Here is a 72,089-nt window from a genome sequence, read left to right as displayed (position 1 = left end):
GAGAGAGAGAGAGAGAGAGATGCAATAATGCACTAAGAAGTTGGTTTGTTCTTCAATTGATATCTAATATTGAATTACAATTATGAATTTATAGGAGACTAGCTTTAATCCCATTGGCCCACATGGCTTCATCCTATTGGTTCTATTATTCCCCATGTGCATTAATAATTTCAACATGTGCTAAATGTGATTAACATGCTTGAAATTGTAACTAACTAACCAACTAAATCTCAATACAATAATTATTATCCATATACTTATAGAATTCCTAACATTTCTCTCCCCTTGAAAACACCTTGCCCACAAAGGAGATCTTCCAATGGACCAATACCTTAGTGACATTTTGATTACTACATTCATGCATTTCTCTTTGACAAGCAGTCCCGTGCACATGAAGGTTTTCTCTTCGTAGATCTTCAAATTTTGCTTGAATTCTTGAGCCTTCAATGGTTCTTAAATTTTCAAGGTCTCATTGGTTTTTAAACCTTAGAATGTTCTTTTATCCTTAAGACCTCATTTGATTCTAGAACCATTAAAATTGTTGGCGCTTGCATCTTGGATTCTTGGATCACCGACATTTGGATTTCCAATTCTTGAATCATAGACTCTTGAATGGAAGCCTCCATTGGTGCATCAATAATTGGTTCTTGGAAGATTATCATCACCTTCTTTGTTGGTTGTTTGGATTGAACTTCAAGGGTAGCGTGTACATGTATATCATTATCCATTTTGACAAAAAAATCAACATCCTGGCTTGCAACAACAACAGTAGATTCTTGGAACTTGATTTGTTCTTCGAATTTCATTGAATCAAGAGATTGTAACTTCTTTTCCATCATGTTCTCAAGACCTACAATCTTGAGAGCTCTCCATTCATGGCCTTGTTAAACTTAGCCAAGGTCTTGACCTTCTCTAGAACGACATTGTGAGATTCATACAAAGTCTTAACATCCCCTGAAACTTTGTTCACCATTTGCTGTAATTCTTTCCAAAGTTCTCTTCAGTCACATTCGTCCGTATTAAGATCGATGGCTCTAATACCAATTGTTAGGAAACCGATGGTTCCTAATGGGGATTGATGGGAATTATAAGGAAATTGATGGGAATTGTAGGAAAATTGACTTAATTCGAGGTAGTCACCCTCCATAAAGAAAGAAAGAGATTAAGAGAGAGAGAGAGAGAGATGCACTAATGCACTAAGAAATTGGTTTATTCTTCAATTGATATCTTATATTGGATTGCAATCATGTATTTATAAGAGACTAATTCTAATCTCATTGGCCCACATGGCCTCATCCTATTGGTTCTATTATTTCCCAAGTGCATTAATAATTCCAACATGTGCTAAATGTGATAAACATGCTTGGAATTGTAACTAACTAACTAACTAAATCTTAATACAACAATTATTATCCATATACTTATAGCATTCCTAACAGTACTCTCTCTCTCTCTCTCGATTTTTGTTCTTTCTTATAACTCTAATTTAGGTTTATGGTTTTTTTATTAAATTTTTTTTTGTGTTATATTTTTTAAATTTCCCATCATAAATCGCTCTTATAGCTTTGGTTGAATTTTAGTTTGGGTTAATACATAGTTTTTTTTTTTTTTAAATAGAAATTTGAGTTTATATCAAAACAAAAAATATATGCTACAAAAAATATATGCAATGGACTTCCACTGAACAGAGATGTATTCACAATGTTTTTAGCTTCATAGACTTCTTTAGTAATGTGAATTTGAGAAAGAGAAAAAGGTAGGAAAATGATGTAGGGTCTTTCATAATTCTCTGTCTTGAAGAAAGTGGAGGGCCTATTAGCCCCCTACTGGAATTTTGAATAGAAAGCCTTTTGCTATAATTTCCTTGACTTTTTGTTATTCTATAATGAAATGGAACTGAAAGTTTTCCTCTGCCTAATTTAACAGCTAGAGACAGATCTACAAATACTTTTGGAGAAGGCTGATATAGCTCTTAAAAAGCACAAAATGCATATGGTTGTGGCAAATGAGCTTTTAACTTGAAAAGACAAGGTTGTAGTTGTTACAAGCAATAAAAAGATATCAATTTGTCGTTTACAAGACTCAAGTTGGTACTGTTGTGCAGAATCCCTTGATTAGACTTATTGTGGAGAGATATTCAGCTTATGTTGAGAAGCCGGATCTATGATTTCTAAGCCTAAAATATAATCAAATGCTTAATATAACAAATGTATGGACCATAATCAAAGGCCCAACCCAGGATCTTGGCCTGCTCCCTTAAATCGGCCTGGCCCATCTTGACACTAAACCGAACACTGCTGAGAGCGTTAAGCCGATTACTCGTTTAGCCATGGATGGAAGGTAATGCCTTGGGGTAATCTGCCTGCCAAGCATGTCCCAAAGGATGTCATCTTAGGAGTGTGCAGTGGGTCGCATCTGGTCAGAAATATGAAGCAAAAAGGGACCCACTTACTTGGGGAAGGCCACCCCTCATGATGGCAAACCCACTAAAGGAAGGTTATAAATGGGGAAGAAGGGTATGAGAAAGGGGGTCAAAAATATTGGGAGAGAAACACGAGAGTAGCAAGGAAAGACACATTCGGGGATTCAAAAATCCTGTTCGGATTCTAGAAAAAGGGGGTCGGCCATACAGTCATCATCTTGACTTGGCAAGGGTAAAAAGAGTTAAGGGCTCAAACCTCTCCTGGATTCCATCAAAACCTATAACACCATTTCTTGGGCCTCCTACTGTGGGATAAACCCAACCCAGAATACAAGTAAATTAGGGCCCTCAGCCCAACGCCCTCGTACTATTGGGCTGAGCCGCCACAGCAAACATTTGCCAAAAATTGCTTTATGGTAGTAGGTCCTTGTGATAATCATTTGGATTATCTGGTAGGCTGACTTGCCTTTGGGCAAAAAATAAATAAGAAATAAAAAACATATTTAGATTTCAATCAAAGTGCTTATAAAATAACCTCTAAGGGGAGGGGGATTATAATAAACATTGTAATCACTCTATAGTCTATATTGTGACAAAAAGTGAATAAAGTTTTTTTATTTGTAGAGTATCAAAAAAGATAAAAAATATTCAGTGTAGTAATTTTGTATTGTTGCATTCCATGTGTTTGGTAAAATTTCTTTTAGAAATCTTATGTATTTTTCTCAAATTGATTTGTTATTTTTATTTTGGTCATTTTATTACAAATAATTAACATCTCCACCATCAAATTTTTAGTTAATTTGAACTTTCTTGATAAGCTTTTACTTTGTTTACTTGATCATCTTTACTAAAAATGCCAAAAAAAGAATAAGATAAAATATAATTTACTCTAGAGCATCATTATGCTAATGTTTTTATGTATAGATACTTAAGGAACTTTTTGTTTTTGCTTTTTATTTTATTTTATATTTCCACTTTATGATATATGATTTATTGATAACGATCTATTGCATAGTTATCTTTATTTTCTTTTTCACTTAGTTTCAATTGTGAGGAAGAAAAAGATGTGGATCTATGTTTTGGAGAAAAATATACGTATAAGAGTTGAATTGCATACATTTGCATAGTAATAAACAAAGCATACATAGTTACAACTTGGTCTAATATCTCTCACACTATTTTTTTTTTAAATCATTACATTATGTTTTTATACATATCTCACTATATATAACACCTGACTACAAAATATATTTTGTTACGCTAAAAAAAATTCTAATTTAAAACATAATTTCAAATAACAAATATTGAATTTTTAAAATATTAATTCAATAATTATCTAATAAAAAATAATTATATCAAATTCTCCCACATATTGCAATTTATACCTGGGCACCAATAAGTATAAAATTATAATCAGTCCTTATTCACAAACACCCATTCAAAGATACCTAGATTGAACAAGAAGATACCTAGTATAAATTTATAATAAATAAAGTGAAATATATTCATTTAGCCCCCCAACAAAAAGAGTCGTGCACGAACCCACACCTCCTTTCTGTCCTCATCTTCTAACCCTCACAAAGACGCAAACCGTTACATGCAAAGCACAGTCTTCCACATGCCTGCTCCCATTAACAGCCAATTGAAGTAGTTGTTGTTGGTGCAAACACAATGATAATGGAAATAATACGAAGAGAAACTGAATAGTACTTCTGAATTTTTATTAATTTAAAGAAAGAGATTACACAACACTATTTGGACTGAGGCGCGACACTCGCTCTCTTTAAGGAAATTCAAGCCCTTGGTTGGCTAAACTTTGTAACCGATACAAACTGTCTCTGACTTGTCTCCCGCAAGATACAACAGCCCAATAAGTGTCGTATAGCTAGAACAACCTCTGCACAAAGTGTTCAAGCCCAAATAGAAAATGAATTGTTTGACCCATGATTACCTATCTCTCTGTCTCACTCACACTTTACACCACTGCCCAACGTTATTTTAAGGGGTATAAATCTTTTTGTTCACACTTTCTGCTCTACTATATACTCCATAAATAAAAATATGTCACATATCCATCTATTTTATTAAACGCTAAATCTATGCCTTCTATTATTTCAATTACCTAAATACCATGAGTTATTTATTTATTTATTTTAGGAAATTGAAATAATAGAAGGCATAAATTTAGCATTTAATAAAATAAATGGACATGTGACATGTTTTATTTGTAAAATATATAATGGAGCAGGAAGAGTGGGATAGAAGATTTGAACTCTCTTAAAATAACGCTAGGTAGTAAGTGTGAGTGAGACATGGGGACTGGCAATCATGGGTCGAAAAATTCATTTTCTATTAGAGTCGGTGCGCAAGTAGCCCTGCAATTTTTCAATCACACTTGCAATTTCCTAAAGTTGTAAAATATATTTAGCTCATTGCACATCCATTTCCTTCATGGCTTTTATTCAATCATCATCATCTTCTTCTTCTTCACGCAGATGCAAATATGATGTCTTTCTTAGTTTTAGAGGTGAAGACACCCGCACAAAATTTACAGACCATCTATATGCTGATCTGAAACGAAAAGGCATATCTGTTTTTAGGGACAATGAAAAACTCAAGCGGGGAACATTCATTGCCCCAGAGCTATTGAAAGCAATAGAAGAATCGAGATTTGCTGTTGTTATTCCCTCAAGAGACTACGCTTCTTCCAGGTGGTGCTTGATTGAACTAACAAATATTGTTGAGTGCATGCAAAAGACGCAATTAGTAGTTCTGCCTGTTTTCCACTATGTGGATCCTAGTGATGTGCGGAATCAAAGGGGGACTTTTGTAGAAGCCTTTGCATTGCATGAAGAGCGTCTCAAGGATTGCATAGGGAATGTTCAAACATGGAAAGCTGCTTTGACAAAAGTTGCTAATCTCGCTGGATGGGATTTAAAGGATAGGTAAGAACTTGGCAAAAATACAAATTACATCCATTAAATTTAGTCACTTGTCATTTTGATTCTTTAAGTTCATTTTCGTCAGTTTGGTTCTGTAAGTTCATACTTTATGTCACCGTTAATCTATCCATAACTCTTGTTAACAAATAAAAAATAAATTTTCAAACCAAAAAAAAAAATTAAAATTTATTTTTTATTTTAAATACAAACTAGATCAGATATATCTGGTCAATTGTCATTTTGGTCATAAAAGTATCATTTTTTTTTTGTCATTTTATCATGTAAATTCATATTTATTGTCACCATTAGTCATTCTTAACTTTAGGAAATGGAGGAAAGACTAATGGTGACAAAAATTGTGAATTTAGAGGATCAAAATGAAAAAAATAAAACTTACAGGACTAACAATTGATCAAATCTAAGGAGAAAAGGCTCAAATTGAAATAACATCTCCGCATCATTTGGTGTGATAAAAGGCTCAAAGTATTGTTCTAAACCTCAAAGTTTTGCAATAAAACTCATAATATCCTTGCCAATGTCAGTCACATCTATGGCAAGTGAACCTACATCTCTTTCACTGTCTCCAAGTGGAACAAAGTCTTTTTTTGAGAGAAGGAGTGTCAAAGGGATGCAACGCTATTAAGTTATTAACTGAGAATGCAACTACAGTTATGGATGCTTATTGTTCTATTTCTTTAAAAGAAAATAAAAAAATTCTAAAAACGTATTGTTTAATTTATGGACTTTTTTATTGAAATAATTTTTTTTAAAAGAGCAAAGTTACATTGTTTCATGGCTCTTAACGGCAAAGAACCCAACTTTTATAGTGATGATGATATCATTAGTTTGAACTTTGAATTTTGTAAACTTAAGAATCTAAGTATTATTTAACTTTTGTTCTTGGCTATTTTGCTATTTTCGACATTTAGTAATTTTTTGATCATTTATTCATTTTTTACATGTAAAAAAATACGGGTTGACCCGGACCTAATCAACCCAACCCGTTTATAATTTTTTTAGAATGACGCATTTTAGCCTTAATCCGATTTACTCACCTTGAACTTAACCCAACACATCCTGTTTGCTAGGTCAAAAAAAAACCTTAGTAATCCACATTCTACTAGTCACTTGAGGAGTTTACATAACTTTGGTTTTTACAATCTACCCGTAATGTCTTCATTTGAATACTTGCCTCCTTTTTATAGTTTACGTTTCTTGCAGAATTGCCTTGATAAGCTGGTAAAAATGTCTAGGGCAAATGGTTAGGCAAAAAGTAGAATTATGCAGATTTTTTTTATGAAATAAATTTTGGAAAATAGCAATCCAAGAAACATACAGTAGAGGAATTAATATAATTAGGCACTTTCAACTCATTAAACTCTTATAGTCATAAACACGCACATGGCTCTCAATTAACGACCGTATGATGTGACAAAAAAAAAAAAAAAAAATTCAAACCTCAGTTACAGTGCCATATTACACTGAACAAAGCTATGATTTTGCTTAAGCTGAATGCTTTTTTTCCCCACTCAACATGGCTAGCATTGCCTCATCTTTTTTTTTTTTCTTTTTTCTTTTTTTGTATGTATGTGTGTGTCTATTTTCTTTGCAGACATGAATCAACAGTTATCAAAGAAATCATTATAAGAATATTTAGTGAGTTGAATTGTAAATTCTCAAGTGTTTATGAGGACCTTGTTGGAATGGACTCTTGTGTGGAGGAAATGTTGGATTCATACTTGGCTGAAGGGTTGGATGGTGTTCGTTTTGTTGGGATTTGTGGGATGGGTGGAATAGGCAAAATAACTCTTGCACAAGAAATTTATAAAAGAATTTCTCATAACTATGAAGCTACCAGCTTTATTGCTAATATTAGATAAGAAACTAAAATTCGGGGTCTGGATTCTTTACAGAAACAACTTCTTTCCAAGATCCTCATGGAAAGTGAAATAAATATATGAAATATTCCTGAGGGAATCAATCTTCTGAGGAATACACTACATAATAAAAAGGTTTTTATTGTTCTTGATGATGTGGATGAAGATGAACAATTAAAAGCATTAGCAGGGAAGCATGATTGGTTTGGTCCAGGGAGTAGAATCATTGTAACAAGCAGAGATAGTCATTTATTGAAAAGATGTGGTGTGAATGATATATATAGTGCTAAGGGGATGAGTAATGACGATGCTTTGCAGCTTTTTAGTTGGAGAGCTTTCAATAAACCTTACCCTGAAGAAAATTATGTGGATTTTTCTAAGGGTTTTGTGAATTATGCTCAAGGCCTTCCTTTAGCTCTTAAAGTTTTAGGTTCTTTGTTGTTTGCTAAAAGAACAGAAGAATGGAAAAGTGCCCTAGATAAACTAAAAGAAGAACCTAATAAAAAAATTTGGGATATACTTCAAATTAGTTTTGATGGGCTAACATATACACAGAAAGAATTGTTTTTAGATATTGCATGTTTTTTCAAAGGAGAGAACAAAGATTGCATGGGAGATAGTCTAGACTACAATCTCGGTGTTCTTATGGAAAAATCTCTCATAACCATTAGTGACCATGGAACATTGTGGATGCATGATTTGCTACAAGAAATAGGTCAAGAAATTATTCGTTGTAAATCCCCTAAAGAGCCTGGTAGACGAAGTAGGTTGTGTTCTTATGAGGATGCCCTTCATGTATTGAAGAATAGTACTGTAAGTTGACTAATCTAGATCTAAACTTGAATGAATAAATATATTATTATGAACACTTCTAATCATTTGCCAATTATTCTAACTTCATTGTCGATCGTTATTAGGGAACTGAGGAAGTTGAAAGCATAATGCTAATTGCACCTATTCAAAAAGTGGAAACCTTGAGTGCAAAAGCCTTCTTAAATATGAAAAAACTAAGATTGTTAAAAATTGGTAATGTGCAGCATCCAAAAGACTTCATTAAAGGTAATGTGCAACCTTCAAAAGACCTCTTTAGAGGTAATGTGCAACTTTTACAAGGCCTCACCTATCTTTCTAATGAGTTGCGAGTTTTAGAATGGCATGGATATCATTTAAAATCCATGCCAACCAATTTCCAACCAAACAAACTTGTTGAATTGAGAATGTGTTTCAGTGGCATCAAACAACTATGGAAAGAAATTATGGTAAGATTTCCACTTAAACAAATGTGTAATTTATTCCATTTCATATAGGCTTGACTTTATCTAATTATTTTTTGTTTTATAACAGATTTTAGATGAATTAAAAGTTATTGACCTAAGTTACTCTCAAAACTTGATCGAGACTCCAAACTTCAGTAGAGCCCCAAATTTGAAGATGTTGATTTTTCGAGGTTGTACAAGACTATCTAAGATTCATGCATCTCTTGGAAATCTCAAATGGCTTATTCAACTGGATCTTAATGGTTGCAAATGCCTCAAAAGTCTTCCTAACAAGATCTGCTTAGAAGCTCTTGAAATATTTGATCTTGGTGATTGTTCAAGACTGGAGAAGTTTCCAGAAATTGTGGAAAATATACCACGTTTGTCTAAACTTTATTTGAATGTGACTCCTAGAAAAGACCTACCATTATTAATGAAGCATGTAACTGGCCTTATTGAATTAGATCCAAGAGATTGCAAAAAAATTTCAAGCCTTTCAAATGCTTGTTGTAGTTTGATGTCTCTAAAAATTCTCACTTTATCTGGGTGCCCAAAAATTGATGAATTTCCAAAGAATTTGGAAAATCTGAAAAGCTTGGAGGAGCTAAATGTGAGTAGAACTGCTATAAAAGCACTACCTATATCTATCAATCTCTTAAAAAATCTCAAAGTACTGTCTCTTCATGGATGTGAAGGGTTATCACCTGAATCATCGAATAAGCTCATCAACTTTCAACGAAGAAGTCTAGATCCCATGGTAATGTTAGAGCATTCTTTATCAAATTTATGCTCTTTGACTAAATTGGATCTAAGTTTTTGTAATCTTCAGACAATCCCAGATGATATTGGCAATTTGTCGTCTTTATTAGAATTAAATCTAGCGGGAAATAATTTTGTTTGCCTTCCTAAAAGTATGATGCAACTATCAGATCTAGAAATTCTTCTGTTGAATTTTTGCACAAGCCTTCGATCGTTGCCAAAGCTTCCATTAAAAATTGAGGCTATTGGTGCAAGATGTTGTACCTCACTGGAAACATTATCAATAAGACCAGAAGACGAATTTGTGCCGGGGCTTGATCTTACCAATTGCGTCAAATTGATTGCAAATCAAGAAAATAGTGATGAGTTGTTTGGAATGCTAAGACGTAATATCATTCATTACCAGGTCTCTCTCTCTCTCTCTCTCTATTGCATGTGACAGAGGTTCTAAGCATTATGATTTTTACTTTCAGAGACACGTTAAGCTAAAAGTACGGCACTACGGTCTTATTATTCCTGGAAGCGAAATTCCGAAATGGCTTAGCCACAAAAATGTGGGGGCGTTAGTGAATCTGCAACTGCCTTCTTCGGATTTATTATGTAACAAATTGATGGGAATTGTTCTGTGTGTTGTTTTTGTATTCCGCCAGCATCATCCATTTGACCAACTTCAACTCGTTGGGAATTGTTCTGTGGGTTTTTTTGGTTCCTCCACGCATGAGCTTCGTTGTTCCATAAACGCCGACGGATGTGAAATTGACACGATGACCCTTTTATTATCTGAGGAATTTGGTAAGATTGAATCGTATCATCTTTTGCAGTTTTATTTACCCTCTAGAGACTTCATCTCCTTTGGGAACTGGAAAGAAAAATTGATACCAGTCGATGCTAATGGACTCAGCCAGATTGAGGTTAAATTTGAAATCGAAGGTCCGGGCTTGGAGATTACAAAATGCGGGGCCAGCTTGGTATTCGAACAGGACATAGAAGATCTCAAGCAAACTAAGGCTTGGCCTAGCAGCTGCAGCATCACTCCTTATGTGGATGATTTAGATACCAATATTAAGCGAAGTCGTGATGAGGCTGGACCTAGTGGAGAAGCACCACACCCAAAGTGGATACAACCCCCTAATCTAATTCAAAGTCTTGTGCTGTGTTTGGGAAACTGGCTTGGGAATTTATGTACACCAGGTCAAGGTAACCCTGATTCTGAGGAGGTGAAGGAGGAAGTGGAAGAGGAATTCCAGTGAAAGTGGTAGCTGTGATGAATCTGCGAGGCTGATAAACCTGTTTTTTTCGTGACTTTTGTGTGAGTTACCCTCTCTCTCGCTATGAACTTTTTCGTAGCTGTATATTTCTTTTTGCTCTTTAAGTTTTTTTTTTTTTTAGAATCTTTTTCTTTCTAAATTCGTTGGCATATGCTTGCATTTTTTTTATAAAAAAAAAAAATTATGTCAAGGGCCATTTTACTTCAGTAATTCACTAATTTGTGATTTTTGTTTCTGCTAGTTGCCCCAAACTGGATACTATGAAGTTATTGAACTTTGTTGACTGATTGTGTGTTCATCATTTTTGTTTAATTATGTTAGAGGGTAAAATCAGCCCTTTTGTTGCTCTATTTATGGTATTTACTAGTACAAGTTTCCATGGGAGATGCATCCCATTTATTTGGGCCATTTTTTTCTTTCACTAAATTAACCCTTTTGAAATCTGAAATGGAGCCAATGGTTTTTTTCAGTTGTATTATTAATGATCTCTGAGGCTATGATGAATTTTGTTAAGTTTTGTTGATTAGAATGCTGTTGAAATTTTGCCTTTTCGTTTTCAAATTTCAATGGACTATCTTCTATCAATTGAATATCTTTAATTGTGTTATTGTTGATCAGAATCATCTTTATCAATGTACCCAGCACAAACTTCTATTTTATTGATTTAGTTTACCTGTTGACTTAAACTTCTCATAACCTTATTTGTCATTCAGAAACCAATATCAGATAAAGAAGCCATGCAACACTGGACGGCAGAGACATTGTCCTACTGCCAGTAGCATGGGCTTTGGTGCCACTACCACCACCCACTACACCGTCTTTTTGTATCTGGGGCTGATGCTGAACATGGTTGAAAAAGATCCCAGAAAGATTGCCAGAAAGTATCTTTTTTCATCTATCTACTTTTTTTCTCATGTGGATTTAATTTCCTTTTCTTTCCCAGAAACTTTATCCTTTTTTCCTTTCACATTTGTCTCTTGTGTGTGACTATTTCTCCGTTTGGCAGCAAGGAAACTTGAGGAAAATTAACATAGAAAGGGTACAAATCTTTTGAAATTCTATCTTGTTTTGAAATTCCCTTTGGAACATATATATTTTGTTATCTTATCCTTCATTTTTCATAGAAATTGGACGAGTGACAAAATGCTGGGGTTTATGCTTTGTTATGGTTTTTGTTTTCATAACATATAAGGACTGCTCAAGCAAGCCAGTCTGTTTGGCTTTGCTGGCAATTTCTTTCCTTGACATAAAATGATTTTTTTTTTTTTTACCAAGAAAATAGGAGGAGCTTATTGTGGATTATGTTGTCTTGTATATATGTTTTCTGAAGGTACCAGTTGGAGCTATGTCAAAAAGCTTTGGAGGAGAATTTAACTGTATATTTAGGACAGGTTGTCAGAATGCCCACATTGCTGTACTGCTTATCCACAAGCTGGGTCACATGATAAGTAAGTCCCAGAATAGCACACGTCTTTCTGGCCCCTATGGTGGCTCTGGTTGAGCAGGTAAACTACCATTTATAATGTTGGTTTTGTAAAATGATGTTCGGCTTTGGGTTTGTATTTAAGTTTAAGACAGTTTTGGTAGTTTAAGCTGGTACATTACACAATAATGAAGTGGTGTGCTCCTTGGCTTGGCTGAGGTGGGAGGTGTGCAGGCAGGCTGTTGGTTTTTAGTGCTTATTTATGCAATTTCTCATCGTGATTTTAAGAAGGGGCTTTTAGATTCTGCTTCAAGTTCACCTTGGAAGGGAGTTTGGCATTTAATAAATAGAATCAAACTCATTACTCCTTGAAATATATTAACAAAATCAAAATAAGGCTTGACTACCAATAAAATACATAAGCATCAATTTCGAGTATTGAAGATTCAATTGCTAGTAGTTGGCCAACCTTGATGGTGCAAGTGTGGGCCAAACTCTTCTAACAGCATGGTAATATGTAGAGTTTTAGCAAACAGTAAGGTATTGTGTGGCCTCTTTATCTGGTAATAACTGTCACAGGTAATGATTTTCACAGCTATCAAATTATCCTTTCATCACATTCATCACCTCTTGTTGTTGCTGTTAGTGAGATCTAGCAAATCTAAATGTTTTAGCGGCCGCATGCATAACTAAGGTATACAGTATTCTCTTCAAGTTCAAGAGAAATTTGACCTTGGCCAAGTTTAACAGAGTTGAGTGTTTTTGGTGTTTTGACATTTCTTTTTCACTATATTATAATGATGTGCAGTTACTTGTAATCTAATTTGTTTGAGTTTCTTGCTTGTATATTTCTCTACATTGAACTCCATTCTCATTTTCTTTTTACATCAAAATGTTGAAATTTGAAGTTGCTTGCATTTCAGGATCCAGTGACAAAACAAACATTGGAAATGGTGTTGTAATGTATGAAAATGCAGGAAGTGAAGCTCGAGTCTTAAAATTTTTGTATTCTGGTTTTTTTCAAGTGAATTTGTATGATACATATAGTGTTTTAATATAATCAAGAGACTCTATAATGTAAAAATGGTGTTTGAGGTGTCATTTGGAAGATTTACAATTGTGGAACTTCATCATTTGTTGTAATCTGTATTGTGTGTGTCTGCACACGAATTGGTTTTCCGTTTGACCTCATAGTATGCCTGGCCTGTTTTCAGATTCAGTAGATCGGCTTATGTCTAAAATGCATGAACTTAAAGGTTCTATGGTTGCTGCTGACTCAACCACTCCAGAGGAGTGCTATAATTTAATCTGCTTCTTGAATTAAAAATTGAATCTAGTCTCTATCAAGGTGATGGTAGACCTGCATGTTTCACTTGCCATAATTAGTTTATGCATATATTGGCAATAGACTATTATATAGGAGTAATGCTTAGTTGGCATTTCCAAAACTAATTTTTTTTCTCCAGCTGAAAAGGCAAAACAAAGTAAAGAGATAAAATGTGCTGTTGGGTGATGATTTAAACTCGTTTTAAGAAATTGTTTGGATGCATAAGAGGCTAAGGGCTTGTAATTCGGTAGAAGCAAAATGTAATTTGTTTTTGCTATTCATTGGCCACTGATTTTACTGTGAATACTATGACATCTGTTCCAACCTATGTTATCATACAATATCAACAAGCAACAAGGCAAGTCCTGAAAATGTTGGACCGGGACATGGCATGATGCAAACTCCATTAATTTTTTAAATTTTAAGTCCCAATTTTGGCTTAGAAATAGTGTCCCAATAAATGTTCACATTATCACCAGCCATATAATTTTTACCCCTTGCATTTGTTTTCCTTATAGTCTGAAATGTTACAACACTAAAATCAATGGGTGACCCAGCTATTGCTTATTGAATTATGAGCTCGCGGATCATTTTTCTCATATTAAATAAATATGTTTGATATTGTAGAATATGTCCTCACGAAGCCTTTGCTTATATGATTTCGGATGTAAGAAAGTCCACCTCATAGATGAACTTATGAATCTTTTTCTGTTTTTTTTTTTTGTGGGAAAATTACCTTTCAAACTCTATAAATTGAAATTCAGTTTACTTATACCATCATGCATACATAATTAACAAAGGTGAATGGCGGCAATTACATTCTACCAAATAGTCTCTCAAAACAGCACAAACATTTCTTCGGTTTCATGATTCTAGGTTCCAGAGAGCGTGAGGAAAAAAAAAAAAACTTGGAAAAGGGTACGCTGCACATAGAATATACTATTAGAAAGGTGTGTCAGTATCAGTAGATGTTGTCATGATATATGTTCAAATATTGTACTCCTAATATTGCTGGTAATTTCAGAAATGCTTCTTGTTGCCATTGGGCCTAGTTGGCACCCATGTGGATGTGGTTAGCGCAGTATCGAAGAAAAGAACCTTTATAAGCTCCTTATGCAAAGTGGTTTGGAGACCTACTATCTATCACATTTGGTCTCAAAGAAACTCAAGAATTCATGGAGGAGAGGTGGAGAGGTCAAAACGGAGGAATTCATGTGGATGTGTTTCACAATGCAGTACACAAAGCATAAACAGGCGAGTGACTTCATCTTTTTTTTCCTGAATGATAAGGACTATAAATAAATCATAGATAAAAAACAAAGAGACAAAGGATGATAAAATGTCTACCCCACCACCTCCTTTACTCATTTTGTCTCTGCATTTGACTAACACGCAATACAAAGCAATTGAAAGAGCTTCCTCAACTACCAAGCAACCACACTAATAAAATATGTTATTAAATAAAGCTTGGCTCGCATTTCAGACTAGTCTGCTCGGTGATCATTTTCCTCGTTCGGGAAATGTTAAAGAAACATTTTATTGAGTGAATAATAAAATAATAAATATTATTAGTAATTTTTTATATTTTTTATAAAATTTGACTTATTTTTAGTATTTTTTTAATTAAAATTTTTTTTATTTTAAAATGAAAAAACACTTTTTTATTAAAAAAGTAATAGAGGTAAGCTAAACTTTTTTTCATGAAATTGGTGTTAAGAACAAACAATTAATGTTACTAAAAAGTTTCAACAACCCCTGACCTCCTACCCCTTTATCATTGAGTAATGTTTATTTTAAACGAGTTTCAGTTCAAAACTTTAATAAGTGCAAAGTATGTTTTCGTGTGCAATACTGCGTGCATTAGGACCCATTTGGTATATGTGTTTAAAATTTAAAAATTATTGTTTGAAAACATTTATAGAAATACGTGTGGGTGAAAAAGTGTGTGATAATGTGTGAAATGCTGTTAAAAACTGAAAATGGTTGTTTGAAAACAACCACCAAAGTCCAAACACCCCCTTAGTATTAGTATTTAGAAAAGTTAATGGATGCTATTAAGGGGACATTAATTTAAGAAATATTTTTATAAATTTTTTATTAGAAAATAAAAAAAATCAATTGATTTCTTTGACAGTTTTTTATATTTTTTATAAAAGTTATATAAAAAATTTTCGAAAATAACTCAATAAGATCCTATTAATAGGTGTCTAGGACAATTATTAATTAACAATTTTAGGAAAGTTTTAATACTCTACTTTCATGAGAGGTATAAAAAATTGTCAAAAAAATTTAGTACTTCTTTCTTCTTACCATAAAAAAATTTCAAAAAATAATTTACAAACCAATGCTGATAAGATATATGTTAACTCTTCTCCGTCATTTAATTGGTAGTTAGGCATGACAAGCCCTAGTGTGTAGTCACTTAGAGCATCCACAGCAGTGGAGCTAAAAATTTAGCTTTTTAGCTCCACAAAAAGTTACTTTATCTATTTTACCTACTCACTTTACAAAATATGCTGCAGCAGTGAATCTATTTTAGCTTTCAACACAATAAAATAATATAAATATCACAATAAAATAATATATCTACTACAATAAAATAATATATCCAATACAATAAAATAATATATCCAAAACAATAAACAACAATCACAACCACCTGCAACCGCAACCGCAACCGCTGCCACTACCGCTACCGCCACTGCAATCGCTACTACCGCCACTACCACTGCCGCCACCGCCACTACCACTGCCGCCACCGCCACTACCACAACAATCTTTATTTTTTCTTCTTCTTCTATTCATTCTCAAGAATTATATTTTTCAAAAAAATCCACAATATTTTTTGCAATACTTTCACGAGAATCATAACAAAATCTTATATGGAAAATTGTTACTAATTCTAATTTGATCCCACCACTGAAATTATATTTTTACTCACCAATATTAGCTAATTACTTAAAATTTATTGTGAAAATATTTTTAAATTCTCATTTCTTATTCTTTGCCTTTCTTTCATCCATACGTTTCTTTCTTTCGTTTTCTTTTTTCTTTTTTTCTCTTGCATTTTGTCCACCACACACGCAGCCATAGGACTTCATCCACTCTTTTTTTTTTTTCTTTACTTTCCCCTTTCTCCAAAGCCTCCCTCACTCTTTCTTTCTGCAGCTCTCTCGTTTTCTACTCTCTTTTTCTTTTTTTCTTTTTTCATTTTCTACTTGATTCCATAAATTCTTTAGCTCTTTCTGTGGTTAGGGTTCGTGTGTTTGGGTCCATGGATTTGGTTCGTGGAATGGGTCTAGGTCCGTGTAGATCAATGGTGGTGGTGGGTTTGCTCATTGGTGGTTTTTTTTTTTTCCCTTCTATTTTTTAGATGGATTTGGTGATTGGTAGTAGTAGGTTGATGGTGTTGGTTTTGGTTTTGGTTGTGTTGATGGTGGTGTGGATTTAATGGGTTTTGGGGTTGTTTTGGTTGTTGTTGGTGGTGGTTCATGGTGGATTTATGGGTTTAGTAGTGGTGAATTTGTGGGTTTTTGTGTGTTGGAGGTGGTGGAGGTGTGTGTATGGTGTTGGAGAGGTTGCTGATTTTTTTTTTTTTTAGTGATTGTTGGGGTGTGTGTGGTGGTGAGGTGGTGGGTATCTGAGCTGACCGGCGGCTTGGGATGGCGGTGAAACAGAGGTGAGAGTTTGAGAGAATGGGTCGGTGATGTTGAGAGAGTTTGAGAGCTTGGGACAGCGTGGGTCTGAGGCTGAGAGGGTTGATCGATAGTGGGTCTCGACGTTTGAGAGCTTGGTGGGTCGGTGACGGTGGGTCTCAGCTGGTGGGTCTCAACGACGATGAGCTTGAGAGAGTTGAGAGCTTTGGTGGAGAAGAGATGAGAGTGACTGAGAGAGAGAGCGAGAATAAAAGAATGGAAACAAATAATCAGCCAATATTATTTTAATCGGGAGCTGAATAAATAAATAAAAAAAATTAGCTTTGAGCTACAGTGCTCATGTATTGATACATGAGCACTGTAGCAATTAAACTAAAATTTTTTGCTATACCTCCACTGTTGTAAGGGGATTTTTTGTGTTTTGGTGAAGCTAAAATAGCTATATAGCTATTTAGCTCCACTGCTGCAAGTGCTCTTAGGAAGTCAACCAAATAAGACTTGTATCGATCCTATCAAATGGATAGTATACGGCAATATAATTTCATTGAATCAATAACATTTTTGACAACAAGATTCATCCTTTTAAAGCACCATAACACTTGTTTTAGCTAACATTATAGTATTCTCTCATTGATAATTATAGTCATTTAAATGCTAACATTATATACAAAATAACTCACAAATGAATACAAAAATTTGGTAAATAGAAAATTGATTTCATCAACTCACTTAAATATAAGAATTTAAACAGTATTTAAAATAAATTATAATAATTTTTTATAAAAAAATTCCAACATTATTCAAAAATGATAAAAGAACATCCAATCCCATTTTTGTATGTGTGTGTGGATACAACAATCTTTGAGCCTTTTGAGTCTTGAGGTGTAAGGAGAAGTACCCAAAATAGACACTTAGGACCTGTTTGGTTTCAAAAAATGATGTATCCACTTTTCATTTTCTGTATTTTGTATTCAAATCCCGAATTTAAATAGAGAAAAAAGTACCCATTTTCTTATTTAAAGGTGTTTGGTATGTTGTTTTGAATATATAATTTGAGCATAAAATACATCATATCTTTTAAAAAAAAAAAAAAAAAAGAAGAAGTAACTTTTCTCAACTTACACGCACATGCTGCCACTTTAGTGAGAGAATCAATATAAATTTTTTTTTTTTTTGAAGAAGTATGAAATCATGTACTCAAATTTAAAATAGCTATTTAAATATTTATTTAATATTTACTATGACAATTTCATAAAACCTATTTACTAAATATAATATCTACTCACCAAAAAATACTATAAAGAATGACAACGAGTGTCATCGTCTTTCCACAACATTTAAATTTTTGCAATAAATGATGATATATGCTACAATTTTTTTGAAGATTTCCATCAAATTAAATACTTGCAACCATCTACAATGAAGATTTTGTTATTCATACTTCATTCTTTATCATTTTATTTTATGAGTCTAACTACGATGTTTAGCTTACTTATTTTTAATGAGCACCCTTTTAAGTTGGGAAGAAATTTAAAAAAAAAAAAAACAAAAGACATCTGTCATCAAAGTTTCTATTAAATAAAATTATAAGTATAGAAGATTTAAACCTAACAAATTAGTGTTCTCTAGGTAACAAATAGAACATCATATATCATCATTCTAACGACCCAAGCATGACTACCAGTCTACCACATAATATTCAAAATACAAGAAAAAAATTTTGGGACATTAAAATTTAGTAGGAGCATTTTAGACATTGCATAATGAAAATTTTAAGAAATATAAGATTTCGTTAGAGTTTAACTAAGAGAGTAACAGTAAGAGTATATGGTCATTTACAAAATATAAAGGAGGAAATTATTCAACTTTAATTTAGGGGGAATGAAACTACCCCAAACATAAAGGAGAAAAGTGCTACTTCGTCAATTTGTGTGTGTGTGTGTGTGTGTGTATGTAAAACAATGTGTTTTTTTTTCTTTAACTTGAAACAATGTGTTAAAAAAATCAACCTCAAAAAATTATGCATAAAACAATGAATTTTGGTTCAACAAATTAACTCAACCAAATGTCACGATATTTTTACAATACCTTTATTTCTAGCTATGGTGGGTTTTGGCCTGATATTTTATTATTTTATTTTAGAGTAATGTTACATCTACAATATTTTCATAATAAATCCTAGGTAGTAAATTGTTACTGGTTTTAAATTAAGCTAACCACTTTTGACCGTGCTTAAAAAAAAAAAAAAAAAAAGAAAAAAGACAAATAACAAATAAAAAGCCAATTGAAGAAAATTGTGCCTAAAATAATGAATTTTAGCTTACCAAATTTGACTAAACAAAAAAAGAAACCTAGGAAGAAAACAAAATGTCACACAAAAAAGAATCCTAGGAACACAACAAAATGTCGCAACATTTTTGCAATTTTTTTTATTCCCAGCTGTGGTAGGTCTCAGTTTGATATTATTATTTTATTTTTTACGTTCACAACATTTTCACAACAAATCTTAGATGAAAAATTATTACTAGTTTTAAAATTATACATTGAAAACAAACAAACAAAAAGATAACACAAGAAAATTGTGTGTGAAACCGTGAATTTTGGTTCACCCAATTTGACTATATTAAAATAGAAGTCTAAGAATACAATAAAATATTACAACATTTTCACAATACCTTCATTTTTAGGATCCGGAGAGTTTTTTTTTTTTTTGAGAAATGTTACATCCATAGTATTTTAAGAACAAATTCTAAATGATAAGTTGTTATTGGTTTTAAATTGAGCCCACTACTGATATCACTTTTTTATCCATCAAAAATACCTTGCCACGTAAAACTTGTTGTGAAATTATTGTGAAAATGTTGTGGACATAACATTACTCCATAAATTTTAAAAACAAGCAATTTTTCCTTTAATATTTTGGAAAATAGCAAATTTGTCATATTGTTATTCTCTCAATTAAAACTTGATAAAAACTTATGAATCTTAAAATATTTATTGTGTAATGTCTAAAATACTCCCACAAAATTTAACATCCCCAAAATTTTCTTTATGTATTTTGAGTTTTAAATGGTAGTAATTCTCAGTCTCTTATTTTATTATTTTATTTTGACCTTTAAAAAATTGACACCTCAATAATTGTGAAAATATTGTAAGAATGTATTGTGCCGGTGTAACTATGTATACACATATAAATATTTAAAAGAAAGGACAAAAAGAGCACAAGCAAAACCGACATACAGTGGAAAAAAAGAAAAGAGGCCCATGAACGGTGCAGATTGTCAAATAATTGTGAAAATATTGTAAGAATTTGTTAAGTCAATTTAATTAAATATGTACATATAAATAATAAATATTTTAAAAAAAAGACAAAAAACAATAAGCACAAATAAAACTGGCTGAAAAAATAAATAAATAAATAAATAAAAAGGCCAAAGTGGGTTGAACAAACCAAATGCACTTTGCAAAACACTGTCTGCACATAGGAATAAATGTATAAAATACTCCCACTAAATTTTAACATCCCAAAATTTTATTCATGTATTTTGAGTTTTAGATGGTAGTAATTCTCAGTCTCTTATTTTATTATATTATTTTGGCTTTTAAAAAATTGACACCTCAATAATTATGAAAATATTGTAAGAATGTGTTATGTCAGTGTAACTATGTATGCACATATAAATATTTAAAAGAAAAGGCAAAAAGAGCACAAACAAAACTGGCATACGATGGAAAAAAGAAAAAAGAAAAGAAAAGAAAAAGATGGCCATGTACGGTGCAGATTGTCAAATAATTGTAAAAATTTGTTAAGTCGATGTAATTGAATATGTACATGTAAATAATAAATATTTAAAAGAAGAGATAAAAAACAAAGAGCACAAATAAAATCGGCTAGGAAAAAAAAAAAAAAAAGGCCAAAGCAGGGAAGCATAGTAAAAAGAGCTTATGCCATCTATAGTGAATTTGGTTTGTAAAAATTTGTTAAGTCAGTGTAAACACATAAATAATTAATATTTAAAAGAAAAGACAAAAAAACACTAATAAAATCGGCTGAAAAAAAAAAAAAAAAAGGCCAAAGCAGTGAAGCATAGTAAAAAGAGCTTATGCCATCTATAGTGAATTTGGTTTGTAAAAATTTGTTAAGTCAGTGTAAACACATAAATAATTAATATTTAAAAGAAAAGACAAAAAAACACTAATAAAATCGGCTGAAAAAAAAAAAAAAAAAAGGCCAAAGCAGTGAAGCACGGTAAAAGGGGCCTACGCCATCTACAGTAATTTTGGTTGAATACACCAAAATTACTGTAGATGGCATAGACTCTTTTTATATAGTTAATAGATTTAGGAATATGCCACTATATTCATATTCATAAAAATAAAATAAAAATATTAAAAATTGTATTTATTTTTTTATTCAAATTCATTTTTTTGAAAATTGAAGGTGAATATTTAGTACAAAAATAAAACCAAATTAAGTTTTTTGGCGGTAGATCTTACAAAAAAAAAAAAACTAAAAATCAATAATAAAAGCACCACTTTTTTTTCTCCTAACCAAAGAGGCCCTTAAGCCTTAACACCATAATTTCTTTATGTATGCTTGATGGTTTCACTTGCCTTTTTTTTTTTTTTTTTTTGATGAATTTGTGTTCCCACTTATCATTGTGTTCCCACTTTAGCACCTTCGTATGATTTTTCCTTTTTCTTCTCTTCTTTTGAGGGTTGGGAGGGGAAGCGTCTGTGGAGACGTCAAATAAGGCCCGTCTATTTTGACTTGATTGCTAAAGGAAACACAAAGTAGAATAAAGTAAAATTTTTGGAAAAGAAAGGTAAGCTTTTATCTAACTTATAGGAATTTCCAAGCAATAAAATACTTAATTCCAAGAAAGAAAATACCACGTGCTACAATATCAAACCTTGTTGACAAGGAAGTCACCATTTAAAACATAAATGAATACTATAACTCTTTACCTTCCAAGCAATTGCTCAGTAACTTTTGACCGTAACGTATCAAACCTTGTTGACAAGAAAGTCACCGTTTAATTTTTCAGTGTTCGATTGAGATTCATTTATTTTATTAAAATTAAATTTTTTTTACTAAATATATTATAAATAAATGTAAAAATTAAATAAAATAATACAATAAAACTTATATATAATAAAATAAAATAAAAACGTAATAGAACTTATAAATAATAGTAAAAATAGTAAAATTAGTTGGCAAAAAATATTTTTTTGCCAAACACACCCTAAAACAAAAATGAATATCATAACTCTTACCTTACAAGCAATTGCTCAATTACTTTTGACCGTGACATATCAAACCTTGTTCATATGAAAGTATGTTCATATACAAGCAATTGCTCAATTACTTTGACAGCCAATTGCAGTAGCAGTTGATACGTAGAAGAAGAGGAGGGCCAATTACGCACCAACTCTAATGGCCTGTTTGGGAGTTTAGAGAGGGAGGGGAGTAGAGGGGAGTAGTGGGGAGGAGAGTAGAGGAGAATGATTACCCTCCACCTTATTTGGATGTTTTTATAATTAGTAAGGAGGAATGGAGTAATTAGCCCTTCCCCTTGTTTTTAACATTGTAATTTTATAAATATAATAAGGGTAAATTAGGTAATTTACTTTATCAATAATTTTATGTGCTCTACTCTCCCTCCAAATCTCTCCAATTTGGGAGAATTAAAAATGAGAGGGTTGGAGGTAGTTGAAACCCCTTCAAACCCCTTCAAACCCCTTCAAACCCCTCCCCCTCCTTCCTTAAAAAACTCTCAAACAATGTAATTGAATTACTCCCCTTCCCTCTACTCTACTCTCCCTCCTTTTTTAAACATCCAAACAAGCCATAATAGAAAATGAATTGTTTGACCCATGACTGCCGGTCCCTGTCTCACACTCTCACTTACACTTTACACCACTGCCAGCGTTATTTAAAGAGGCTTTTTGAGCTTTTTCAGTCGCACCTGCAATTTCCTAAATTTGTAAACTAAACTAAACTCAGCTCATTGCACATCCATTCCTTCATGACTTTTATACCATCATCATCATCTTCTTCTTCTTCTTCCCATGGATGCAAATACGATGTCTTTCTTAGTTTTAGAGGTGAGGACACCCGCACAAAATTTACAGACCATCTATATAGTGCTTTGAAACGAAAAGGCATATCCACTTTTAGGGATGATGAAAAACTCAAGCAGGGAAAATTCATTGCCTCAGAGCTCTTGAAAGCAATAGAAGAATCAAGATTTGCTGTCATTATTCTCTCAAGAGACTATGCTTCTTCAAGGTGGTGCTTGACTGAACTAACAAAGATGTTGAGTGCATGGAAAAGACGCAATTGGTAGTTCTACCTGTCTTCCATTATGTGGATCCATGTCATGTGCGGAATCAAAGGGGGACTTTTGCAGAAGCCTTTGCAGAGCATGAAGAACGTCTCAAGAATAACATAGGGAGTGTTCAAATGTGGAAAGCTGCTTTGACAAAAGTTGCTGCTCTCGCTGGATGGGATTTAAAGAATAGGTAAGAATTTGGCAAAAATACAAATTATATCTGTTAAGTTTAGTCAATTGTCTTTTGGTTCTTTAAGTTTCATTTTTGTCAGTTTGATCCTATAAGTTCATATTTTTTGTCACCGTTAGTCTGTCCATAACTCTGTTAACTAAAATAAAATAAAATAATCAAACCAAAAAATTATTAAAATTTCTATTTTTAAATGCGAATTACACCTGCTAGATTTTGTCAATTGTCATTTTGCTTCTAAAAGTTTCATGTTTTTGTCATTTTAGTCATGTAAGTTCACATTTGTTGTCTCCATTAGTCCTTTTCAATTGCAATTTTTTTTAATGAAGTGGAGGAAAGACTAATAGTGACAAAAAAAATGTGAATTTATAGGAGCAAAATGACAAAAATAAGATTTATAGGACTAAAATGACAGCTAACCAAATTTATCGGAGGTAATTTGCATTTTTGCCTACGAATTTCTTTGGAATAATGGTATTTATTGTCAACTTTTTATATTTTCTAAAATTTATTTTTCCTTACTTTGTTTACTTGGCCACATGATCAAAGAGCATTATAAGTCTAACCATATTCTAATCCAAGTAGGACTAGATTTCTATCAAGCAAATACATGTTTACACTTTACAGAGACTTGGGCGTTACAAGAAGTTAAAGGCCCTAATGGCTCTAACATTGCCCCCATGATATATCTAACAATGACTTTCTTTGTCCCATATATATTACAAACTTTGGAATTTATAATCTCAAATAGGACTTTGGTTGAAGAACCTTGTCATGGTTTGGCATGGTAGTCCCTAAATGATTCAATATGAGCAAACAGAGATAGACTTGGCAAAAGTGAGCCCGACTCATTAATTTGACCCAAAAGTGAAGGAAAATACCTGATTTGAGCTAGAGATTTTTTCACCACAAGCAAAAACGGGTTGACTTAGACCAGATCTAGCTTCTTCTTTTTTCCTTGGTAGTGTACTGGTCAATCCGTCTAACTTGTGACCAACCCTTTTAATTTTTTTTTCTAAAAATAAAAATTAGACTATATAAGCTAGCAAATCACTCCAAATACAAAATTATGTAAAGGTAACATGACATCAACCATCTAAGTAACATGACATCAACCATCTAAAGGTAATGACTATGTTGAATCAAATACCAATTGATGAAACACGAGTTCGTCAGTTGTAGTGAGGTCGTCTAGACGGGACTAGAGGTCTGCTTGTGCCGCGACGGAAGAAGAAATTCTCCAGAATGGTCACCGGTGTGGTGCCTGCCACAACGTCTCCGATGCCAAAGTTAGTACAAGGGAGTTTATAATAATAGACTATAAAAATGATTAGGGATATCTTGTCACTGTGTTCATACCTTCTGTTGGCAATGCGTGGGCTTTATATATGTTGTTCCAGATTCTAGCCGTTGTGGCAGTTATTGTGGCTTTAATGCCTCTTTCAGTAACGCTTCTTGCTGAGTAATGGGGTTTTAATATGCCTTCAACGGTTCGTCCAGCTGGTTCTGTAACCGTCCGGGGTATTATTGGTGGCATTGAATGATCCTGATATCCTCGTCAGTGACGTGTATACTTGTTTAGGCTCGTCTCAGAGAGTGGTCTCGTCAGTCCCATCAGATACCTTTAGTCTCGTCAGTAGTTAATCTCGTCAGTCCCATCAGATGCCTTAGTCTCGTCTGTAGTTGATCTCGTCAGTCCCATCAGATGCCCCCGGATTCTGTGGTCGTCATGACGTTCCATGACGACCATAGAAGATGAAAGGTTTTTTTTTTTTTATAATAATTTTTTGGCTACGTCAATAGTATACATCCATCTAGGCGGAATCTTATCACGAGGCTTCATCAGTAATGTACATCCGTCTAGGCAGAATCTTATTACTTACTTCGTCGGTAATGTACATCCGTCAAGGCGGAATCTTATTACCTAGCCATTCTCGATGATCTTTTGGCTTCGTCGGTAATGTACATCCGTCAAGGCGGAAGCTTATTACCTAGCCATTCTCGATGATCTTTTGGCTTCGTCGGTAATGTACATCCGTCAAGGCGGAATCTTATTACTTACTTCGTCGGTAATGTACATCCGTCAAGGCGGAATCTTATTACCTAGCCATTTTCGATGATCTTTTGGCTTCATCAGTAATGTACATCTGTCAAGGCGGAATCTTATTACTTACTTCGTCGGTAATGTACATCCGTCAAGGCGGAATCTTATTACCTAGCCATTTTCGATGATCTTTTGGCTTCGTCAGTAATGTACATCCGTCAAGGCGGAATCTTATTACTTACTTCGTCGGTAATGTACATCCGTCAAGGCGGAATCTTATTACCTAGCCATTTTCGATGATCTTTTGGCTTCATCAGTAATGTACATCCGTCAAGGCGGAATCTTATTACTTACTTCGTCGGTAATGTACATCCGTCAAGGCGGAATCTTATTACCTAGCCATTTTCGATGATCTTTTGTCTTCGTCAGTAAACCGACGATCTGGATGCTCCCTCTTTCGTCCTTTACGTTCGTCCTCCATCTTTCCCCTTTCTTCTGTTTTCTCCATATCTTTAATGGCGGCTAGCGCATCCTCAGCATTCATGTACTTTTGCGCCTTTAAGAGCATTTCTGCCATCGTCTTAGGTGGATTTTTTGCCAGCGAAACCACAAACTCTCTAGACTTCAGCCCTGCTTTAAAGGTCGTCAGTTGTACTTTGTCATCAGCGTCGTCCACTTCCAGGGTTTCTCAGGTAAAGCGTTTCACGTATGACCGCAAGGTTTCTTTCTCCCGTTGCTTAACAGTGAGTAGGTGGTCCGCTGGTCTCTTAGGACGTTGCCCTCCGACGAAATGGCGCAGAAAGGCGCTACTCAACTGTTCGAAGCTATCAATGGATGAGGTTGGCAACTTTATGAACCACTCTCTTGCAGCTCCCTTAAGTGTGGTAGGGAAGGAACGACACATTATTTCATCAGGGGGCTGTTGGAGGCCTAATGTCGTCTTGAAGGTATTAAGGTGATCTTGGGGGTCCTTAAGCCCGTCAAAATGCTCAAGCTGAGGCAACCGAAACTTCGCCGGCACTGGTCGTTCCAAGACTGCCACGGTGAAAGGAGAATCTGTTGCCCTGACCATTCTATCTAGGCTCTGATCTGTCTTCTCCTTAATAGCATTTCTCAGTTCGTCCATCTCTTTCCTCATCTCTTGAAGAAGATCAGAATTTTGTTCGTCTAGAGTAGTGGTCCTTCGTCGGTCGCTTCTCCCATGGCTGTCTCCTTCATCCTCTTGTACAACTCTAGACCGATTCTCCTTATGCTGAAGCTGTTGTCTCATCTCCTGATTCTGCCTGGTGAGTTCTTCAACGGTGGCCGCAAGAGCTTTGACTTGCTGGGCTAAGGCCACTGAATCTTGGTTGGACTCCATCTGAATATTGAAGTTGGTAGAAACTACGCTTTCGAACCGTTAGTACGAAAATGTCGTTCCCACAGACGGCGCCAAACTGATGAAACACGAGTTCGTCAGTTGTAGTGAGGTCGTCCAGACGGGACTAGAGGTCTGCTTGTGCCGCGACGGAAGAAGAAATTCTCCAGAATGGTCACCGGTGTGGTGCCTGCCACAACGTCTCCGATGCCAAAGTTAGTACAAGGGAGTTTATAATAATAGACTATAAAAATGATTAGGGATATCTTGTCACTGTGTTCATACCTTCTGTTGGCAATGCGTGGGCTTTATATATGTTGTTCCAAATTCTAGCCGTTGTGGCAGTTATTGTGGCTTTAATGCCTCTTTCAGTAACGCTTCTTGCTGAGTAATGGGGTTTTAATATGCCTTCAACGGTTCGTCCAAATGGTTCTCAGAACCGTCCGGGGTATTATTGGTGGCATTGAATGATCCTGATATCCTCGTCAGTGACGTGTATACTTGTTTAGGCTCGTCTCAGAGAGTGGTCTCGTCAGTCCCATCAGATACCTTTAGTCTCGTCAGTAGTTAATCTCGTCAATCCCATCAGATGCCTTAGTCTCGTCTGTAGTTGATCTCGTCAGTCCCATCACCAATCACTAAAACTTTTTTATTTTCTTGTTTGACCATGGGACAACAAGATTTAGAGAAATTGAGCTTATAATATAAATTTTGAGAGTATCCAGTAGCTCAAGTTGAAATAACATCTCTACATCTGTGGTAAAAGGCACAACGCTTTGGTCTAAACCTCAAATTTCTGCAATAAAACTCATAGCATCCTTGGCATTGTCAGTCTCATCTGTGACAAGTGAACCTCTATCTCTTTCATTTTTTTCAAGTGGAACAAAGTTGAGCGAACGAGAGTCAAATAAATGCACCACCATCACACAAGAATGCCACTAGAGTTGAGGACACTTATTGTTCTATTTCTTTTTTTAAAAATCTAAAAATATTTTTGTCTAATTATAAGGAGTTTTTTAATAAAATAGTTTTTTTTAAGAACCAAAACAAAACTATGTTGGTTTGGACACTTAGGGGTGTTTGGTAAAGTAATTTGAGATGTGATTTTTTGTAATTTTTTGAAATACGTGTGGGTGAAAAAGTGTATGAAAATGTGTGTAATGTTGTTAAAAATATAAAAATGTGAGTTTAAAATGGTATAACAAACAGACCCTTAATAGCAAAGAACCTAAATTTTATAGTGGTGATATTATTGGTGAACTTTGAATTGTGTAAACTTAAGAATCTATGCATTATTTAACTTTTGCTTTTGACTATTTTGTTATTTTTGACATTCAATATTTTTTTTTTGTTCATTTATTTATTTTTTGCATGTGGAAAAAAATATAGGTTGACCTGTAAACCCATTGAACCAATTTACAACTTGTTTAAGATGACACATTTTTAACCTTAACCCGATTAACTCACCCTGAACCTGACCCAACACAACCTGTTTGCTAGGTCTATACACAAACGTGGTAATCCACATTATACAAGTGACTTGAGGATTTTACATAGCTTTGGATTGTACAATCTACCCATAATGTCTTCATTTGAATGCTTGCCTCTTTTTTATAGTTTGCATTTCCTGCAGAATTTCCTTGATAAGCAGGTAAATATGTTTAGGGCAAATGGATTGGCAAAAACTAGAATTATGCAGTTTATTTTATGAAATAAAATTGGGAAAACAGCAATCCAAGAAAAGTTCAATAGAGGAATTAATATAATCAGGCACTCTCAACTCATTAAACTCTTATAGTCATAAAGAAACACATGGCTCTCAATTATAGAACATATAATGTCACCAAAAAAAAAAAAAAATCAAACCTCACTTACAGTGCCATATTTTACACTTTAAAATTCACGTTCTCATACTGAACAAAGCTCTAGATATGCTTAAGCTGAATGCTTTTTTTTCCCCTCTCAATATGGCTAGCTTGGCCTCATCGTTTTTTTTTTTTTTTTTTTTTTTTTTTTTTTTTTTTTTTTTTGGGTGTGTGTGGCTATTTTCTTGGCAGACCTGAATCTATAGTTATCGAAGAAATCATTAAAAGGATATTTAGTGAGTTGAATTGTAAATTCTCAAGTGTTTATGAGGACTTTGTTGGAATGGACTCTTGTGTGAAGGAAATGTTGGATGATGTTCATTTTGTTGGGATTTGTGGGATGAGTGGAATAGGAAAAACAACTCTTGCACAAGAAAATTATAAAAGAATTTCTCATAACTATGAAGCTACCAACTTTATTGCTAATATTAGACAAGAAACTAAAACTCGAGGTCTAGTTTCTTTGCAGAAAACACTTCTTTCCAAGATCCTCATGGAAAGTGATATAAATGTATGGAATGTTCCTGAAGGAATCAATCTTTTGAGGAACACATTAAGTAATAAAAAGGTTTTTATTGTTCTTGATGATGTGGATGAAGATGAACAATTAGGAGCATTTGCAAGGAAACATGATTGGTTTGGTCCAAGGAGTAGAATCATTCTAACAAGCAGAGATAGTCATTTACTGAAAAGATGTGATGTGAATGATATATATAGTGCTAAGGGGTTGAGTAATGATGATGCTTTGCAGCTTTTAGTTGGAAAGCTTTCAAAAAACCTTACCCTAAAGAAAATTATGTGGATTTTCTAAGGGTTTTGTGAATTATGCTCAAGGCCTTCCTTTAGCTCTTAAAGTTTTAGGTTCTTTGTTGTTTGCTAAAAGAACGGAAGAATGGAAAAGTGCCCTAGATAAACTAATAGAAGAATCTAATAAAAAAATCTTGGATATACTTCAAATTAGTTTTGATGGGCTAACATATATGCAACAAGAATTGTTTTTAGATATTGCATGTTTTTTCAAAGGAGAGAACAAAGATTGCTTAGGAGATAATTCATACTACAATATTGGTGTTCTTATGGAAAAATCACACATAACCATTAGTGACCATGGAACATTGTGGATGCATGATATGCTACAAGAAATGGGTCAAGAAATTATACGTCATGAATCCCCTAAAGAGCCCAATAGAAGAAGTAGGTTATGGTCTTATGAGGATGCCCTTCATGTGTTGAAGAATAATATTGTAAGTTGACTAAGCTAGATCTAAACTTTAAGAAATAAATATATTATTACAAACTCTTCTAATAATATGCCAATTATTATAATTTCATTTTCATTCATTATTAGGGAACTGAGGTTGTTGAAAGCATAATGCTAACTGCACCTATTCAAAAAGTGGAAAACTTGAGTGCAAAAGCCTTCTCAAATATGAAAAAACTAAGAGAATGAAAATAAAGAAGTAGCTTCAGTTCTTCAGTTCATGAAAAATAACATACAAAGTTCTTCAGTTCATTAACATGAAAATCAAGAAACTCCTTGGTCACAAAACCCTTGGCGTAAAGACACAGTAGCTTCTACAGAGAGAATGATGACCTAGGGCAAATTTTGTCTCTGGTCACAATGTGTGAAATCTGTTTTCAACACTTTTCATCACCTTGCATCCCTTGTGATGGCCCTAAAAATAATCCTTATATATGTTTAGGGTTGTGAGAAAAGAAACCCTACACGAATACACTAGGATGTGCGTGTAATTAGATCTGAAAAGTCTGATTTCATAATTCTCGATGGATACAACTTCGTCGAGCTGCTGTCAAGCTTCAACATTAAACCTCGATAGATTAGTTCTGTCGAGACATCTGTCGAGCTTTAATGAACACCACTTCTTCACTTGTTTCTTGGACAAATTTGCATGGCTTTAACACTTAACTTGAACAACATGTTCTTGAAGTATCAAACCATCCTAGATCTACTCAAATACAAGTAAAGTATGTTTTGTTAAAGGATTAGCCAATTTACATAACATATGTCTCTAACAATTCTCACATATATCCTAACATAAAGAAAAACATGGCTCTCAATTATAGAACATATACTGTCACCAAAAAAAAAAATCAAACCTCAATTACAGCACCATATTTTACTCTTTAAAAATTCACATTTTCTTACTGAAAAAGCTCTAGATTATACTTTTTATCAACCAAAAAAAAAAAAACTCTGGATTATGCTTAAGCTGAATACTTTTTTCCCCCTCTCAATATGTCTAGCTTTGCCTCATCGTGCTTTTTTTTGGTGTGTGTGGCTATTTTCTTTGTAGACCTGAATCTATAGTTATCGAAGAAATCATTAAAAGGATATTTAGTGAGTTGAATTGTAAATTCTCAAGTGTTTATGAGGACCTTGTTGGAATGGACTCTTGTGTGGAGAGAATGTTGGATTCATACTTGTCTGAAGGGTTGGATGATGTTCATTTTGTTGGGATTTGTGGGATGGGTGGAATAGGCAAAACAACTCTTGCACAAGAAATTTATAAAAGAATTTCTCATAACTATGAAGTTACCAGCTTTATTGTTAATATTAGAGAAGAAACTAAAACTCGAGGTCTAGTTTCTTTACAGAAACAACTGCTTTCCAAGATCCTTATGGAAAGTGAAATAAATGTATGGAATATTCCTAAAGGAATCAATCTTCTGAGGAATTCATTAAGTAATAAAAAGGTTTTTATTGTTTTGGACGATGTGGATGAAGATGAACAATTAGGAGCATTAGTAGGGAAGCATGATTGGTTTGGTCCAGGGAGTAGAATCATTGTAACAAGCAGAGATAGTCATCTATTGAAAAGATGTGGTGTGAATGATATATATAGTGCTAAGGGGTTGAGTAATGATGATGCTTTGCAACTTTTTAGTTGGAGAGCTTTCAATAAACCTTACCCTGAAGAAAATTATGTGAATTTTTCTAAGGGTTTTGTGAATTATGCTCAAGGCCTTCCTTTAGCTCTTAAAGTTTTAGGTTCTTTATTGTTTGCTAAAAGAACGGAAGAATGGAAAAGTGCCCTAGATAAACTAAAAGAAGAACCTAATAAAAAAAAATTTGGATATACTTCAAATTAGTTTTGATGGGCTAACATATATGCAAAAAGAATTGTTTTTAGATACTGCATGTTTTTTCAAAGGAGAGAACAAAGATTGCATAGGAGATAATCCAGACTACAATCTTGGTGTTCTTATGGAAAAATCTCTCATAACTATCAGTGACGATGGAACATTGTGGATGCATGATATGCTACAAGAAATGGGTCAAAAAATTATACATCGCGAATCCCCTAAAGAGCCCAGTAGACGAAGTAGGTTGTGGTCTTATGAGGATGCCCTTCATGTGTTGAAGAATAATACTGTAAGTTGACTAATCGAGATCTAAACTTAAAGAAATAAATATATTATTACAAACTCTTCTAATAATATGCCAATTATTATAATTTCATTTTCATTTGTTATTAGGGAACTGAAGTTGTTGAAAGCATAATGCTAATTGCATCTATTCAAAAAGTGAAAAACTTGAGTGCAGAAACCTTCGCAAATATGAAAAAACTGAGATTGCTAAAAATTCATAATACGCATCATTCAAAAGACCTCTTTAGAGGTAATGTGCAACTTTTACAAGGCCTCAGTTATCTTTCGAATGAGTTATGGTTTTTAGAATGGCATGGATATCATTTAAAAATCTTGCCAAACAATTTCCAACCAAAGAAACTTGTCAAATTGATAATGTGTTACAGTGGTATCAGACAACTATGGAAAAGAATTATGGTAAGATTTTCATTTATAAAAATGTGTAATTTATTCAATTTCATTTAGGCTTGACTTTATCTAATTTATTGCTTTATGACAGACTTTAGATGAGTTAAAACTTATTGACCTAAGTTACTCTCAAAACTTGATCGAGACCCCGAACTTCAGTGGAGCACCAAATTTAAAGGAGTTGATTCTTCGAGATTGTACAAGACTATCTAAGATTCATGCATCTCTTGGAAATCTCAAACGGCTTGTTCGATTGGATCTGAATGGTTGCAAATCCCTCAAAAGTCTTCCTAACAAGATTGGCTTGGAAGCTCTTGAAATATTCGATCTTGGTGGTTGTTCAAGGCTAGAGAAGTTTCCGGAGATTGTGGGAAATATGTCACGTTTGTCAAAACTTTATTTGAACAAGACTCCTATAAAAGATCTATCATTATCCATGGAGCTTGTAACTGGTCTTATTAAATTGGATCTAAGAGATTGCAAAAATCTTTCAAGTTTTCCAAATGCCTATTGTGGTTTGATGTCTCTAAAAATTCTCATTTTATCTGGATGCTCAAAAATTGATGAACTACCAGAGAATTTGGGAAATCTTGAAGGCTTGAAGGTGCTAGATGTGAGTAAAACTGCTATAAAAGCGTTACCTACATCTATCAATCTCTTAAAAAATTTCAAACTACTGTCTCTTTGTGGATGTGAAGGGTTATCACCTAAATCATCAAATAAGCTCATCAGCTTTCGACGAAGAAGTCTATATCCCATGGGCATGTTAGTGCATTCTTTATCAAGTTTATGCTCTTTGACCCACCTAGATCTACGTTTTTGCAATCTTCAGTCAATCCCAGATGAAATTGGCTGTTTGTCATCTTTATTAGATTTAGATTTAGAAGGAAATAATTTCATTTGCCTTCCTAAAAGTTTGATTCAACTATCTAATCTGAGAGGTCTTTGGTTGAATTTTTGCACTAGTCTTCCATCATTACCAAAGCTTCCATTAAATATTGAGGGTATTGGTGCAAAATGTTGTACCTCACTGGAAACATTTTCAATAAGACCAGAAGACAAATTTGTGCCGGCACTTGATCTTACCAATTGCGTCAAATTGATTGAGAATCAAGACTATAGTGACCTGTTGTCTGGAATGCTAAGACGTTATATCATTGATGACCAGGTCTCTCTCTCTCTCTCTCTCTCTCTCTCTCTCTCTCTCTGTCTGTTGCATGTGAGATTCTAAGCATTATGATTTTTACGTTTCAGAGACATGATAAGCGAGAACAGTACTACGGTCTTGTGATTCCTGGAAGCAAAATTCCGAAATGGCTTAGCCACAAAAATGTGGGGACGTCAGTGAATCTGCAAGTGCCTTCTTCAGATTTATTATGTAACAAATTGATGGGAGTCGTTGGGAGTTTTGTTTATGTATTCCGCCAGCATCATTCATTTGACCAACTTCATAATTTTAATTGGGGAGGTTCAAGATATGAGCATGAGCTTATTTGTTCCATATACGCCAACGGATGTGAAATTTGCAGACGGGGACTTCCAGCATCCAAGGAATTTTGTAAGATTGAATCGTGTCAACTTGTACTGTTTTTTTTACCCTCTAAATACTTCGGGCATGACTGGAAAGAAGAATTGAATGGAGTCGATGCTAATGGACTCACCCAGATTGAGGTTAAATTTGAAACCAAAGGTCCAGGCTTGGAGATTACAAAATGCGGGGCCAGCTTGGTATTCGAACAAGACATTGAAGATCTCAAGCAAACTAAGGCTTGGCCTAGCAACTGTAGCATCACTCCTTATGAGGATGATTTAGATACCAAAATTGAGCAAAGTCGGGATGAGGCTGGACCTAGTGGAGAAGCTACGGGCTCTAATGCCATAGATCCACCCCACCCAAAGTGGATACAACTCCCTAATCTGATTCAAAGTCTTGTGCTTTGTTTGGGAAACTGGCTTGGGAATATATGTACACCAGGTCAAGGTAACCCTGATTCTGAGGAGGAGGAGGAAGTGGAAGTGGAAGTCCAGTGGAAGTGGTAGCTGTGATGAATCTGCCGGCTGATACGCCTGTTTTTTTTTTTTTTTTCTCGTGATTTTGTGTAAGTCACCATCTTTCTCTCTCTCTCACTGAACTTGTTTGTAGCTATATATTTCTTCTCTTTAAGTTTTTTATTTTTTAGAATCTTTTTCTTGGCATATGCTTTCATTTTAAAAAAAAATATTTGTGACAATGGCCATTTTACTTCAGTAATTCACTAATTTGTGATACTTATTTCTGCCAGTTGCCCCAAACTGGATGCTATGAAGTTATTGGACCTTGTTGCTTGTTGGCGAGGGAAATAGTAACATTGTAGCAGGCAAGATATGTGCAAATGATTGTGTGCTCATCGTTTTTGTTTAATTATGTAAGAGGGTAAAATCCACACTTTTTTTCGCTCTATTGATGGTATTTACTAGTACAAGTTTCCATAGGAGAATACAATACATGCATCCCACTTATTCGGGCCCTTTTTTTCTTTCACTACATTAACCCTTTTGAAATCTGAAAGGGAGCCAATGATTTTTTCAGTTGTATTATTCATGATCTCTGAGGCTATGATGAATTTTGTTAAGTTTGTTGATTAGAATGCTGTGGAAATTGTGCCTTTTCGTTTTCGAATTTCAATGGACTATCTTCTATCAATTGAATATCTTTAATTGTGTTATTGCTGATCAGAATCATCTCTATTATTGTACTCAGCACAAACTTCTATTTTATTTATTTAGTTTTGCCTGTTGTCTATGCATTTCATTTTCAGTCTATGAGCGTACAGATACGATTCTTGACAATTCAGAATGAATTAGAAACTTCTCATCATCTTATTTGTAAAGAGGCCATGCAACGGTGGATGGCAGAGACATTGTCCTACTGCCAGTAGCATGGGCTTTGGTGCTACTACCTCTGCCACCGCCGACTACACCATCTTTTGGTAATCTGGGGTTGATGCTGATGATGGTTGAGAGGAACAGGGTTCAGCAACTCAAAAGATTGCAAAAAACTCCCAGAAAGATTGTCAGAAAGTATGTTTTGCGTCTATCTACTTTTTTTTCTAATGTGGATTTTCCTTTTCTTTCCCAGAAACTTTCATTTTTTTTTTATTACATTTGTTTCTTGTGTGTGACTATTTCTCTGTTTGGCTGCAAGGAAACTAGATGAAAATTAACATAGAAAGGGTACAAAGCTTTTGATTCTATCTTGTTTTGATGTTTTAGTTTCGGGAGTTGTAATGCTAACTAATGTGGGCTGAAATAGTGGTGCCAGACTTAGTTCTTGAGTTCTCCACATTCTGGGTTCCCTTTGGAACATATATATTTTGTTATCTTATACTACATTTTTTATTTTTCATAGAAATTGGATGAGTGACAAAATGCTGGAGGTTATGCTTTCTTATGGTTTTTGTTTTCATAAGCACTGCTCAAGCAAGCCAGTCTGTTTGACCTTGTTGGCAATTTTTTTCCTTAACATAAAATGCTTTTTTTTTTTTTACCAAGAAAATAGGAGGAGCTTATTGTGAATTATGTTGTCTTGTATATATGTTTTCTGAAGGTACCAGTTGGAGCTATGACAGAAAGCTTCGGAGGAGAATATAACTGTATATTTGGGACAGCTTGTTGAAAGACCCACATTGCTTTACTGCTTATTCACGAGCTGGGTCACTTGATAAGGAAGCCCCATAATAGCACGTGTATTTCTCGCCCCTACGCCTAAGGTGGCTCTGGTTCAGCAGGTAAACTACTATTTATCATGTTGGTTTTGTTATTTGAGGTTCAGCTTTGGGTTGTATTTAAGTTTGAGACAATTTTTGTAATTTAAGCTGGTATAATGCACAATAATGAAGTGGTGTGCTCCTAGGCTTGGCTGAGGTGGTAGGTGTGCAGGGCATGAGAAGGGGGTTGTGCTGTTGGTTTTTAGTACTTATTTATGCAATTTTTCATCGCGATTTTAAGAAGGGGCTTTTTGATTCTGCATGCTTCAAGTTCACCTTGGAAGGGAGTTTGGCATTTAATAAATAGAATCATGATTATACTACAACCTCATTACTCCTTGAAATATATTAACAAAATCAAAATAAGGCTTGACTACCAGAAAATATTTGGTGTCAATTTCGAGTATTGAGGATTCAATTGCTAGTAATTGGCCAACCTTGATGGTGCGTGTGGGCTATTGGCCTCTTTATCTGGTGACAAAGTGTCACAGGTAATGATTTTCACAGCTATCAAATTATCTCTTCATCACATGCACCACCGCTTGCTGTTGTAGTTAGCAAGATCTAGCAAATCTAAATGCTTTAATGGCTGCATGCATCACTGATTAATGCTGTAAGATTGTAAAAAAATTAAAATTTGTTGGATTGTTGATGGTTGCAGTTACTATACGAATGCTTACATTCCTATGGTATACAGTATTCTCTTAACTGTAACAGAAATTTGGCCTTGGCCAACTTTAACAGACTTGAGTGTTTTTGACCTATGAAGCACGGGTGCGGCGTTTGGGCCGCCGCACCCGCGTCGGACGCGGCCGGACGCGGCGACGCGCAGGCGACGCCGCTGCCTGCGCGTCCGTGCTGCGTCCGGCAATAAAAAATCATTTTTTTTGGCGTGATCCGCGCCGATACGGCGCCGATTCGGCCCGAATCGGTCCGTATCGGGTGAAATCGGTCCGGCCGATACTAAATAAATCGGCCGATACAGGCCGAAATTCAAAAAAAAAAAACAACAACAACAACAGGTGCGTATGGCTGGAAAAAAAAAAAAAAAAAGGTGCAAACGCACCGTTTGGAAAAAAACCAAGACCCAACCCTCTCACTCTTCATTGTTCTTGCGCCTCTCTCCCACTCTCTACCTTCACTCTTCAGCTAGGCTCTCTCCTATTCTCTGTATTCTAGTTATTATTTACCATTGCTCTTAAATTTGGTATATATTTATATAATGTGAAAAAAGTATGTTTAGCAATATATTAAAAATATAAATAAAAATATTTTTAATAATTTTTTAATCGCCGCACCCGCACCCTATTTTTTCAAAAATTGCCGAGTCCCGCACCCGCTCCCGCACCCGCACCCGAATCCCGAAACGCACCCGTGCTTCATAGTTTTTGACATACTTTTTTGGGTTAAATAAGTACTTACACTATATTATAATGATGCGCAGTTACTTGTAATCTGTTTGAGTTTCTTGCTTGTATATTTCTCTACATTGAACTGCATTCTCATTTTATTTTTACATCAAAATGTTGAAATTTGAAGTTGCTTGCATTTCAGGATCCAGTGACAAAAGAAACATTGGAAATGGAGTTGTGACGTATGAAAATGCAGTTAGTGAAGCTGGAATCTAAAGTTTTTTGTATTCTGGTTTTATTCAAGTGAATTTGTATAATTACATATAATAGTTTTTTAATATAATCAAGAGATTCTATAATGCAAACATGGTGTTAGAGGTGTCTTTTGGAAGATTGACAATTGTGGAACTTCATCATTTGTTGTATTTTGTATTGTGCGTCCGCACACAAATTGGTCTCCCATTTAACCTCATAGTATACCCGATCTGTTTTCAGATTCAGTAGATTGGCTTATGTCTAAAATGCATGAACTTAAAGTCTCTACGGTTGCTGTGGACTCAGCTGCTCCAGAGGAGTGCTATAATTTAATCTGCTTCTTGTATTGAAATTTGAATCTAGTCTCTCTTAAGGTGATGGTAGACCTGCATGTTCCACTTGCCATAACTTGTTTATGCATATATTGGCAGTAAGCTATTATCTAGGGGTAACGCTTGGTTTGCATTTCCAAAACTAACTGATGGTATATTTATGTTACTAATCTTTTTTTCACTTGAATTCATTTATTATTACTTTCTTTACTGGGCCACATGACTTCTTTCTTTGTCCCTTGTATATTACGAACACAGGAATTATAAGCTCAGATTGGACTGTAGTTGTCTTTGCAAGTTTGCATAGTTTGTGCCATATATAGATACACTGTTTTAGAGTTCCCCTTTTGAACAAAGCTAACATAGCAATTTTTTTCTGCCGACAGTTTCGCAATACATAATGCCTTTTGGATTGTTGCTATATACATAGCCAGATTGATCAGTGGGACAAAGAGTTCAAATGGGCTATACAAGCCATGCAAGGAAGCGGCTTTGGACCTACACTTCAAAAATAGCCAAGGCTGCCAATATCTAACATATAGACAGAAAATCAGTATGCCATGCTCAAAATTTTAAAGAGAAGAAGCAAATTTCAAATCCATAAAGGATGTCGGACTTGCCACTTGGGCTTCTTCTTTTTTCTTTTTCTTTTTTTCTTTTTTTTTTTTTTTTTTTAACATGAACAATGATTTCATTTATGATTGAATATGAACCAAATCAAAATACAAAGCCTCCATAGTAGGAGCAGATGAATCTTCAATCCAAAAAAAAAATCATCAGAAATTAAAGTAAATATATTATTAAACAATATTAAAAGTACAAAATTTGGCCTGAAAAAATTCAAGTAATAATAATATGTTTGGTATGACAAAATTGATGAGTCTTTTGGCTAAAAATTGTAAAAAACGGAGTTTATTATTGTTATAGGTACTGTTCGAAGTTATTTAGCAAAATGAGGAGAGAGATTGAATTTCGGCAACGGTATTGCCGAAATTGCAAGAAAAAGTAGAATGTGTCAGGGGAGAGAGGAAAATTGAATTTCGGTAATGAGATTACTGAAATTCTTGTCCTGCCCTTCCTCGCAAGCCTGCCCGTAAAGTGCCCAAAATGCTGAAATGAAAAACCAATTGTGGCAATGGCATTGCCAAAAATGGGAGGAAAAAAAAAATTTGTTGCAACCAAGTTGCCGAAAATGAAGGGGGGAAAAAAATTCTACATCCACAACATTTTTCACAACAAATTATAGGTGGTTAGTTGTTATTGATTCAAATTTGAACTTAACAATAAGATAACTTTTTTGCTCCAATAATAACAATAAGTAACAACTTGTCATTTATGATTTGTTGTAAAAATATTGTGAAAATATTGTGAACGTATCATTTCTAAAAAAAATTGTGGAGCTGAAAAACACCCAAAACAAAAAAAAAAAAAAAAAAAAAAAAAAAAAAAAAAGTGGCAATGTGGCAATTCCATTGCCGAAATAGAGGGAAATTTTTATTTTTTCCCTCTATTTCGGCAATGGCATTGCCACATTGCCACTTTTTTTTTTTTTTCTTTTCCTTCTATTTCGGCACCACAATTTTTTTTAGAAATGATACGTTCACAACATTTTCACAATATTTTTACAGCAAATCATAAATAGCAAGTTATTACTTATTGTTATTATTGGGGCATAAAAGTTATCTTAGTGTTAGGTTCAAATTTGAATCAATAACAACTAATCACCTGTAATTTATTGTGAAAAATATTGTGGACGTAGCATCTTTTTTTTTTTTTTTTTCCCTCCATTTTCGGCAACTTGGTTGCCACAATTCTTTTTTTTTTTTTTCCTCCCATTTTCGGCAATGCCATTGCCACAATTGGTTTTCCATTTCAGTATTTTGGGCACTTCACGGGCAGCAGGGCAGGACAAGAATTTCGGTAATGTCATTACCGAAATTCAATTTTCTCTCTCCCCTGACACATTCTACTTTTTTTTGCAATTTCGGCAATACAGTTGCCGAAATTCAGTCTCTCTCCTCATTTTGCCAAATAACTTTGAACAGTACCTATAACAATAATAAACTTCGTTTTTTGCAATTTTTAGCCAAAAGACTCGAAAATGAAAGCGTAACCAATTTTTGGAGTCTTTTGGCTAAAAATTGCAAAAAATGAAGTTTATTATTGTTATAGGTACTGTTCAAAATTATTTGACAAAATGAGGAGAGAGACTGAATTTCAGCAATTGTGTTGCCGAAATTGCAAGAAAAAGTAGAATGTGTCAAGGGAGAGAGAAAATTGAATTTCGGTAATGACATTACCGAAATTCTTGTCCTGCCCTGCTGCCCGTGAAGTGCCCAAAATACTGAAATGGAAAACCAATTGTGGCAATGGCATTGTCGAAAATGGGAGGAAAAAAAAAAAAAAGAATTGTGGCAACCAAGTTGCCGAAAATGGAGGGGGAAAAAAAAAAGATGCTACGTCCACAACATTTTTCACAATAAATTACAGGTGGTTAGTTGTTATTGGATCAAATTTGAACCTAACACTAAGATAACTTTTTTGCCCCAATAATAACAATAAGTAATAACTTGCTATTTATGATTTGCTGTAAAAATATTGTGAAAATGTTGTGAACGTATCATTTCTAAAAAAAATTGTGGTGCCGAAATACAAGCAAAACAAAAAAAAAAAAAAAAAAAAAAGTGGCAATGTTTTTTCCCTCTATTTCGGCAATGCCATTGCCACATTGCCACTTTTTTTTTTTTTTTTTTCTTTTCCTTCTATTTCGGCACCACAATTTTTTTTAGAAATGATACGTTCACAACATTTTCACAATATTTTTACAACAAATCATAAATGACAAGTTGTTACTTATTGTTATTATTGGAGCAAAAAAGTTATTTTAGTGTTAGGTTCAAATTTGAACCAATAACAACTAACCACATGTAATTTGTTGTGAAAAATGTTGTGGATGTAGAATTTTTTTTCCCCCTCCATTTTCGGCAACTTGGTTGCCACAAATTTTTTTTTTTCCTCTCATTTTCGGCAATGCCATTGCCACAATTGGTTTTTCATTTCAGCATTTTGGGCACTTCACGGGCAGGCTCGCAAGTAAGGGCAGGACAAGAATTTCGGTAATCTCATTACCGAAATTCAATTTTCCTCTCTCCCCTGACACATTCTACTTTTTCTTGCAATTTCGGCAATACCGTTGCCCAAATTCAATCCCTCTCCTCATTTTGCTAAATAATTTTGAACAATACCTATAACAATAATAAACTTCATTTTTTACAATTTTTAGCCAAAAGACTCTTCATTTTCCGTAAACTATTTTTCACTTCACTCAAATCTTATCAACCTAACCTCCACCCCCTACCCCCACTGTCCACCACAGCACCACCCCCACTGTCCGCTGCATTTAGGCTTGAAATGTGAGATCACGGATTTAGGAAATTGCAGTCCACCGACCAAGCTAGCCAGCACACTGTCCACGCTACCAATTGCCAAGGAGGGAAAGAAGGGGAAGACGCCAAATGGTGAAAAAGAGAAGAATAAAAAAAATAGAAATATAGAAAATGAATATAATGGATTAAAATATAAATTTACATAGAGTATAAATAAATATATAAAATTAAGTGAAACAATTACACAATTACAAAATACTCAACCCTCTATCAACCGCTGATATACAGGCTGTTAATTTCCATTGCATGGGAGCTTTAATAGTTGGATCGAGGGTTGTTAATTTCCATTGCATGGGAGCTTCAATAATTGGATCAAGGGTTGTTAATTGCCATTGCATGAAAGCTTCAATAATTTGATCTCACAAAGCCGCAGGTTGCCTCTTCGATGGTGGAGATTTTTGTTGTATTGTGGCTGAGATGAGATCTTACCAAATATGGTGGGAGATCTTGCCAAATTTGGCCACCGACATGATCTTCGTCAAATCTCAGATGAAGAGTGAATCTTCGTCAAGCCTCAAATGAAGAGTGGTGGCACACGACAATTAATAACATATGGAGAAGGGAGGCGAAGAGAACAGTGGATATAAATGATTGTTCCTACACATATATTATTAACACTGGCCGAAGGAGAACATTCTATTGAAATTAAAAGATCTATCACCGACTCTGAGCACTGACTAAACAATTTCTGAAAAAGCATACGGATATTAAACACAATATAACAGGTTTTGTCAAGTTGCTCAGAAAAATCTTTCATCAATTCCAACCAAAAAGTGTTGTACGATACTGCACTTTCTACATTTTTTTATGTTGGAAATTCTCTCTTTCAACATAAATCCAATAAAGAACATATAAACAAGGTATAGAAGCTAGGGATGCAGGAGGAAGGGCATCAGAACAATACAACGAACCACTAGAAGCTTCGAGTCAGCCATCTTTGCCCATAAAGAAGAAAGGCAAGATAGAAAGCAACCAGCAATGGAGCAAATTCCTCGGAAACAAAATAAATTCTTCAATAACAATAGCATGAACTATTGTTAGCTTGGTGACGATTAATAAGTGGACAGCAATCAAGTACCAACCTCCCATTGCAAAGAAGCAAATTGATTTAGTCATCCACAGCACAGCTCACTTTAATTTCATGAAGGGAAGCCTTATTTGCCAACTCGGATGTGTGTGACAAGATTACATGACCATGCTTGAAGTTATCGCTGATAAAGTTTGCAGTCCCGGTAAGTTTTCATTCAAGAAGTATCTCCAAGTTGCCAATTTTTCTTCATTCCATGGCCAAACTCAAGAAAGCATGAACAGCATTTGTATATGTAGCTGTAGAGACACAAAAGGTATACTTAGCATGAAGATGTACGTATATGAAAGTGAGGCATATTTTTGTTTATGAAAAACCTTGTATCTAAGTACTTCACAATTTCTATAAGGATTGACTTTCTCACTTGAACAAGCTTTATAAAAATATAAATAAAAACTTACCCCTTCTATAAGCACGAATATATCAGGCACAATGTGGCAGTTAGTGGTTCAGGTAATAACATACAAGCTCTATCTGGATCTCTAAAACAATGGGGAAATCACACTACTTACAAAATCAAGTTCCATGCTCTCAAGGTTTTTTATTTTATTTTATTAAATGACCTCCTTTCATATCATCCAACCATGATTTCTAAGCTTTTCATTAATGTATATTCAATAGTTTCCAAATAGTAATAGTATTGAAAGCTTCACCTAATGGATCAGTGTCATGTGTCCAATTGTGGTGGAACCTTTACTTAGGTGCAAGGATCAGATCTAAAAAATTTCTCGTTGTATTGCTAAGCAAACAAGGACCTATGGAAGCTGTTCAATTTCAAATTTTATAGGTGATTTTGGAAATGAGTTCAATTATTACTTATTCCCCACCAAATTTTTTTTTTTTTTTTAAATTACAGAAATGAGTTAATACTTAATATTACAGGTGGTTGGAGAAAATTCTCCAAATTTATTTTGGTATTACTTATGGCGCAGAAATACTCTACTAAAGAAAATATGTTCTCAGCTTTTTATGATTTGCATGTCATAGAGATAGATGCCATAGTAATGGAAGACATGAATTAGTAAAATGGTAACCCAATGGAACTAAAGATTTAATGAAGCGGTGTAAGATTGGAAGCTTGAGTCCCTGGTTTGTTTGTTGATGCACTCTTATTACACCAAGGTTGGGTGTGAGGAAGAGGATAAAATGATTTGGGTACCAAATGGAAGTCAAGGTTTTGAAGTTGAAACCTTTCATAAGGCTTTAAGATCCAAGGATGCTAATCTTTTTCTTGGAGTAATTGGAAAGTTAAAGCCTCGATTGGAGTGCCTTTTCTTACTTAATTAGGAAAGATTTGTTGAGTGTGCAAAAGATTCTAATGATGGACAATGGTAATCCATTTCTTGAGGTACTATTTTCACATCCCCCTGACCAAATCCACCTACATTAGGATTACTCGTAAATGGTTGATAAATTTGGACAGATTCTCCTTCTGAAACAAGAAGTTCAGGTCCAGGGGGGATAATATCAACCACTTAACGTCCATACAGTGCATCTACTATGATTATTTCATATCCACCTTTTTCTTTTTGTATGATTTTTGCTTAATATACCTACTGTTGTAGCACTATAAACATTATTGTTACTCTTGCTACCATCAGGATAAATATGACCCCTACCCCTGTTCCCTCCTACGTATATGGGATATTTTAAGAAGTGAACATCTTTCTAAGAAAGCCCCGGGGAAAGAATTGGAAAGGTGATTTCGCTATATTTTTGACCAAGAACAGGACCTATTGATTGATTTGTTGTAATGTTGGAAGCAACACTGGAAGCCATCATAGTTGCGATATTTAAAACCCAATTCCCTTTGAATTATGTGATGTATTTCGAGGGAGAAACACTCAAAATTTTAGGGTGTAAGGGTTTGATGTAGGAATTGAAGCTTCTTTTTTCTGTGTTCGATTGGATGACTACCACTATTTGTTTCCCCATTTCAAATTTGTCAGATTTTATTGTTAACGTAAATTTTAGATGCTATCTTTTCTTTCTAGCCTCTAAGTTTCTCAGTGTACCAGGGTAATGCCCCTGTTTTGTGCATTGATGTAATGTTTTACTCATCCAAAAAAAAGAAAAAAAAAAATAGATAAATTCAGATAAACTAAATCACAGCTAACCCCTAACACTAATTAGAACCATAGCACTACACATTTAGCAAACTTTATGTCAAAGGAACTCCATTTGCTGAAACTGACCTCATTGAACTCAAAAAGGAGCTTCAAGTGACTCATCCCAAACTTCTGCACTTCCATTAGAGACATCTTCACCGTCTTCTTCCATTGAAAGCCGAATGTACTCTCTATGTGCAAAGCGGTCCCATTCTGTCAAAGTTGGATCTTCTCGTTCCTGCTCACACCACAAATTCCAGTTTCATTCCAGATATATAAAACAGTACTCATTCAATTAGCAATGCATAGTCAGGCACTGGCTAAGCAAACCAGTTAAAAGTTGAAAGTACCTGACGGATGAGAAATGGATCACGACTTTCAAAAGCCATGAATTTATTAAGATTGAAAAGGATATTGAAAACATTTCCAGAAAGTTTGCATCCTTTCAAGTCACGTAGTGTAATATAATCTTCCCTCTGCAAGTAAAATGTGTCACTCACAGTGAAGTCATTCTGCAGAGTAAATTAAATACAATAAACCTAGATTCAGTAAGAATTAAGATTTGACCTGTGGCGAAATCATGTCAACAATTTGACACAAAATATCCTCAAATATCACAGGTTCTAGGGCCATGCATTCCATACGATGGTGCTGCTCCTCATAAAAGAATTGCATTTCATTGTGGGTAATAACTCCATTTCCATCCAAATCTATGCATTTGAACCTGTAAATATAACTGAATATAATAAATGTGGAACAGAAAATATCCTTTCTAAAATATAAAAGTTTCCATGAAGTAGAGCAAAAGTTTGTATGATACATCAGGGCATGTCCCAAGGCAAAATGTAAAGCAAAAGGGAACATACATAGTAGCCAATTACACTTCTTCTCCCCATATAAGAAATAATGAATTAGTTAAAAAAAATATTTTATATAAGTAAATTAGTTAAAACATTATTGCCATGCTCTCTTAGAGCTAACTAATTTCATTTTTAAATTTATATTTTATTTTGACATGATTTTAGATCATAAAAATTTAAAGTTAAAACATATGTACCAAAATTGGGAAAAATGAAAGTGGGTTAATAGTTGCGTTGAGTTAAGAAAACTTATTGCTGATGTGTTGGAGAATAAAAGTGCTTTGTTTTGATGTCATACATGAAGCAGCAGCATTTCCAATAAAGGGTCTTCACACCATGCTTCTTCTTTGTACTAAAAGGATTATAATTATTATTGTAACGTTAAGTTGTTTTACTATGCTTTGTTGTTTCTAGTGTCTACCTTCCTAATGTAAGATGGGAAAACTCATTTAAAAATATTTAAAATTTAGGACATTTTCAGTAAATATTATTATTTATGGTAATATAAACTAATTCTAATTATTTGTATTATTAAAGAATTAGTGGTTATTAATGATGTCACCGGTTCGACCACCAGTTGAACCCCAGTCAGACCACAAAACTCAAACCACTCTTTTCCAATTCTCTTTCTGGAGTCTCTGGACTAGTTTTTAAAACTATGATTTTACTGCTTTTTCATGTTATCCTTTTATAAGAGTTTTTTTTCTTAGATAGTGTAATACTGAGGAGAGGACTAACTCAGAGAGACCAGCTCTCTCTCTCTCTGTTCTATAAAAGATATGGAATTCTAATTAGCCAAAATAGGGGAAGAAAAACAATAAAATAAAGCAAAACATACCAATACTCTAGACTGGGCTCAGATGACTTATCTTCCTCAGACAGCATGAAGTAAACAAAATCTTCATAACCCATCTTCCCTTCAACCTTACTTGTAAACTTCCTTGCAACCTAAGATGGATTTAAAGCATAAGCACAACCAAGGTGGAAATCTCTCTTTTCTTTGTCTTTGATGAGTACTAAGAGCCAGTTTGGCATCAGCTTTTAGCTTTGAGCTTTTAACTTTTAGTTTTTATATACAGTTTTTTAAAACCTCACTTTTTCCCACATTTTCTCACTTTTTCAAATTTTTTCAAAGTACAAGTATACTTTAGCACACTTTCAGTAAAAAGTTTTCAACAAAAAGCTAAATAAACTGATCCCAAACAGACACTAAGGTGTAAACCTCTTTTTGGGAAAATGTATATCATACCACAAAATATAACTTAATTTGATTTAGAACTCTGCAAGGAAAGCACACTATACCTGTGAAAATATTCTATCAACAATTCTGTAGGTTAGGGCATGGTTACCATATTTGATGAGGTTTTCTTTGTCAAGTAAGAAGTCATGGTCCGTATCAAGCTCCCAAAATTTGCAGTATATAACGTAAAAATGTTCATAAGAAAAGAACCTGAAATCAAGTAAAAAACAGAAAAAATAAGTCACCTTCAATAATGATTTTAGAAAGGAAAGATGCAACCATTTTTCTAATTTTCTGATCCTGCCATCTAAGAACAAAGCCAAATGTTGCATTTCTTATCCTTTTGAAATATTTTAAATACACTAATGTTACTAACATACTATTCTGAGTTGAGATTCCAATATCAACAATTTTGTTTTTTGTTAAGTACTTTCAATATCAACCATCAAGTAAACCAGTCAAATATTTTTGGAGACTTCTGGAGCTAAGTTCCCTTATCTCAATATTATACACTTATTATTATATAAAAAATAAAGGTTTAGGCTCCACAATGATAATGAAAACATAATGGAGAAACTTTCCAGATTATACTCATGAAAGAATTGTTTTGTCACCATTCCTGATATACTATTTCATAAGAAGAAATCCACTGGCACACAAACCTCATGACTTTATTGATGTCCTCTTCCTCATCTGCATGTTGCATGGCAGCAATTAGATTTCCTCGTTTCAGCTCTCTAAGAGTGAGACGGCCATTTCCTGATCTGTTGATGTAGTAGAATATTCTGTATATGACAGTTTCAGCTGGGCCATTAAAGAGAAGTTTATATAGAACAATATCAGTAATAGACTATGACAGTTTCAGCTGGGCATTATGAGAGGGAGGGAGAGAGAGAGAGAGAGAGAGAGAGAGAGACTTGCATCTATAGTTTGGTCCATAAGAAATAACAGGGCATCACACAGTTTGCAATTAGGACAACATGCCAATGAGCTCTATCTCAACTGGAACCTCCTCCCCTTGTAAGGGCTAGGTGGAGGGTGTGGTCATGGGTTCAAGACCCAAAGACACCAATCAAAATTAAGACAACACCCTAGAACTGAAGATAACAAGCTGATACTAGATTGATGTAGGGAGCTCAAAGACAATTTCATTACAATTCTCATACCGAAAACTAAAGGATTTCAGATTACAAAAAGTCAAGCCATATTCTATCAGCTACAAAATCCCTCCTGCTTTTTAGATTCCTAAGTGCCAACACATTAATTGGTATAACCAAATTTTACATATTCCAGAAATACAGGAAGAAAAACCATTCTTTCTTCACTTTTGTTGAGATTATCTGAGGCAAAAATGCAGCCTTAGGCCATAGGTCAAGCACCAAAACCTATCCTTAACAAATCAATCAATCGCTGATTCAGTGTATAGACTATAGAGTATCAGATTATAGAGCCATATAAAAAACACATGGGTGTAAGATGTAATTTGATACAATTCTATTAATTGCAACTTTAAAAATCTTTAGTTTCTCAATAATGTCCAGAACTAACTAAATTAGTTTAATATTCCAAGGAAAACAGGGAGCCCACCAAGTCAAAAGATTTGGTCAAACAGACAGTTGGTAAAACTATTTTTACCTGGGATCCTTATAATAGTCATATCACAGTGATCAAACTTGCTACTCGGATCATGTAATCCTGCCGCATGGCGCTATCTTTTTCATGGAAGCCATTGTGGAAACTGAAAGTACCTACAAAGGTAAGTTTCTTTATTTGGACTACAGCATTTGGGAAAATTTTGAATGTTGATAACTTGCGGAAGTGGCAAGTGGTTTTGGTGGATTGATGTTGTATGTGTAAGCAGAATGAGACGACTATTGATCACTAACTCCTAAACTGGCTTGTAGCTCAAGGGTTATGGAATATGGTGTGTTCATTATTTGGGGTTCATTGGGTCATGCCGCGTGGTGTTGTGGAGCATCTAGCTAGCTGGTCAGGCAAGTTCAACAGACACAGAACTACAGTGATTTGAAGTATGATCCCTTATTGCCTCGTGGGGTATTTGGAGGGAAATGAATGAGCAGACTTTTGAAGGGAATGAAGGATCAATTCACAATTAGAAGCTTTCTTTCTTCAGACTCTGTTTGAGTGGGCAAATGCTACAGGTGTTTCTACCCTTATTTGTTTGCATGATTTACTTGACTTATGTACTTTCACTGCTATTTAGTTTAGATATTCTATTGTTTCTATAACACTTCCTGTATGCCTTTTTTTTTTTTGTATTTTATCTCTTTTTCAATGAAGTAAATTACTTATTTTATAAAAAATAAAAAATAAAAATCCTGCCGCATGGAATTGACCAAACACATGTTCAATCACACACAAAGATCTAGAGGAAAAGAGCAATGAGCACTAACTCAAATGCATTTCCTCTGCTTGTGCAAAGTGCAAAACAAGGTCGAGCTTTACGTCATCTGGACATGGGTTCAAGATGCATGTGTACTTTGCCAATAAACTGAATAATAAAAAAGATCAAGAAGGACAAGATTGAATATGGAGAGGTGGAGGAAGCCTATTGGAAAAACAGAGCTCAGCACTGATGCCCAAATAACATTACAGTGAAAAAACCATTGAGCTTGAACTCAAAATTTTATCCTTATGGGTAAAAGTAGCATCTCCAGAATTGACCATGCAACCTACACGTCCCTCTCCTCATAAGCATCAATCCCACTTCTGGAAATCCTCCACTAAAATCTAAAACCAATTCCTTTTTCTTTTTGCCTTGGACAAATGCAAAAGATTCAGCCACTAGGCCAGGTATCTCCTTTAGAGCTATGCATACCACCCAATATGAGCCCAGTTCTGAAACTTGTCCAGTTTGACATTATCTATTACTTCATTGAAATTTAACCCATTTTGACTAATCTGAACAGTTAGTAGCCTGGTAAATCTAGGTTTCTAACAGTGAAACCAAAAGACAGACCTTGGTATGAACAATATAAAACAAATCAAAGATACGGTAAAAAAATAAAAACAAATCAAAGATACAGGAAAAAAATAAAAACAAAATCAGAGTATATATATTGCACCTGCTTGGCAGTACATAAACTGATTTGCAAACATACCATATCTTTCTTGAAATTCAGGTGTGCTCTGTAGGAATTCCAACCCAGGATGGGTTGCCAAAAGCTCTCGAAGAACAGGTTTGAAGTCTACCTGTGTCCAAGTCCCACAAATAAAAACATAATTTGAGAAAATAATAACATGAAAAATTGATGTAGAGTTAAAAAGCATGGCCATTTAAATACAGTCCAAAATGCAATTTGGTGCCAACCATTTGCACAGAGGAATAGTTGAAACAACAAACCTGAGTGAGGTATTTGCATTCTGGCTGCCTTAGAATTTTGAATATTTTAGTTGCTGCATCCAATGTCAGCATATTGCCATCAACCCAATATTTGATAAATCCATCCCTACAAACAAGAAATTTAACTAAGCAAACATGACGGAAGTAATTGCTCAAAGGTGCAATGAACTCAGAAAAATTGACCAAGGATAACTCAAATAGGTCAATAGTCAGGCAACCAAATACTATAATCCCTTTCCATTATAAGCTTATAAGTCTGATCCATATAAAAACACCTAAGTCCGCAAAGAAGGAGTATTTTTATTTTTCTTTCTTGGCTAGAAAAATTGCAGCAGAATCAATAACGAAAATTACATATAACAAGAAATTTTTTTTCCTTTTTTTTTTTTTTCTTATACGAAAATAAGTTGCCAGATTAGGTGGTGCAGAACTCTGCATTTTTTTTAATTTTCAAACAACATATCCCATAAATTCCAAACCTGCAGCAGGTTAAACTTACCTCCACGTTCAGATTTTTTTTCCTCTTTTTTCTTATATGAAAATAAGTTGCCAGATTAGGTGGTGCAGAACTCTGTATTATTTATTCAAACAACAAATCCCATAAATTCCATAACCACAGTGGGTTAAACCCAGACCTCCACCTTTAGAAATTACAAGGATTACTACTATCCACAAGACTATTGGTGTAGAACTTTGCATTCAACAGAGGATAGGTTTTGTAAATGTATAACAGATTTGAAGGCTACTTGCAATCAAATCTTTGGTGTTGGATTGTTGGGGGGTTTGGAGAACCTGAACTCCAAAACTTTTTTTATTTTTATTTTTTTTTGTTACTTATCAAAAAACAATAAAAAATTGTAGTTCAGGATTGTAGGAGGAAGGTTTTGGGGTTTATATACTGAATAAAATATGTCATGGCTTTGAGGAAAGAAATTGAAAATTTGTGAATAAAACCAAAGGGAAGGCTTACGGTTGGTTCTAATGGTTTCTGGTTGATTAAAGGATGGAAGTTTATTGATTTTAAGGTTTCTAAAGGTTTAGCGAAGAAGGATTTGACTTAGGCTTTAAACAAAATTTTAAGAGACTGGGACTCAGCTGTTCAGGAATGTGAACAGTACATGTAAATGCTAGAAACTTCAAGGGCTGTTTGGTTGTCATCAGAACATAGCAATTTGGAAAGTTGTGCCTCATTGTTTGATGTGGTGCATTTGATGGAAATGATATGCTAAAATCTCCAAGGGCTGTGGATGGACTATTCTCGACCTTAAATTGTTTTTCTTTAATTCTTTATTTCATTAGTTGCTAGCTTTGAATTCCTTTTCTTTTACTTCTCTCCTTGATATGATTGGCCATTGTACTTTAGAAATTGATTGTGTGCCTATGTATGCTTCCTGTGTACTGGGGTTTCTCTTTTCATCAATAAAGTTATGTTACTTATAAAATAAATAAATATATAATAAATAATTTAAATAGGAGAATAGGTAAGTGCAAACCTGGTCACTACCCCAGTGCAATTGGTGTCTATCTTTCTGAAAAGTGTAGAGGAAAAAAACGATGGGAGCTTGCATATTTCTTTCGTAACCGACCTAAACTCTGAATAGACAAAATAAGAAACATAAAATCATTTTAAATAATTAACTCGCCCACCCAACAGTGAAATGAAAGAAGAAAGGATCCTAAAACACAAATGGGAGAATTCTCAATAAAATACACATCTCACCATGTATTTGAAATCCATCCATATGATTGTTAAAATGGTCATCAATTCTAGAAAGACATTGTTCTTTTAGTTCCACTGGTGGTGGACGGCCATTTTGGAAGTAAAACTGCAGGTACAGCAACACAAGCAGCATTAATTAAAAACTAGTCTTTTTTCCTTCGTTACAAAACCAGAGTGTCCATATTTACAAGTAAACCATGCATTATCTTAAACAACTTCCAGATGTGAACTGAACCTGAGGTATGATTTCTCGCACTGGTTCAATAATTAATTTAAGAGGAGAGCCAAGAGAAGAGGGACTGCTTCTCTGCTTTGATATGCGTGGAGAACCAGATGAACTTCTTGGAGAAAGTGGAGGTGCACTCCCAGCAGGAAACATGGAAGGCAATGAACTACTCCCAGCGGCATTTGCATTAAAAGAGTTTGCAAGGGCATTAAAGGAAGCACCTTCCTTTGCATCATCAATAAGAGATTTCACCTGCACTCACATAAAATGAGCAATAAACACTATTAGATAAGATAACTGTTATATACCAGTAAAAAATAAAACAGATAAGGGTAGAAAATAGAGAATCTAAAGGAAAGAAAAACAATCACTAGATAAATGCCAGAGTCGATACAGTAAATTAACGACAACTTCTAATTTATCAACACCTCAAAAAAATCATTAATCTGTTTTTCTGCAAGATTTTTATTAAGGATAGAGACTAATGTGTCTACCAGTTTGATGGGGAACATAACTGGCAGCCCCCTTTGAAGACTTAAAGGCAAGAGAAGCAAGTTCTAGTGCTCAAGCAGTAAGTTGGGATATTTTGGATGAAGGAGATCTCTCTTGGGACCATGAATTAATTAGTCTAAGTTGAATTTGCGTCTTATTTTATTGGTTATTTGCTGCTAGATCAATTTAAACTAAGTGTTACTAAAATAAAAGCAATATGGTAATTTCCATATTCTATAGAATGGGTTATCACAGGCTGTACCAAAGGCCCGTGAGTCTTATTTTGTGTTTTCAATCCATTTTCTATTTCGAAGTTTTTAAGTAATTTTTCTTTATTGTTAGTAGTCCTAGTCTTTATATGGATAAGTTATTCAGGAGTCCTAAACTTTCTAGAAAATGATTTAGCAATAGCCTACATTAAGGTTTTATTTTAGCTAATAACATTCAAAGAGAGGTTGAATTCAATAATACTCCAATACCTTATTTTAAGCTTTGAAGATGTGATTGCCTTCTCCTTCATACGTGTGATTGCTTAGGGATCCTAGGTTTTTTTTCTTCTTTTTTGATAAGTAACAAAACTTTATTAGTTAAAACAGGAACCCAAGTACACAGGAAGTAACTAAGGGCACACAATTTTCTCATTCTATTCACTATTTTTTTCACCAGTAAGTAATGAAAAGTTTTACTAGCAAAAAAGCAAGATGCATAACAATAAACAAGTGTGTATTGAATGGCTACCTCAAGCCCAAACTTTTTATCACCTAATCCTAACTAAACTCTTAAACACCAAATCTTATTTAATAATTATTCAAGATCTCCTCAAGAACCCTAATTTAGTGTTGACTTCCTAAAGATCCTACAATACAATTGTGCAGGATGTAACCCTTTTATGCTTTACACTTCTTCTTCTTCTTTTATTATTAAGTTAGAGATGTATTCAATGCAATTTGAAACCACAATCTCATCCTCCACCACATTCTTTATGGAAATGTCATTTATGCTCGATCTCATTGGCTTTGTGTTTTACTAATATATTTTTAAATTTTTTTTTAAAAGATTTAATAAAATAGGGGTAGTTTGGTAATTTCCATATTTTCTGGAATGGGCTGTTCCAGGCCCATGAGTCTTATACTATATTTAGGGTCCTTTTTCAATTTGATTTAGACATTCTTAATTGAATTTCATTATTATTAAAAGTCCCAGTCCTTCAAGGACAATGTTAATTAGGAGTCCTAGGTCCTCGAGTAGTAGTATTGGCAATACCCAATAAAGGAGTCTTTATGTACTCAACAAAAGGTCATAGTGAGATTGATTTAATAAAATCCCAGCAATTTATTTTGAGGTTTGAGGGTGTGATTGCCTTTTCCTACCTAAGTGTAATTGCCTATTTTTAGGTTCTTTATTCTCATTTCTCTCTTCTTTTTTTTAACGCCAGACAGCCATCAAACACATTCAAGATCCAATCTTTACCTAAGCCTAACATTAAGACCATATTCCAGAACCCTTCAAAATATCATCAAGAAATCTAATTAGTGTTGAATCCCTAAAAATCCTACATCAAAATGATATCAGAGCCCATTAAGGCTTCTATCCTGCATCAGAATTTTCCACCATACTACCACTATGCCCACAATGAATACGACATGTATCCAACCACAGCATATTGTATTACCATGTTTGAGACACACCCATGATGTCTTTAATTTCAGGGTTAAGGAATATTTTTTTAATTTCGTCATTCTGAAACCTCTTAATTCAAGGAACATTGTTAAGGAACTATTGGTTGATGTCATAACAACAATGCATTTTTTTATATATCAAATTTCTTCTTTTTTGATAAGCAACCATTTTATTAATTGAGAATAGGAAGAGCACACCCAAGTACACAGAATGTGTATTAGAGAATGAATGGCATATTGGAGAATCATCTAAAATTACAAGATTCAAGAAACTCTAGCATATTAGAGAATGACCGGCCACGTCATCCAATCAAATACAGAACATAAGGTCATCTTTAGTTCCATCGTAGTTTGTTCAAATCCATCAAAAAACGGCTGTTACATTCTTTCCAACTAGTCCACAATATGCATAAAGGGATTGCATTCCATATATATTCACTTCTATGTCTACCATCCAAAATTTCGAAAACGCCCCTTCCAACATGCCAATAAATCAACTACCGGATTAGGCATAACCCACTACACTCCAAATAAACAAAATACTAAAGACCATAATTCTCTAACACTATCACTGTGTAAAAGTAAGCAATCAACTGATTCCCCATTCTGCTTACACATATAATACTATTCCACTACAGCTATATTCCTCCTTCTTGAGTTATCCATCTTGAGAATTTTTCCAAAAGCAAGGTCCACGTGAAGAAGATCACTTTAGCAGGAACTTTAATACTCGAGATGATTTTCCATGAAAAATATTGCATGCCTCCAGCATATAGCACTCATAAAGGTTTTTACCTTGAACAGCCTGCTTCTTGTTGGAATCCAGCAAATCCAGTCTTCTTCATCCCTTCTTATCTTTTAGGATATATGAGATTAAGAAAAAAATATTAGCATTTCCTTTTCCCAATCTTCGACAGCTATAATAAACATAATATCCAGTGAAGGTTGCCGCATTCCAGTGTATATAATCCACTACAGCAGCCTCCTTAAATTGAGCAATTTGTACAAACCTGGAAATGCCTCCTTAAGAACCCCATCCCTGCACCACCATTTGTACCAAAAACTAACACTAGTACCACTACCAACCTCAAACCTTACAAACCTGGAAAATATCTACCCCATCCACTTCTAACATGCTTCCAAAGACATACTCTTGAAGGACCACTTCCCAACCTCGAGCATCATCCACCCCATTCATTAACATACTTCTTTTCCACTAATTTCCTCCAAATAGCATCTCTCTCCATGGCAGAACACCATAGCCACTTACCCAATAAAGCTACCACTTCACGAATCTATTGGTCATTGAATAATACATTGTAAGATAAAGTTAAAAACTAAATATAAAGTCCATAATTTTTTTTTTTTTAATTTTTTTTGGGGATAAGTTGTTCAAATCCGTAAATATATGAACCAGCAAAAAACTTTTACTTTTTATATAGTTATTTTCTATTGTATGCACAAGCCCTTTGGAGTCGTGAACCAGTATCACCCATACATCAAATGCCCAATTTCTCTCCATATATTAAGCCCTCTGAGCTTTCTGACTTTAAACAAATCCATATCATGATCTGTACTCCAAAACTTCTCTAAAATCCCCCATGTTAACCACAGTTTTCCATTCCTTAAATCCAAATTCTATCATGTTAAATTCTCACTTTTCTCTCAATTTATAATCTATCAATATTTACAAGTTCATTTGGTTCTCAATTTTTTCACTTAGACTTTACCAATCTACTTAATACTTCAAAAAAATATTTTGCTTTTTTCTTTTTGATGACAGGGAAACTCTTCAAGGTAAGAGCCCTTTGGACCGACCCCTGTGGAGTAAACCCGGATGCACAACCCCACTCGCAAGAACTGTGCATCAGATAATATTGGGACTTGATTCAAGCTAACCATGTGGGCTACTTAGGGCTACTTAATACTAAAATCATGTCATGACCAGTCATTGTTAAATGAGATATCGGCTAATCTTTCTGATACAACATCAAATTTGAATTGAAAAAAAAAAAAATCAGAACAGTAAAAACCATATTCAAAAACAGAAATTCTAAAAGCACATTGCAGCGAGCCAAAAACCAATCCAGCTTCAAAATCAAACAATGCAGGCTCAAACAAAGCGATACAACTAGCAAATTTCATAATCGAATAAAAGTATGGGAATCAAAGAATTACCAGTCTTCCAGTTTCTGGAAGCGAAAGCCACTGAGAGAACAGTTCCTCAGCAATCAGAGGGCTCAATTTGAGCGCAGTCGGAGACACCTCGGGAAGTTGCAATAGTTCAGGGTCCAAAGTAACATCATCTACTACCACATCGATATCCATCGCTCAAAAAAGATAAAAACCCTAATTCTTCAAAAATTTTCCAATTGCAACAGTAAGTCCCTCAAATGATCAAACAAAAAAGCACAATCTGCACCATTCAATTTCAAACTGAAATAGACGAAAACCGAGCTTCAAAAAACCCTAGGTTTGAATTGAATCATAATTCAATGGATTTCGTTTCCAGTGCTTCGTCAAAACACTCCGGAATTCGAAAATCGTAGCTCAATTTCTCAAAACTGAAATAGACGAAAACCTCGCGCTTCAAAAACCCTTGGTCTGAATTGCAGTGTACTCCAATTCAAGGAATTTCGCTTTCAGTGCTTCGCGAAATTAAAACACTTCGAAATTCGAAATTTCAAAACAACAACAACAACAACAAAAAACGTCACCGTTTAACACCAGAACTACCTTCCTTTGCTTTGCTTCCTTTCAAAAACACAAAAAACACTTTTGCTTCGAGAAAAAAACGATTTTCTCACTCAAAGCTGGAATTCAAAGCGATGAGAAAATGACGTAAAACCCTAGCGCTATCCAAAGCAATGAATCTAGAATCCGAAAACACTTCCAGAAAACAGTTTTCTCTGTCGTTTTTGTTTTTGTTTGTTTGCTTCGAGAAGCGAAACTTCGTGGTGTGTGCAAACAGTAGGGAGCTATGGTGAGAGTATAACTGGGTTTTTGTTTTTCTTTCAGAACCGTAGGGGATTCCGGTAAAAGAACGAACTGTAGCAAAGTGTTCAGAAATTGTAGGGATTTGAACCTTAAATTAAAATTAAAAAAAAAAAAATTAAATAGAGAGAGAGACACACACGCGCTTGACTGAAAATCAAAATTATATCCTGGACAGGCTGACTCAGTGGTCAAATGGTCAATAAAAATATCTTTTTGTACAGTGGAGCTTGCTTTTTATGGACTACATGGTTTGAATGGTCAATATAATACCCCATTGGTTATCAATTCTTCTTTTTTATGATGTGAATGTGAAATTGTGAATTATGAAGTGCACCTTAGCCTAATTTAGGAAAAAGTTGGGTTTCCTTTTTTTCGCCCTAAAATATGGATTATTTTCCTAAATACTTTCCTATTTTGAGGTGTTTGGAATAATTTAAGAATAATGGTAGAAATACAAACTTTTATACAAAAAATTTTATAAATAGCTGATGTGTTGTAGAATAGTTTGTGACTGTAATATTACTTATAATTTAATATATTTTCAATAGATTAAAAAAAACTAAATTAAGTAGGATTCACAATTTTTAAAGAAAAATGTGAGCAAATTGAGGAACATTTTTTTCTTCATGTCTCATGTCCTAATCTCACTAAACTTCACTTACACTCTATTTCGATGAAAAATATTTTGTAAATATAGTTTTCTATATTTTCTGCGTTTAGTAGCATCAAAATAAATGAGTCAAAGGAAAACTATTTTTAGTCAACATAAAAAGCATGGTTTATTTTTAGAAATTTTTATCACTAATTTTTTTTAGAAAACAACTATATTTCACATCAAGCTAAATAAAGGAAGGTAGGAGATTATTTTTCAACTTATTTAAGGTTGCTACCAAACATAAGAAAATAAAATAATTTTATAAAAAATGTTTTTTCATAATATTTAAAGAAAAATGTGAGCATATTAAGGAACAATTTTTTCTTCATGTCACTTGTCCTAATCTCACTAGACTTCCCTTACGCTCTGTATCGATGAAAAACATTGTGTAATGATAGTATTCTGTATTTTTCAGTATTTGGTAGTATCAAAATAAATGAGTCAACGAAAAACTATTTTTAATCGACGTAAAAAGTATAGTTTATTTTTGGAGATTGTTTTCTACAAATATTTTTGATAAAACAACTATCTCATAGCGAGTTAAATAAAAGAAGTTAGAAGATTGTTTTTCAAATCATTTAAAATTGCTATCAAACATAGGAAAATAAAATAATTTTTATAGAAAATGCTCTTTGGAAAATAATTCATTTTCTAGAAAATATTATTACTGAAACATGCATAAATAGGCTACCTAAATTATTTTGCTACACCACATTGATTGGGCCTCACCCAACATTAAATAATTTTGGGCCTACATCACAAGGTTCACTATATTGGGCCAACGAACCCAATATGACATTACTAAGTCAAAAGCCCAAAATCTCTCTCTCTCTCTCTCTCTCTCTCTCTCTCTCTCTCTCTCTCTCTCTCTCTCTCTCTCTCTCTCTCTCTCTCTCTCTCTCTCTCTCTCTCTCTCTCTCTCTCTCTCCTTACTAGATCACACGACATGGGTAGGTAAAATACCCACAATTATCTTCACTACACTCAACAAATAATTAAGCCCAAGACAAATAATCAAGCTTTGCAAAATCAAGAAAAACACCTCATGATTGAAGCCCACACAAGGAACTAGCTATTATTGGTCTGGATTCTCCATAGTTCAAACTAAAACAGACAATAGCTAGACTTATCAACCATCAAAACCAAAAGCTTGAACCAAGACTTGAGACTCGGGAAAAATATTCAATGTTATGAGTATACGTATCTTCCTTCTCACAAATGATAGGTCTCACAAATATACAATATTACAGGTATATGTATTTTTCCTCTCACAAGTGGTGGGTGGGACCCATCACTCGCGAAAAGGAGGATGGTGAGTCTCACAAATATAACCGTAACAAAATATACTTTCTCTGGAACTTGACATATGGCAAGCTAAATTTGAATCTCTTCTCCCACCATTTGAATCTCACAAATATCACTCGCGAAAATGAATTTACTATTATTTGCTAAGACTAGGAAAGAGAGAAGAGACATTTTGTTGATTACTTTAAGATCACTCTATAAAAAGGTGGTGTTAGAACATGGGAAACCAAGAAGCAACCAAGCTAGGCTAGAAGGAACCAAGTGAATTAGAAGCGGTTAAGTAAGAGTCTTGAGAAAATCCAGTTGGTTATAGCAGCTAGAATTAACCCTAAACACCCTATTTTCCTTGTCTTCCATACTCATTCAATCACTCACCAAACCTCCCATGAAGAACCTTCACTAGAATCCTATAATGTCTCATCACTTGATCATCTTCTTAAGCAGGTCTTGACAAAGAGGAAATTTGTTTAAGCTATTACTACACATGGTTGGACACTCTCTCTCCCTTCAACCACACTAAGTTTACCATCTTTTAACTTATGATTCATTATGGAGACAGTATTCATGTATTAATAATTTACTATTGATAGTTACAATGTATGTAATATTATTGATTTTGTGGTTTGCATGAATTTATTATTGGACAATGGAATGCAATGGTTGTCTAGACTTGTCTAATTCATTTACCACCGAACCTTGGTTATGTTTAATTGCTAGAATATTGTCAAGCATCAATTTGTAGTGGAATCTCTATTGTGTTGATCCATCATTGCATGATGTATTTGACGGCCTTGTAAAGACTAAAGAGCACGATTTAGGCCTTGGGCTGATTTGAAATAAGCTAGCATACACACGTAGCTGTAGAGCTTTCTCTTTGGCACAATGGCGAGTTCTAGGTTAGATCCCAAAATCATCCTTGAGCAAAACTTCCCCAACAAATTAACGTCAAATGAACCATTAGATAAGCAATGTAATCATCATTGGAACTCTTAACGATTAAAATGATACAATGTATTAAAAAATAAACCACTGAACTAGAAGATCAAGTCAAATCGAGTTATTGTAGAAAATTAACATTCTTAAGATTATGATTAACTTTGTGTTGTTAAAAGTGTTGAGCATACTTAAGTGCAAAGGCCTCATGGAACCTATAGACGCAAAGCGAAAACGTGTGCTTGATCAATGTGAAGCACACATTTTTTTTTAAAAAAATCAATAGATTAAATTTTTTTTATTATTATTAAAGGACAATACAACAATCAAGTGATCAATTAATCATATATTACAAAAAAAAAATTTATATAATTTATATAAAATTTATATAACTCTCTTGTGCTTTACAAAATATATGCAACCATGATATTTGATGGTCATGATTACAAAACATTGTTGAATCAAAATAGAAGTATAGAACCAAAAAGGCAAATGCTAAAATGTACTAAAATGTGAAGTAATGTTATCTTTGCTTAACAAAATCAATGCAAATATGCAATGCAATCCTAATCTACATAATCATCATCCTCATTAAGCAATGGACAATCATCATTGTCATCATAAGATTTGTAGTCATCATTTTCCTCATCAACTTCTTCTCCATCATGAGGAGCATGTTATGAACTAGAACTCAAACCTATTGCCTGCCTTAGTGGCCCCATTCTTAATCTCAAGTTGAATCTTTCTTTTTCAACTCTAGAAGCTCTAATAACACTACTCCATGTCAAAATATCATCATCAAATACAAGATCATCTTCAGCAAATTCATTTAGTTCATCTTTTTCTACTATTCCAATCAATCACTCATTATTGTCATCTATATCTTTCAAGGAAATTGAATCAATTGTGACAAACAAATTATATTTCCGCTTCAAGGCTCTGTTGTACTTAATATATTCCAAATCATTCATCCGTGATTATGCTAACCTATTTCTTTTATGGTTATGCACCTACATAATCCATATAGCCATATTAATATGCATAGATGATGATATCATGCTAATTAAATCATGAAACAAATTTCACAATTAAGTCCCTAACTTTTTAGTCACTCACATGTTGAAACATACTCCAATTCCACTCACATCCTGATGAATTACAAGCTAGGCTAAGAAATTTTACAGCAAATTGCAGTAAACTTGGAGTTGAAACTCCATAAGCAGACCACCAATCAGCTGTTAAGAAAAATAAAAAATTCTCTTAACTCTTAACCCTTGACCCTTAACTCAAACATTATAAAAATTAAATAATTTTTTTCATTTAATAAAATGGATAAACTAATACATAACAACTAACAAAAGCTAACAAAGTAAATACCTAGTGCTTTTTTATTTCTCTACCTAACAGTCATAGGCAACCCAAAGAGGTCTTCATCTCTCTTATATGACATCAACTTTTTAATAATCATATCTTGTTGATTAATGTTTGGAACTAATCAATGTATGCATTTCTATAACCTAGTCATCACCTCTTCGTCTTGCTCAATTTTAGAGAAATTATCATAAAAATATTCTAGGTTCAAGAAATAGCTAGCCGCATGCAAAGGCCGATGGAGTTGACATTCCCACATTTGATCTATTATTTCAAATATTTCTTTGTATCTTTTTTTCCTTCATTAAAAGATTTTTCAATTGCTTTTGGCTTGATCCATAGCCTCATAAATGTATCCCATGGCAGGTTTTTTCTCCCCATTAACCAATCGAAGCACACAAACAAGAGGACTTGACACTTTAAGGCTATAGACAATAGTGTTCCGAAATGTAGGCATTAAAATTGTTTGAGCCACCATTTTTTCCTTTTAACTCCTTTGCCCATTTGTTATAGATCCAATCCTCAAAAGTAACCATCTTTCTCAAGTTTTCCTTTTTCTTATGTATACTTGATAATGTGAGAATGGAAGTAGCAAATCGAGTTTTAGCAGGCCTAAGCAAATTCCTTCACCTTGTAAAGCGTCTCATCATGTTCATGAGACATGTACGATTATATATATACCCAGTAAGCTCAATTTCCCTTTTCATTGTTCTCACTATTGTAGGAAGCTTTGCAATGTCTTTCAACATCAAATCCAAACAATGGACAACACATGAGATCCAATACAAATAAGGTCGTTTTGCCACGAATAATCGTCCTCATAATGTAAAAAATATAAGCATGACTATAGTAACAATTAAGATAAAAAGAAAGATACAATATGAATACTATTTTCTAATTTCATGAGATTAAGATAAATAGTTTTATAAATAACTTTACCTGCCATCACATAACTTGAGTCATTATCAGTTATAATTTGCTCAAATTTATTTGCTCCAATTTTCTCCACCATGCTATTAAGTAGTTGAAACATCCTTTGTTGGTCTTCATATATGAGGACGCATCAATAGACTTGATAAACGTGTTTCCCTTAGTGCAATTTACCAAAATATTTATCAAAAATCTATAACTTTTGTCTTATCACCCATTAGACAAATGTAACATCCAGTTCTTGCCCATTATTCTTTATGGCTCTTCATTATTTCATCGGCGTGGGCCACCTCCTTTTTTAATAAAGGAACTCTCACTTCATGGTAACTTAGGGGCTTCATACCAATTCCATATCATCCAATTGATTGAATTGAAGCTTTGAAACTATCATAATTAATAGCATTGAATGGAATTGCTGCTTCATACATCCACCTTGCTATATTAGCCCATGCATTTTCTCTTAACTCTTTCTTGTAAGCATCATTAATTATTATTTGGACTCCCTTTCCACTCTTTCCCATTTGTGTTTTTTTAGGAGGAGTGACGAATGCATCTGTAGGACTTACATGCCTTGGTTTCTTTTTACTAGTGCCACTGCCACCTATATTTTGCACTTGTTTGACACAAGTATCAACTTTAGCAACTTCATCCTCCTCTTCTTCATCAAAAGTCATATCATCAAAATCAGCCGTAAATTTTTTTTTTCTTTCTCAACATATATTGTTTAACTTCTTCTTTCACATGCTTGGAGCACTTTTGACAACCAACATATATTGTCTAACTTTTTCATTCACAGTATGTCAATTGGAATACTTAATGACTTCATCGACAATTCATTGTTTTGACTCAAATTTTCAATAGATTTTTTTTTTTTTTTACTTGCATTCTTATTGTATCACCTTAAAGGAAAGATATGAGTTGAGATGACTCTAAAATTAAAGAGTTCTAATTGAACTCTAGCTCCTTTGACTCCTCTATATGAATAGCGGATATACAACTCTAAAGACACCAATAAAATTCTAAAAAAAGCTAGAGAGAATCAGAGCAGAAGTCTTAAAAGCAAGTCTCCATTTTCAGAACAATTACTACAACCCCATGAAATTTAGATTAGAAACTCCTTTCCACTTGCCCAAAAAAATATTTCAACATTTTTCCATCCATCAAACACCAAACCCTAGCTCATAGGATCATCTAACCATTTTCATTCCTCCAACTATTCAATAAGAGGAGGCTGAGGCACAATTTCCTCTTCGAGAACAATGAGAAGATTTGTGATAGATTTGAGAAAATGAGTAGTTGCACATTTCAAATTAACGAAATGTCAATCTAGAGATCGTTTGTCGACTTTTTTATTGTTAGAGGTGAGCTTACAAGTATACTATGTTTCACATATTTAAGTTTCTTGTATAATTTTAAATTCCTTACACTAATATGATTTTATTTGATGATATGGGTTAGCCTATTTAGGGTTTTGGTTTGCTAATATGATGTTCATGATCCAAAAATTTGTATGATTCATACAGCTTGCATGACTTGAAATTATTAAAGTAATTGCAATTATATAAATGATTCCACATAAAAAAAAATCAAAATCAAAATTTTCCACGATATGATTGACCACATGGTTGTGTGTGTATATATATACACACACACTTGCAAATAAATCACATGACCTATGGTTTATTGAAAATTGATTGTTGATTATTATCGAATGCAAATTTCATCACCTCACATGGATTAACCCATTGATCTTTGATTTTAGATTTTTTTTTTTTTTTTTTAAGTTTGTATGAGTAATTTCTATGAATTCAAATTATGTTTTCGTTTTTTTTTTTTTTTTTTTTTCACATGTATGGATAAATTGGTGATTCCCTATAAGACTTCTTAGGTCAAATGAGATTAGCTTTATTCATGTAATCTTTTTTTTTTCTTCTTCTTTTTACTATATCTTGACTAGAAAATAAATTCATGTACCTTATTTTCTTTAGATTGTATCTAGGACCTAACCCATGCTATTTTATTCTCAAACACTATTGTAATTGCATTTGTTTATCAATGAAATTCATTTTGAGGTTTATTTATTTATTTTTTGTTTGTTTAATGAATGATATTTTCAGTTGTACCCCCATTGATATTTGCTAATGAGATTTTTTTTATAAAGAATCTCAAATTTCTTGCATTGCTCTTCTCACATCAAGATATATCAAAGAACCAAATAATGATTTCTTTCACATTTTCCTCTTTCTTTCTTTCCCACCCCTTTTCCATCTCACATCGAAATATATCAAAGAACCAAATAATGCCTTCTTTCACATTTTCCTATTTCTTTCTTCCCTACCCCTTCTCTCATGGCTTTCAATATATGTAAGGATAATGAGGAGGGGAGGTGTGCTCAAACACCACAAAGTATGATATTATTACAATTAAATTAGAATCACACATTTAAAGTATGATATTACTACAATTAAATTGCAAATTACACATTTAAAGTTAGCAATAATTTTCGTGATGATTGTATAAGAAATCTGGGGTTCAATCTTCGCCTACACCAAAAACTGATTGGTGTTTTGGTTTGATGATAAAGAACTATCATCAGGAGTGGATGCCATAAATTGAAACTCTCTCAAATAAAAATAAAAAAAAGTTAGCAATAATTTTCTCTCCAAAAAAAAAAAAGTTAGCAATAATTTTGGTTTTGCCCTATGAAGTTTCAAAATTATGATCCACTCCCCTTGTATGTTTCCATTAACTATTTGATTGACAAGTGACAACTCAATGTGTAATGACACCTTCTATGTTTGTATTTCTTTTAATTTTTAATTTTTTTTGGTTAAACACACATATATATATTAAGCACTAAGGCACCACAAGTCTGTTAGAAACATAACCGGCTTTATCACTAACCAGGAGATCTTCCACCACAGGCAGTGGGTTATACAAAATAAGGAGGTCTAAATGAAGATCAGCCTCCATCCTAGCTAATCTATTTGCACATCTATTCGCCTTCCTATAAACATGCGCCACAATGTAGTTACAAAACGTCTTCATCAAGTTCCTACAGTCAGATAACAAAGGTTCAAGGCTAAGGTTAATTACAGAAGAATTGGAAAGCAAATAAACAAGGAATTCAACATCCATATCCACACAAATATTCTCTAAGTTAAGCTGTTTGCATTTGTTTTGATTTTGCAACCTTTATGTTTTTTATTATTTTAATTTTGCACCCTCTATGGTTATGACTATTTTAATTAATTTTGATCTTAATGGACAATTACACACAACACATTAACAAAAGGGAGTAAATCTAAATCTAAATGAAACCTAACGATAGGTGGAGCTGATCAAAATCAAAATCACCCTAAATTGAGGTTGTAATTTTCAATTTAATCCATTACTTACAACCTACCTAAGTATCGCTTTAATCCGTCTTCAAATAAAAGTCAAAGCCTTTAAAAATTAGTATCTTCAAATAAAAGTCAAAAGCCTTGAGAAATTGTGAAGCACAGCCAGGTCCCATGGTCTTTTCCTGTATATATGGAAAAAAAATTAACAGATATCTTAATAATAATGATTTAAAAAATATTTTTAAAAATTTTCATGAAAAAAAAACCTGATTTTTTTAATACTTTTTAAATATTTTATACTGAAAAACTTTCCTAATGCGGTGAATTAACAAATGCGATAAGGGTTATCAAAAATTTTTTTTTAAAAAAAAAAAAAAATGCCGTAAGGCACCATAAGATCCATATATAAATATCAAGAAACCGCTGAATCATTGCGCGCTTTCTACACATCTTCCAGGCAACTCTGACCTCTCTGTCTCACACACGCAAACTCCAAAACCTTAGATTAGAAGACTGAATAGACTTTCGGCCACCGTTGAACAGCTTAGGACCCTTTCGATCAGACAGAGATGATGAACATTTTCTCAAAGAAACCCACCGCCAAAGGTTCGTCTTCTATAGTTCTATCCCCTCCCTTTTCTCCTTCTCATTCAATTCAAACTATACGCGTTTTTTTAAGTCACGGTTTCAGTTATGTTAAAAAAAAAAAAATCAATTATAGTCTTTGAAAATTCGATCGTTGCGAGACTGAATTTTGTTTGACTTTTTGGGTTTTGTAGAGTAAATTGATTAATGGGTTCGCTTTATTTTGTTCTGATTTTGAGTTTGTGTGTGCTAATTGCAGAGGCTCTTAGGGAGAGCAAGAGAGAGATGACAAATGCTACTAGAGGTATATATATTGTTATTATTTCCAAAAGTTAACTTTTAATTACATTGAAGAATCATCGTCATCAATCATCATTGCAGTTTATGTGTTTAGTATATTTGTAGATTGTTATGGGAGCTAAATTTTGTGATGTTGGGCTTAATGAGAGAGGCCTTGTGTTACAGATTTGGCATTGTGCTTTTCTGGGGTAGATTGGCATTGATGTATAGCTTTAAAATGATTGTTGGGTACTTTGAATTTTAATAACAAGTGTCACTTTTGAATTGGGGTGTGCAATGAAGCTGAGTAAATTTTTTTATTTCAGTTGTGGTGATCATCCACACGAGCTTGTGAACTTGTTTCAGTGGATTTTACGATTTCAAATGGATTCTTGCAACTGTTTATAGGATCAAGAACTGTAAAAATTGTGAAAACAAAGGTGCTTTCAGTAATCAAATAGAGTACTTGGTCACACATATTAAAAAACTCTAAAATTGAAGCAAGAGTACATGGAAATTTGACTCAAGATGCTGTTATGTGGACATTGTAACATAGATAGGCTAGTTCAAATACATTTCTAGTTTTATGTGGTGCATCTGGATGGAGTGAAATTGATGCACGCTTGAGGGAAACGTTCTTTGAATGGGTATCACACTCCTCTGCTCCTTCTACATGCTCTTTGATGGAGTTCCTAGATTCCTTATGACTTAGCCATTCAATTTAACAGCTTTTGGTCTCCTCTTTTCTATGTTTCTTTTCCATGCTTTGTTTATGTGGTGCATCTGGAAGAGTGCATAATTAGCAAAGAGATTTTGGAGATGCTTACTAGTGCACCACCAATTGAGAATCTGTCTCGTTTTAAAAAAAAAAAAAAAAAATGCAGGTGATGGCTATGAACTAGATCTGTATTTTTTACCTTTTTCTTTACTTATCAAAACAAAACTAGAACTGTATTAGAACTAGGTCCACTCGTACTCGTTAACTAGAGAAGTAATCCATAACCATCCTTGTCTAGTTGCTACAGTGATGGATCCTTTATATATTCTATCAAATAAAGAGGAAATTCTTGTTAGTGAACGCTCCTCCAAATTGGGTTAAACTTGAAGTGGAGGGGCGCCCTTGGATTTTTGGAGCTGAGCCACTATCTAGAGGAGCAGATCGAGTTGTTTGATTGGGTACCCTAACAATTGCTAACTGCTAACTCTTTTTTTAAGTATGTTGGGTGATGCCTAGGACCATTGACAGAGGTTCTTGCTTGTTGGAAAGGTTGGCTTGGTATTTATGTGAGCTATAAAAATATGGTTGGCTATTACACTGTGTTATGTGGACTCTGTGGCAAGGTCTAATAATTGGACATTTAATGGTGTTATGTTTAACTAGAATTCACTGAAGTCTTTTCTTCTAAGATCCTTGTATGATTGAACTAATTTTCTTGGTAGTCTTCATTGTAAATTCCTTTTTATATTTCCTCGCTCTATAAAAATAGAAAGATGGACAAGTGGAAATACAAGGAAAGATAGGATTCAATTGCTTAAAAATTGGGGTGGTCCCTATCGATTAAAAGATGAGGGAGAGTCGCTTGAGATGTTTGGTCATGTTCAGATGAGAGTGATTAATGCACTGGTGAGAGGGTGAGTTGATTCAAGTGGAGGGAATGAAAAAAGGTCAAGGATAACAAAAAAATACAATAATAGTAGTAAAAAAGGAAATGTCAATTGAAGAAGTAACAAAGAGTACAACTTTGGCAAAAAAACATACCTGTAGTTCACCCTGACTAGTCTATTGTGGATCCATTACATTGGTAAGATTAGCGTGTTTAGTTAGGTTACTCTGCATAGTGAGTTGTTTCTTATTGATTTAGAAGTATTGTTTGTTGTTTGACTTAGTCTTTTACCTGTACTTATAGTATTATTTTGTTTTACATTGGATATTGGAATGCCCATGATATTGTAGATGGGAAAACATAGCCTTATCACAAAGCATTATATTAATCTGATAAGTCATCAAAATTGGTTGAAGGGTATGCGACTCTCGTTTGGGATGTGGAATTTTATCATTTTGCTGCAACTGCTTCTTAAGCTCCCTATTTTATGGGATCAAATCTCATTTTCTTTTTGCCTTTTTAAGTAGTGTTAACAGTTCGTTGGTAAATTTTGTGGCTGTGGCAATTTATCAATTCTTGAATAAATGTTTTTACTGTTTTTCCATGTGGATTCAGGTATAGAGAAGGAAATTGGAGCATTGCAATTAGAAGTATGTGAAGAGCTTCCAAATTATCCCCATCTCCTCTTTCTAAGTTTGTGTTGTTATCTCTCACATAATTTTAAATCATGTTAGGAAAAGAAGCTTGTTGCTGAGATAAAGAGAACGGCTAAAACTGGAAATGAGGTATGTTCTGTTTCTTATGAGTCGACTAGATTCATGCTAGTCTTAAAATACTTGAGTTTGTGACATCTAATTTATCTACAGTTGTGTTATTTGAATCTTTCAGATTTATCATTTGCCTGTCCTATTTCTGTCTGTGTGTTCTGCAGGGAGCAACCAAAATTCTTGCTCGCCAGCTAATCAGGCTTAGGCAACAAATAGCAAACTTACAGGGTAGTCGAGCTCAAATGAGAGGAATAGCAACTCATACACAGGTGGAGTGTCAAAGATCTGTCTGTGTTTTTTGATTTTTTTCTTTTTCTTTTTCGGCTTTTTCTAGTGCATCTGTGCATGGTGCTTTAGCAACATTTTTCCTGTCTGCAGGCAATGCATGCGCATTCGTCAGTTGCTGTGGGCATGAAAGGTGCCACCAAGGCAATGGCAGCCATGAATAAGGTTAGATGGTAATATTTACTAATATACACATATGCGCGCGCACGTGTGTGTATTTACTAATATACACATACACGCGCGCACGCGTGTAACTTTTGGTTATTGTTACAACACACAAAATCTTTTTCTATTGGCAGTAATTTGTCAAAACCACCATTGCGTGCGTGTGTGTAACTTTTGGTTATTGTTACACCACACAAAATATTTTTTTATTGGCAGTAATTTGTCAAAACCACCATTGCGCGCGTGTGTGTAACTTTTGGTTATTGTTACACCACACAAAATCTTTTTTTATTGGCAGTAATTTGTCAAAACCACCATTGGATTATATGTGTTTAATACACTGTCATGCTTGTCAAATATTAAGGTGATTGGATTTAAGAGTCATCTCATTTGTAAATTGTTCAAATTTCTGGTTTTTGTTATTTAAAATACACCGAATGTTGGAATTTATAGATTTAATAGTAAATAACATCCAATTGATGTGAAATTTGACATGCATGATAAGAATTGAGAGAACATGTGATTTAATGATGAGATTGACAAAACTTTAATTTAATGTATAGTTTTTGACTTGTGTGACTTTAGCAAAAGTTACACACACGCAATAACCTGTTACAAGATTTAAGATTTGACTGCAATGACATGATTTGATCTCAAAGAGACTTCTTAATGATTCATAATGCGTTGGTCAAAAGATCCTTTCTTTCACTTGATGTTTGTTTGATTACCATTTAGATGAAACCTTAAGTTGTACAATTGCACTTCATAAATAGCAGATGTTTTTGTTACTGATATATTTCTTTTGCAGCAAATGGCCCCTGCAAAGCAAGCAAAGGTGATACGGGAATTTCAGAAACAATCTGCCCAGATGGATATGACTGTAAGATTGTCCCTTGACTTTGTAGACTATACTATTATGGGAAATAAGTTTTTGTTTGCTTCTTGATTGCATATTTTGGAACTTAATGGTTTATTTTTGAGGGTTGCAGACTGAAATGATGTCAGATGCCATAGATGATGCCTTGGATGATGACGAGGCTGAAGATGAGACTGAAGAGCTCACAAATCAGGCAGGCTTCTTTAATTGCATTTATTAATTGTACTTTGTAAAATAATTGCACTTGTTTATACTTTTTTTCTTAAGTGAATTACCATTGGACTTATGAAATTTAGGAGTAGTTTAATCCTTTTACTTATTTAGGGATGTCGCTAATATTTTTTAAATGACTTGTCTGTATGAGTTTGATTGTCATTTTGTAATTGCATGCAATGGATTTGAACCAACCTAATAATTTTGAGCCACTAGTTACAGACTTCTGGGTTTCTGGTGGTAAAGCAAGAAAGATTGAGAAGAAATGATGTCAGATATCCTAAGTTCTTACAAGTTTAGATGGACACCATGTTAGGTTTATTTGCTTTATCAATCATCAATTATAGGATTTCGGAATGAGTAATGGCAAAATTTTCTTTTTATTTTCTCTTGCAGGTGCTAGATGAAATTGGTGTTGATGTTGCCTCACAGGTTGGTATCAGAAGCTATTCATTTTTTGGGTTTTTATTTTTTTGATAAGGAAGAATGCTATATATACGAATGGCTACTCTATGCATGAAGAACATAGAGCAAACCCAAAAAGTACAAGAAGAAGAAAACATGAAATACAAGAAAGAAAATCAAACAACAGATTAATTACAAAAGAGAAAGAGAGCTAAGAAAAGAGGGGAGAGAATCACTAGTCATGAGTCCCCATGCTCGAGACCAATCAAAAAGAGTCTCACTAAAGAAGCAACCATCTGAACACCGGAACTATCCAAATCCTCAAAAGTCCTCCGATTCTGTTCCTTCCAAATACACCATAGGATGCACAATGGAACTAAGTACTAAATCTGAGACGAATGCTTCCTCAACCAATTCCACTAGCCAAAAAACAATTCTGGAATTGATCTAGGCATAACCCAAGACAAACCAAAAGTTATCAAGACAAAGCTCCACACCCGATAAGCCATTTCTGGATTTTTTTACCGTTTGGTATTATTATTATTTTTTTGTAACTAAGCTGATTTGGGTTATACTTGAACTCTTGGCAGTTGTCAGCAGCTCCCAAAGGAAGGATTGCCCAGAAAACAGCCGATGCTGCCGGCAGGTATGTTACACTGCTTGCCTTGTAACCTTCCCTGTATCCCCGACCCCCACAAAAAAGAAAAGAAAAAAATTGAAATAAGGGGTACATTTTAGTTTCTTTACAATTGTATGCCCTGTGACACAAGATTTTTGAGGTTGATGAATTCGTATTTAACTATAAGAAAGATTTTTATGAAACTGAAAGTAAGACATGTTGATGGGTTTACGGCTGGGAAAAATGTAATCAGTTATTAAAATATTGAATTTAAACCTCTTTTTTGCTTGAACTGTGATATACTGTCTATGAAGGTCTTATTGTAGTGG

The 72,089-nt window shown here is 34.0% G+C and overlaps 2 protein-coding genes and 2 pseudogenes across 2 annotated transcripts in view; 3 read left to right on the top strand and 1 right to left on the bottom strand.

Annotated features, from left to right (window-relative positions):
- The first annotated feature begins 4,870 nt into the window (after positions 1 to 4,870).
- Positions 4,871 to 13,099, top strand: LOC142620903 (TMV resistance protein N-like; annotated as a pseudogene).
- Positions 13,100 to 22,959: 9,860 nt separating this feature from the next.
- LOC142619007 (TMV resistance protein N-like) lies at positions 22,960 to 38,893 on the top strand (annotated as a pseudogene).
- A 3,337-nt stretch (positions 38,894 to 42,230) lies between these two features.
- On the bottom strand, positions 42,231 to 57,490 carry LOC142619637 (serine/threonine protein phosphatase 2A regulatory subunit B''alpha-like). The gene is made up of 13 exons (XM_075792836.1): positions 56,605 to 57,490; positions 52,265 to 52,507; positions 52,030 to 52,135; positions 51,803 to 51,902; positions 50,310 to 50,415; positions 50,068 to 50,158; positions 47,608 to 47,749; positions 47,008 to 47,155; positions 46,544 to 46,653; positions 45,413 to 45,569; positions 45,196 to 45,321; positions 44,933 to 45,083; positions 42,231 to 42,976 (listed from the first exon to the last, which is right to left on the bottom strand). The coding sequence occupies exons 1-12, from the start codon at positions 56,752 to 56,754 to the stop codon at positions 44,943 to 44,945; spliced, it is 1,620 nt and encodes a 539-aa protein (XP_075648951.1). The 5' UTR covers positions 56,755 to 57,490; the 3' UTR covers positions 42,231 to 42,976; positions 44,933 to 44,942.
- An 8,901-nt stretch (positions 57,491 to 66,391) lies between these two features.
- The window catches only part of LOC142621288 (vacuolar protein sorting-associated protein 2 homolog 3), a 7,161-nt gene continuing 1,463 nt past the window's right edge, over positions 66,392 to 72,089 (top strand). The window contains exons 1-10 of the mRNA XM_075794608.1: positions 66,392 to 66,567; positions 66,806 to 66,850; positions 69,045 to 69,079; positions 69,164 to 69,214; positions 69,361 to 69,465; positions 69,575 to 69,646; positions 70,455 to 70,526; positions 70,636 to 70,716; positions 71,133 to 71,168; positions 71,732 to 71,787. Of these exons, the coding sequence (XP_075650723.1) occupies positions 66,531 to 66,567; positions 66,806 to 66,850; positions 69,045 to 69,079; positions 69,164 to 69,214; positions 69,361 to 69,465; positions 69,575 to 69,646; positions 70,455 to 70,526; positions 70,636 to 70,716; positions 71,133 to 71,168; positions 71,732 to 71,787 (590 nt within the window). The 5' untranslated portion in view covers positions 66,392 to 66,530. The remainder of the gene's footprint in view (positions 66,568 to 66,805; positions 66,851 to 69,044; positions 69,080 to 69,163; positions 69,215 to 69,360; positions 69,466 to 69,574; positions 69,647 to 70,454; positions 70,527 to 70,635; positions 70,717 to 71,132; positions 71,169 to 71,731; positions 71,788 to 72,089) is intronic.

This window comes from Castanea sativa, chromosome 12 (assembly GCF_040712315.1).
Source record: "Castanea sativa cultivar Marrone di Chiusa Pesio chromosome 12, ASM4071231v1".
Taxonomy (NCBI): Eukaryota; Viridiplantae; Streptophyta; class Magnoliopsida; order Fagales; family Fagaceae; genus Castanea; species Castanea sativa.
This window is presented reverse-complemented; position numbering and strand designations above follow the sequence as displayed.

What these genes read in the sequence shown, in the direction of transcription:
- LOC142619637 (XM_075792836.1), bottom strand. Translation starts at nt 56,754, where the DNA reads ATGGATATCGATGTGGTAGTAGATGATGTTACTTTGGACCCTGAACTA. An exon ending in TTCCAGAAACTGGAAGACTG is followed by an intron (nt 52,508 to 56,604) that starts GTAATTCTTTGA and finishes ATGTGAGTGCAG; the next exon opens with GTGAAATCTCTTATTGATGA. An exon ending in TGAATTTCAAGAAAGATATG is followed by an intron (nt 47,750 to 50,067) that starts GTATGTTTGCAA and finishes TTAATGGCCCAG; the next exon opens with CTGAAACTGTCATATACAGA.